Source organism: Setaria viridis, chromosome 9 (assembly GCF_005286985.2).
Source record: "Setaria viridis chromosome 9, Setaria_viridis_v4.0, whole genome shotgun sequence".
Taxonomy (NCBI): Eukaryota; Viridiplantae; Streptophyta; class Magnoliopsida; order Poales; family Poaceae; genus Setaria; species Setaria viridis.
This window is the reverse complement of record NC_048271.2, coordinates 36,855,896-36,926,702: the sequence shown is the minus strand read 5'-3', so window position 1 is coordinate 36,926,702 and position 70,807 is coordinate 36,855,896. Positions and strand designations below refer to the sequence as shown.

General features: G+C 46.9%; 4 protein-coding genes and 2 long non-coding RNA genes across 6 annotated transcripts; 1 reads left to right on the top strand and 5 right to left on the bottom strand.

Moving 5' to 3' along the window:
• Positions 1–27,005: 27,005 nt before the first annotated feature.
• On the bottom strand, positions 27,006–28,596 carry LOC117836738 (uncharacterized). The gene is made up of 4 exons (XM_034716221.2): positions 28,273–28,596; positions 28,085–28,194; positions 27,793–28,013; positions 27,006–27,715 (listed from the first exon to the last, which is right to left on the bottom strand). The coding sequence occupies exons 1-3, from the start codon at positions 28,487–28,489 to the stop codon at positions 27,834–27,836; spliced, it is 507 nt and encodes a 168-aa protein (XP_034572112.2). The 5' UTR covers positions 28,490–28,596; the 3' UTR covers positions 27,006–27,715; positions 27,793–27,833.
• A 3,937-nt stretch (positions 28,597–32,533) lies between these two features.
• On the bottom strand, positions 32,534–34,281 carry LOC117836737 (expansin-B2). The gene is made up of 3 exons (XM_034716220.2): positions 34,011–34,281; positions 33,779–33,888; positions 32,534–33,362 (listed from the first exon to the last, which is right to left on the bottom strand). Exons 1-3 carry the CDS (start codon positions 34,195–34,197, stop codon positions 32,850–32,852), a joined length of 810 nt encoding a protein of 269 aa, XP_034572111.1. The 5' UTR covers positions 34,198–34,281; the 3' UTR covers positions 32,534–32,849.
• A 5,266-nt stretch (positions 34,282–39,547) lies between these two features.
• On the bottom strand, positions 39,548–41,235 carry LOC117836561 (expansin-B3). Its single transcript, XM_034716015.2, has 4 exons — positions 41,001–41,235; positions 40,798–40,907; positions 40,461–40,645; positions 39,548–40,177 (listed from the first exon to the last, which is right to left on the bottom strand). Exons 1-4 carry the CDS (start codon positions 41,179–41,181, stop codon positions 39,856–39,858), a joined length of 798 nt encoding a protein of 265 aa, XP_034571906.1. The 5' UTR covers positions 41,182–41,235; the 3' UTR covers positions 39,548–39,855.
• Positions 41,236–47,167: 5,932 nt separating this feature from the next.
• LOC117837288 (uncharacterized) lies at positions 47,168–48,086 on the top strand. The gene is made up of 2 exons (XR_004636283.2): positions 47,168–47,439; positions 47,520–48,086. It is a non-coding gene; the product is annotated as an uncharacterized lncRNA (long non-coding RNA).
• Positions 48,087–50,850: 2,764 nt separating this feature from the next.
• Positions 50,851–52,982, bottom strand: LOC117836988 (uncharacterized). Its single transcript, XR_004636218.2, has 2 exons — positions 51,579–52,982; positions 50,851–51,393 (listed from the first exon to the last, which is right to left on the bottom strand). It is a non-coding gene; the product is annotated as an uncharacterized lncRNA (long non-coding RNA).
• An 8,273-nt stretch (positions 52,983–61,255) lies between these two features.
• On the bottom strand, positions 61,256–62,995 carry LOC117836062 (expansin-B3). Its single transcript, XM_034715423.2, has 4 exons — positions 62,694–62,995; positions 62,462–62,571; positions 62,152–62,336; positions 61,256–61,858 (listed from the first exon to the last, which is right to left on the bottom strand). The coding sequence occupies exons 1-4, from the start codon at positions 62,872–62,874 to the stop codon at positions 61,537–61,539; spliced, it is 798 nt and encodes a 265-aa protein (XP_034571314.1). The 5' UTR covers positions 62,875–62,995; the 3' UTR covers positions 61,256–61,536.
• Positions 62,996–70,807: the final 7,812 nt, after the last annotated feature.

Below are 70,807 nucleotides of genomic sequence, written 5' to 3'. Positions count from 1 at the left end.
TACTGTGACCATACTTGCACCCACATGATGCACCATGGGAACGTTGTTCCAAGGACAGCAGGGGGGTATGACACGCCCCAGTTCAGTCAGGTACTAGGCTTCCCTATCCCATACTAGGTATGAGATTAGTACTTTCAAACACTTGATCACGAACACCGACACGTTTCGACCTTAGCAAGTTCATTGCTAGACAGACGGGGCAAACCACCACATCGGAACCATTCCCGGTCTTGTCCGTCATCCTTATAGTTGTAGAAAGAGTAATCACACAACTCCTATAACTCGTGAGTGACAGGCAATCACTCGACTTTTACCGAGTCCTATTTAGCACAGCACCTACTCAATCTTAGCAACTAGTTTTCAAATCAAGGTACTAAGTTCATGCATTTACGGTTTCAATCAATTCCTACAACGTAACTGCACAATCATAAGCATCAACATATTTGCATCAATTTAAAACAGGGAAGCATGCACCGGGGCTTGCCTTCAGGAAAAGTTAGTGGTTCTTCGGGGTCTTGATCTAGCTCGGGCTCAACTTCCGCGTGATGTAGCTCTGCGGCGGGTTCCTCTTCCAGCGTAGGGTGGAGCTCCTAGGTTCCATCGGCGATATTGGCTTCTATACGACATGCATATGCAAAGAGTTTAGAGTTTTCCATGCTTTTGTACGAATGATGCAAGGCATGACTTATTACTGGAAAGAAAGTTGCATTTCGGCCACATTCACCTAAACAAGGTTCTAACTTTCATTAACTTCATAAAGTAAGGTGGGTTGTGGTTTAAACTCAAGGTTGACTTTGATGGCGATTGTGTACATATATATGATTCTTACAACGTAGAGTTGCATAAGGAAGGTGGGGTCGTTGTTAGGGTTGTTCGGGGTTCATTTGGAGAGTTATTTACTTCTGAATGTTTTTTTGTAGCTCTTCCAAAAATTACCCATTAGGTGCATTAGGACTTATATTTCTTTATTCCCTTAAACCGATTTCTTATCAAAAATTTGGTTCCACAAGCAAACAACATCATAAGGCAATGAGAAAATTACAGATCCTTACTTATGTCATCAATGAGTTGCTGTTAAAATTATGGATCCATTGGATTACCACAATAAGAATTAAAAGTATTTTACCACCAAGGGTAGCATGCACTGAAATATTTTTATCTCAAAACCTGCAGTGATTCTGAGGGTGAAAAATTAACAGTAGATGGAAGGCGTGTAATTGAGACTTGGGTGAAATTTTCATGATTTTTAGAGAAGGACATCTATTTCCTATATTTTCCTCCTATTTATCTTTCTCTATAAAGGAAGGTGGGTTTCTTTCTGTTTCTGACCTGGTTCCATATTTTTCCTACAAACTACACTTTGAAACTAAGCTACTCCAAGTGGTTTCACATTTTTCTCAGCTCTGGATTAAAACTTATGAAAAAAGGAAGATTTAACCCTAGATTTCAAATATAAGGTTAAAACAGTGATTTTAAGTAGACTTCTACTCCAGGGCCCTAAGTATTTTTCTGAGCTTCTACTCACTGAAATATACACCAGAGAGTTGGATTTACCTTTTTAGCATTTTTCTTCGATTTACTATGATTTTAAAAGTCCTAAGCAAGAAATAAAACTATAAGGTATTATTTCCAACACTAACATGGACAAGATTATTTTTGCATGAAACTAGACAGTTCACTAAGTTCAACAAATGTGGTTTGGCATTTTTCTGATTTTTCTACGATTTATGGTGCATTTACAAAGTTTTATCCTATTTTCTGCCAATTTAAAACAATAAACCGAAAAGAACCTACAAACTAGCCCTCGGGTCTACGGTTTAATTACGCAGGGATCCCTAGTTCTTGCGCTAAGGCCCTTGTAAGAAGGTAAACGACACAAGCAGGTCCTTGCGGCGGTCGGCGGCGATCTTCGCCCGATTCCGGCGAGGTGAGGCTCAGGCTAGGGCAACAAGTGACCGGGGAGGAGCGCGGGCTCACCTAGGGTCGATTGGCGGCGGTTAGGGCGGCGGACCAGGCTCGGCGGCGGCGGAATGGCTTGGGGATGGAAGCAGCTTCAGCGGCGGGGTCCCGGTGAAGTTCCAGCGACAGCGGGGCTCTGGGAGGGCAACAAGTCACTAGAGACGTGCGTGGTGGTGCGGCGGAGCGAGCGGTGGTGTCAGTGAGGTGCGGGGCAGCGCGGTGGTAGGGGCTCCACGGGAGACCTGTGCAGCAGCACTGGAAAATATGGGAGTGGCGGCGCTGGAAGTGGCGGAGGGCGGCGTAGGCGGCGCCATAAGTCCTTATGTAGGGCCACGGAGGTGCGGGGAGTGAGGCAGAGCTTCAGGCACGGGTGGATAGGATCAGGGGAGGCTCGGTGGGCTGCGGGCCGGAGCTCCATTGGAGGTGGCTCCATTGGCCGAGGCGTGGAGACCGCGGGATAGGATCTCCCGGTCATTGGCCTTGGGAAAAACGAGTCGTGCAAGCACGGGTTTGCCGCGACCAGGGGTTGGCGGAGTGAGGCGCGCGTGCGGTCGCTGTCCGGGCGGCAATAGGCGGTCGGAGCTTGGCTGGTCCAAGGTGGCGGCGTGGCGTCCTCCGGCGAGCGGAGCTTGCTCGGGACGGAGCGAAGAGATGCATGATGCTAGGGGTGGGATAAGGGCGCTCGCCTACTGGGCAGCCGGGCACGGGAGCAGTCTTGTCACGGCGGCCGGTTGGGCGACGGCGAGCTCGCCGGTGGACGGCGGCCACGCGGTGGGTGGCGCACGGGCAAGCGTGTGGGCGCGCGCGGGGCGGGGTGCTCCTCAGGGCAGTCAAACAGGGCCGGTTTTGGGGCCTTTTTCTCCAAACTTTTCAAAAGAACTCGTGAAACTCCAAAAGTAAAACTTGGAGACCTAACATCTGGCTTCAAACTTTATGAAAGGAGTTTGCTTGAAAATGAGACGAATTTGAAACTATGGAGTTGCAAAGTTCAGCGGAACGCCGGCCTCCGGGGACTTAGGCAGATGTTGGTTTTGCTGTTTTTTCAGCATTTGGGCCAACTTTGGCTAAGATTTTGAGTAGCTTCCCATTTGAATCAGGCCAAAGTGTAATTGAAGGAAAAGTTCTTCGGTCTTAGGACTCCAACTTCTATTAAGGACTTTTCTTGATTTAAGATCAGATTTTTGGAGGAACAGGCTCGGCAAGATGCGCGCTCTGGATGTTTTCCACACAGCGCTGGCATGTAAAAAGGCTGAGTTGACTATTTTACATGATTTTGACCAAGTTTTTGAGTAGGTTCGGTTACGATTTGGACCTGGGTCAGTGTAACAAAGTTGGAACACACTCAAGGAACTACAACTTCTAGTTAAGGTCTGACTTGAGGTTAGACATAAAATCGTGAGATAACTGGTTGCAAACTTGAGGAAAAACATGAATTCCAGGACTTAGGTCATTTGTAGGGTTTTGATATACTCCTAATTTGAATCTCGTTTTTGACCTTCTCCTACTCCGAATCGGCCAAGTGTTATTAATAAAAGTTATTTGAAATTAAAAGTTTTACAACTCTTATTTGGGCAAATTTTTAAGTTTGTATATAAAGACTCAAGTTTTTGTAAACATTTCACCTCTTTTACTTAGTGACTAATGACTTGCTTAAGTTTAACTATACCTAATTAAGGTAGAGTTGTTACAGCGTAGGCTTCATGGACTCCCCAAAGACTAGTCGGGTCAAAAGGAAACTACTCTACCGAGTTAGAGTAGGACTATGTAACGTACTCGACTATTACTCTTATACACAATCCGTCATGTAACCCTGCTCTTGCGACTATATAAGGGCGGGCAGGGACCCCCTCCAAAACAACGAAGAACAAGATCAATACAACCAACACACAGGACGTAGGGTATTACGCGATCTAGCGGCCCGAACCTGTCTAAATCGTGTTCCATGCGTCACCATCGACTCCTTGATTCTCGACGACACCCACCGCACAAAAGACCACCTTGGGAACTCCCTAGGTGGGTTGCCGGTCTAAAACACCGACAGCTGGCACGCCAGGTAGGAGAAGTCACCGAGTTTCTACGCGTGAGATCGATGGCACTAGTCTTCGGTTCCTAGCTTTGCATCGCTGACGGCGCTGGATCCTTTCAACGCTGCATCATCGGCAACTAGAAAAATAAGTGTCTCGACGAAAACTTTCTTCATGAAGAAGCAGAGAATCTCGTCGGGAAAATACAAAATTTCAACGTCAACAACATTGAGTTGGACTATGGCTCGGACTCGACCTTGATTTGGACTAGCCCGCATAGGCTGACATAGAAGTCATCCCGCAAATCGACTTCAACTCGAAGTTGATTCCCGCACGGACTCTGCAATGCAACCACGGTCCACCAAGGATTCCTTACTCGAGGCCAATCCAGACTAGAGGCATTTAAGGACTGCGACTACGACTCGGACTCTCTCCAAGAGATCCCTTTATCAGTCCCAGCTCAAGGCTTGGTAATTACTTCGACTCCACAAGGAAGTTTCGTTTATTAGCCTGAGATGAAGCCACCGTTCCTTACCCAAGATTACAAGTCGCGCCTTGTCGCTAACATAGACAACCTCCCGTATCAAGAGGGTATCCCGCTTACTTAAACCCATGAAGAAGGAAGCACTACGGAGATTGCAACATCAAGCTCTGGAAGCTAGTACCCTAACGGAGATTTCTTCGTCATCACATCACCAAACAACGACGCAGGTGCCAGCCACCAAAAAACTCCTCGATGGGTTGGACAACTCGACGAAGTCTCACAAGATGAGTTGTCAGCTCCGCCCCACAAGATGAAACCTCTGAACAGAGAAATCAAAGAAGAGCACGCAATGATGCCCGAGCAGATCATCGCCGACTACTAGCCACGAACATTCCCATCGTGAACCTCAAAAGAGCATTCGATGTAGTGCAAGCTCGAGAGCACAACACTCCACTCGCAGCAATTGCCTCAATCAATCTCATATCAACTCTCATACCTCATGACAGAGACAACGAGTTAATAGCACAACTCGCCGAAAGGGGCAACGAGTTAATAGCACAACTCGCAGAACAAGCTTACAAACTACTCGACAAGGAATCGCCAATCCCATCTATCCCTCGCAACTCGGCCCATCAGGACGGCAGCAGAGACGTTGCAGTCCACGGTGGCAATCACGAGGCTCCAAGAAATAGTAACGAAGTAGTCAACCAGTCGAGACAACATAGCTAAAGGCAAAGTACAGATGAACGCGAGGCCCCAAGGCGAAGCAAAGACGCAGAACAGGCTAGCTGCACTAATTCAGCAAAGAGCCCTCGCCACCATAGAGCTGATCGCGAAGCCTCAATCTTCAATGACCAAAGAGAGGTAATCAATAACAACCATCACCGCGAACGTGACAGCTAAGCCAACAACTATGATCACTTCCCCACCTTCACTACACGGATAATGAAGACTAAACTACCTGAGAAGTTCAAGCCGACAGGGATCACCAAGTATGATGGCAAGTAGGACCCAGTCTGTTGACGCTGGTCTTTTACACGTGTTAGGGTCGGCGTCAGGGAGAGAAAAGAATGGCTGACACAGTCAAATAGGAGGCTGTGGCTAGGGAAATCGGCCGATAAAGCTACAGTGTTTCGACCGATTAGCCGATGAAGTCGATGGAAACTAGCCGATTGGAAGCCAGAGCAGCTCGGCCGATATGGGCCTGAATGGGCCAAGGCGGTAACAAAGTAAAGACAGAGTTGGCCCATAGAGGATTGATTGGTGCTCGACTCTGATGCGAGTTGTATCCATATGTAAATATTTGTTATTTTGAATAAGAGATAAAATCGTAGTCGGTTAGGAAATCAGTTGTAACAGGGTGTAAATAGGTTCCTTGTAAGGCTTGTAGAACAACAAACAATCATCAATACAAAATCTACTTTTTCACGCAGCTTTACTTTCAAGTCGGCGACTTCGCCAAACCCTTTTTCTTTTCACGAGTTCGTACGAGTTGGTAGGACTGCATTAACACGACCTCCGACCAATTTGTAAGTTCCACGTATCGAGTAATATCTAAGCTTTAACTTCGGGCGCATCGCTGTTGTTTCATTTAGATTTATTCACTAGTTATCGATATTTACTAGAATTATAGGTTTTCCCTGTTATCTTAGTTTTTATCACTAGTTATCCAGCTTGTAGCATGAACTGTCGGCTATATCAATATTTTGTTTATTATCATACAGCCGATTAGATCTGTTCCAAGTGTTGTCTCTGTAGCATTGTTTAGGTTACTCCAGTAGTTTCTTTTACAATTGCCACATGATCATCGACTATTTCTTAGCCGGTCATCTTTACATTAAATCAGCCAATCCGCTGATACATCTTGTGGAATAGATCGGAATGTTAGCCGATTGAATCTCTGGAATTGGATATCTTTTCTCCCTTGTCAATCAACAGGTCAGATTGACTGGCACACCGCGCGAAACCGCATCAGGGCGATAACCCGAACAAGAGCTAAGCAGATTCTCCCGGGTCGTGTGTGCGATGCAAGAGTCAGGGCCACTGTCCGATTTTTTGCGTCAACACACTTTTGGCATGCCCGGTGGGACTGAAAGGAAGATTCGACATGTGGAAGGCTGCTGAAATCTTTGAAGACAACATCATTGAAGTTACCAAGGCAGACCTCAAGGATGATCATAGGGATGAGATGGCAAAGGCTATGGAAGAATTCAAGAAAACCGTCGGATCAGGAGCGGGGAACCCGTCAGGAAAACCGCTCTCCCGACTCCCGAAGACTTGGGGAAGATGTCCGAGATGATCCAACAGTCTGTCTATCAAGCTATGATTGATCAGTCCATGGTGATGACTCACATAGTGTACAACGCCGTCATCAGCTCCATGGCCAATGGTGTGGCACAGGGGTATCACGGGCCAACTTACGCCCCTCCTATCAGCGCACCGGTCAGAGGCTTCTCGGCGGCACCTAGCATGTTCCAGTCGGCTCCTCAGCCGATGCAGATGCAGAACAGGAGGTACAACACTACATTGCCCCTAGGTTATAGCGGCGCAGTTGGAAATGGCAGGCATACCTGCCAATCTGGATCCATCCACTGGTTACGGAGTGCCTCCAAGAGCTTACATCCCAAAATCTCCGGTGCAGACATCATTTCCATCAGCTTCTCGGCCGAAAGTCCCGCAATATCAACAAAATGCTCCGGAAATCAGCAGAGGGGTAGGCATTCCGGATCCCCTCAGAACTGCGGTGCCAATGGTATTGTACGATAAGGCAGCAGATGCGCTACGACATGTCGATCCTACTTGTCAACAGCCATCGGCTCCTCAGCCGACAATCCAGCCGCAAGATCTACACCACGCTCCCAATCATGGTGCCGCAAGTTCAACAGCATATGCCAATGGCTCAGCGGATTGCACATCAGTAGCAGCAGCAGGTGGATTGGACCGCAAGAATAGCTGATATAATACAAGACCAGTTCGGATTGAAGCCAAAGATACAAACCTACACATACAGAATGCCGTACCCAGCCGCCTACGACCTATTTCCGTTCCCTCATCGGTACAAGGTGCCCGACTTCACTAAATTCTCGAGTCAAGATGACATGTCCACGGTGGAGCACGTCAACAGATTCATCATCCAGTGCGGAGAAACTGCTGCACAAGACGCTCTAAGGGTACAGTTGTTCTCATCATCCTTGTCCAAGTCGGCCTTTCAATGGTTCACTACGCTGCCGCCCAACTCCATCGTCACTTGGGCCGATTTGGAGAAACAATTCCATAAGTACTTCTTTGCGGGGGTCCACGAGATGAAGCTGTCAGATCTAACTAGCCTCAAGAAAAGAAGCGACGAGTTGGTGGCCAGTTATATATACAGAGGTTCAAAGAGGTGAGGAACAAAAGCTACAGTCTGGTTTTGACTGATGGCCAGCTGGCCGATACCGCTTTTCAAGGGCTCCTACAGCACATCAAAGAAAAATATGCTTCCCAGGAGTTCGAGAGTTTGAGCCAGATAGTACACCGGCTGTCCGGCCAGGAGGTGCACCTCTTTGACCAACGAAGAAATTTCCAAAAAAGGTGGCATACGTGGGAGGGTCCGATTCAAAAGAGGAGGCAGAAATCGGCTTGGCAGAATGGGTCAAAGGCAAAATGCCAATCTCGTGCCCATTTGGAAAAAAGGAACCAAAGACGTTCGGCTTTGATACATCTAAGGCTGATAAAATCTTCGACTTATTGCTACAGGAGGGACAGATCAAGCTCTCATCCTACCACACAATCCCGTCAGCCGAACAGCTTAAGAAGATGAAGTACTGCAAGTGGCACAATGCCACATCTCACAACACCAATGAGTGCAAAGTCTTTCGTCAGCAAATAAAGTTGGCCTTCAAGCAAGGGAGACTTAAATTCGAAGTCCCCACAAAACCAACAAAACAGATGAAAATCGACTAGCATCCCTTCCCAGCCAACATGGTCGATGTCGGCGGAAAGAACGCACTCCAGACCAAGGTGCTGACGTCAGAATCGGCCAGAAGGAGCGGGGCCGTGGACCCTAGGAATCAGGTCTCGGCCGGTGATGTTAAAGGTAAAGGCCGAGTAGAAACAGAGGATGAGAACTTGGAGAGGCCCCGTTGGCCTATCACATCTCGGGACTTAGTCACCAAGTACCAAAGGCAAAAGGAAGACGCGAGACGCCAGGACAAGATGATGCGCCGGCACAAGGACCACTGGAGATGTCCGTTCTTCATCCACTGTTGGGAAAATAATCTCAGATTGCCATCGGCCGACAACTGCCCTAAGTGCAACGGCCAGTACCTCGACGGCCGTCCGTTTAAGAGGTCACGCTCCGGAGATCGAGGATAGGAGCCGATCAGCAGAAAGGCTCGAACAAGAAGACAGGCGCGTTTCAGTGCGAGATCAGCTGAGGGGCAGAATAAATGAGTATAATCAGCCGGGGGGCAGAGCTAACGCATATAATGGGCTGGGAGAGATGGCCGACGCAAAAGTCTCTAACGAAAATCCTCTGGGCCAGAACCGGGTAGGGAACGTACGAAGCCGTCGGGTAAACTAGTGAACCCCACATGGTGCCCAGATGGTTTAACCAAATCCTAAAAGAGAAGGGTCCAACGCTTACGCCAATGGGAACAATAGGAGGAAGAGCAAAGGCAAGCGCTGGAGAAAAAAGAAGTCAAATCTCAAGTTTGGCGCCCTAGAAGAAAAGCTGATGAAGAAAATGACAATCAGGGTTCGGCTGCTGACATTAACATGGTGTTCATCTTACCAATGGAGTTCATGGCTCCCGCTAACCGCGATAATGCAACAGAGGTAGAAGAGCGGATGGATCAATTGGCTATGGAGCCAATGACCACCACTTTTAAAAAACCCGAAGATGAAAAACACCAACATCTCAAGCCTTTGTTCCTCAAGGGGCATGTTGACGGATGACCAGTCACCAAGCTGTTGGTAGATGGAGGCACGGTGGTGAACATCATGCCATATGCCATGTTCTGAAAACTTGGCAAAGGGGAAGGAGACTTGATCAAGATGGACATGATGCTCAAGGACTTCGAAGGCAACATATCTCCAGCCTGGGGGGTACTCTGCGTCGACCTCACCATTGGCAGTAAGACCCTACCCACCACTTTCTTTGTCATTAATGTAAAGGGTCCTATAATATGCTGCTTGGGTGAGACTGGATCCACGCAAACTGTTGCATCTCGTCTACAATGCACCAATGCCTTGTACAGTGGATCGGCGACACGATTGAAGTGGTCACCGCCGACTCTTCTTACAGCGTTGCCACAGCCGACACGCAATAGTGGAGTTACGAGCACGTCAGATGCATATCTGGCAGGACCTGGGACACTGATTTCTTGAAGGTGTCCGATTTCGGTCTAAAGTCGATCTAAGCAGTCGGCTCAGAAGCATCGTTTTGATGGATGAGTACGTCCGAGAGGATGGGAAGCTTGGGCATGGGTTTACGTCGGCCAATTCGTTAGAGATGGTAGACCTTAGAGATGGTAGCAAGCCAAGGCCGACGTATATTAGTGCCAAGTTAGATCCTGAGTATAAGCATGAGTTAGTGGATTTGTTAAGGGAATTTAAAGATTGCTTTGCTTGGGAGTATCATGAAATGCCTGGTCTAGACCGGTCGATTGTCGAACACCGTTTGCCCATAAAACCAGGGTTACCGGCCATATCAGCAACCCACACGACATTGTTACCCAAAAATTTTACCTGATATAAAGGCTGAAATCATGAGGTTAATTGAAGCAGGGTTCATTCGGCAGTGTCGATATGCCGTTTGGATTTCTAATATTGTTCCTGTATATAAGAAAAATGGAAAACTACATGTTTGCATTGATTTCAGAAATCTTAACCAAGCTACGCCGATGGATGGATAGCCGATGCCGACGGCCAATGTTTTGATAGATGCCACCGCGGGACACAGGGTCATCAGCTTTATGGACGGTAACACCGAATATAATCAAGTATTAATGGCCGAAGAAGATATCTCCAAAACGGCCTTCAGGTGTCCTGGTCATCTCGGTTTGTTCGAGTGGGTAGTCATGACTTTCGGTTTGAATAATGCTGGAGCTACATATCAGAGGGCCATGAATTATACATTCCACAAGCTTATCGGTGTTCTGGTAGAAATTTACATCGATGATGTTGTTGTCAAGTCAAAGGGACATCGACAGCATTTGGCCGATTTGTGCAAAGTGATGGAGTGCACGAGGAAGTATGGGTTGAAACTGAATCCGAACAAGTGTGCTTTTGTCGTTTTGGCTGGTCAGTTTTTGGGTTTTTTGTCCACGAGCGCGGCATCGAGATCAACCAGAAGATCATAACCGCCATCAACAAAGTTGTGGCCCAACAAGACAGGATTAAGTTGCAGTCCTTAATCGGCAAGATCAACTTCATCCGGAGATTCATATCAAACTTGTCTGGACGGATTCAAGCTTTCAGCCCATTGTTGAGATTGAAGCCCAACCAAGAATTTGTTTGGGTTGAAGAACAACAGAAAGCGTTAGGTGACATCAAACGATATCTGGTGTCCCCTCACGTGTTGGTTCCTCAGGCTGATAAGCCTTTCAGATTATATCTATCAGTTGATGAACGGGCTATCGGTTCGACGCTGGTCCAGGAGTTTGAAGGTAAAGAAAGGGTAATTTATTACGTCAGCAGAAGACTCTTGGACGCTGAAACCAGGTATTCTCCAGTGGAGAGGTTGTGCCTTGGCTTATATTTCTCTTGCACTAAACTCAGGCACTACCTATTGTCGACGGAATGTGTAGTCGTGTGTAAAGATGATGTCGTCAAGTACATGTTATCACTGCCAATTTTAAAGGGTTGGATTGGAAAGTGGATTCTGGCCCTCTCAGAATTCGATTTGAGGTACAAATCGGCCAAGGCTATCAAGGGTCAAGTGATGGCTGATTTCGTAGCCCAACACTATGGACCAAAAATTACTGTCGTCGAACCAGCTCTGTGGACTTTATACTTTGATGGATCTTCATGTGGGGTTGGATTAGGAATCGACATCATCCTCATATCGCCTTGATCGGCAAGTTATGATTTGTCTCTACTGATTGAGGCTTCTGCCACTAATAATCAAGAAGAGTATCGGGCTATCTTAAAGGGCATCCAACTGTTGAGAGAGGTCAAGGCTGACGCGGTGGAAATATTTGGGGATTCCATGCTTATCGTAGATCAGTTGACTCGAAAATGTGAGTGCAAGGATGATATTCTGAGGATTTATTATGAAGAATGCCTTCAGTTACTGAAAGAGTTCAAGACTGTAGTTATTGAACATATCCCCAGAGATTACAACGAAGAAGCCAATAGACTTGCCCAGCACGCTTCTGGTTACCAGCCGATTCATGGCGCTTTGGCTCTAGAGTTGGCACCCGACGACTGGAGGAGAGAGATCGCCAACTATCTAAGGGATCCATCCAAGAAAGTTGATCGGTGGATATGCTTCCAAGCCACAAAGTATGTGTTACATGAAGATGATTTGTTTTATCGAACGATTGATGGAGTATTACTCAAATGCCTCGGCGTGGAGGAAGCAAAAATCTTGATGGGTGAGATCCACGAATGTGTTTGTGGGGCCCATCAATTGGCCTTCAAGATGAAATGGATGATCAGAAACAATGGGTACTACTAGCCGACAATACTTGAAGATTGTTTTAAATATTATAAAGGCTGTCAGGATTATCAAAAATTTGGCCACGTGCAATGAGCTCCGGCCTCGGCTATGAACCCGATAATAAAGCTGTGGCCATTTAGAGGCTGAGGAATTGATCTTATCGGACAGGTTTATCCACCATCAAGCAAAGGGCATAAGTTCATATTGGTGGTGACCGACTACTTCACCAAGTGCATTGGGGTAGTCCCTTTGAAAGTCGTGATGTCGGCCAACATGATTGAATTCGTGAAGGAGCATATTATTTATCGATTTGGTATTCCTCAGACTATCACGACTGATCAGGGGTCAATGTTTACTTCAGGGGAGTTCAAGGAGTTCACTGCCAGTATGGGGGTTAAGTTGTGGAATTCTTCTCCGTATTACGCTCAGGCTAATGGTCAGGCCGAGTCATCAAACAAAGGGGTTATTAAGCTGATTAAGAGGAAGATTTAAGAACAACCAAGATGGTAGCATACGACGCTGAATGAGTCCTTGTGGGATTATCGGATGGCTTGTCATGGTGTCACCAAGGTGTCCCCTTACCAGTTGGTATATGGACATGAAGCGGTATTACCTTGGGAATTGAAGGCTGGGTCTAGACGTGTGCCACTTCTGGATCAGTTGTCAGCCGATAACTATTCCACCCTCATGAGAGGAGAACTGGAAGATTTGGCAAATTAGCAGCTAAGGGCTTTGATTAGTATTGAGGAAAATAAGAAAAGAGTCGATGGATGGTATGACAAGAAGGTTAAGGTCAAGCAATTTTCCCAAGGGGATTTAGTCTGGAAGTTGGTCCTGCCGATAGGATCTAAAGATCCCAAGTATGGAAAATGGTCGCCTACCTATGAAGGGCCGTACCGGATTAGCCAATGTGCTCCAGGCAACGCATACATACTGGAGACTTTTGAGGGAGAGGAATTTACAAGGGCTCTGAATGGAAGATATTTGAAAAGGTACTACCCCAGTACATGGGTAGACGCTTAGTCGATAATATGGCATATCGGGCTTTCACGACTGACGCGTATTGAGTCGTGTTCATATAGCCGATACGAGAGACATCACCTTAAGATGAAAGGATTTATATGAATAAACCGATCATTATTCGGTACATCAACTGGATACATGGCCGACATGGTACAAGTCGCCCTCAGATAAAAAGTACCAACATACTCATAAGTTACAATAATTCAATGGCGTTCCAGTCGAGCTTTATTCATGTCAATCTCTTTTTGAAGTCGATTTAATTCGATCTAAAGATGGGCGTTCTTTTCATCCACTTCTGCCATGTCATCTTCGAGGGCAACTTGACGAGGCGGTTAAGGGCTCCTTTCGACTGGTTGCTGAGTTGGTCTTCTAGAAGCTTTGGCCTCGATGTCATCTATAATCCTCTTGATGTGTGTAGGAAGGTGATCCTTGAGTTCCTCGCAATGAGTTTGGATCAGATCTTTGTCAGCCTGGGTCAATGGTTCATCGGAGTGCATGATTTCAATGGCTCATTCAAGACCGGGGCTGAGGTGGTTTGGCTGTGAGAGTAATAGATGATCAATTGAAAGAAAAAATCAATCAAAGAGGGAGAGGTTAACTTTGTACCTGATTGGCAGAAGAGGAGGAAGCCATCTTGGTCGCTTGATCTGAGACTTGGCAGTGTCTACAAGGTGCTGTGCGAGTGCTTTTGGAGGGGCTGCGAAGGACTCGTATTTATAAAAAAAAGATGGTGACAGTCAATGGTTAGTAAAAGGAGAGCATTTAAAGCAAGTGACCGTTGAGTCAAAAGGCTGCGGAAAAGGCCGTTTAGATTCGCATTCAAGATAGAAACGTCAAAAATATCAATGTTATACGAAACTTTCAAGGGCTGTTTGAGTTCATTACAATTATCCGAGGAGATTGTTTAAGGCCTCGATTGCTCATAGGCGAACCTGGTCGGCCGCATCCAGCACTCGCCGATCGTCATCGGCCGATCCTAGGATTTCTAGCACGTTACGATGGAGACGAATGGCCTCATGAGCAAGGGTCTGCCTTTCTTGTTTCAGATCGGCGATGACAGTCGGAAGATCTTCAAGCTTCTTTTCTTCGGCGGCGATAGCTTTCACGAACTGTTCCATCTCTTTGGCGAGTTCCGCTCTGCGCCGTTTAAGCTGATGTATTGCGCTGATGATGCTTGGACGGGAGGTCTCAAGGATGCCGATCCGTTGGTGTACCTCTTGCGCACGATGCTTGTAAGATTCTTCTTCTTGACGCACCTTCTCCAGTTTAGCACGATCAGCCATGTGTCGCAAGGCTCTAAACACTAGGACCCGCATGGTTTCGATGTATGCCGCGGGTGTAAAAGCCTCTTCTGCATCTTCTGGGACTTACCCTTTGATCTCGTTGAATATTCGATGTATTGGTTCAACATCCTCCACCAATCGGCCAACATTTTCCTGGAGAAGGGCTCACATGTTTTGGAACTTGGCGTGGACGTCTTCTGGTATTAAGCTCAAGGTTATCTGGCGTGATGCAACTTCCTCATCGTGAGAGACCGCGACAGCAAAAGAGAAGAGGCTGTTGTTTGGTGAATCCTATTCCTGCAGAGATGGAGGAGAAGCATTTTAGCTGACAGAAATGAAAAAATTGGCTGACAAAAATGGAAGGTTCTTACCTCCTCAAAATAGATATCTTCTGCTTGGGTTGGCAGAATTGCTACTCTTGTCTCAGGAATCGGTGGAGGTAGTTCATCAGAGGGAGAAGAATCGATGATAATCGGCTCTCTGGTAATAGCCAGTAATGTGCTTGGACCAACCTCCTGAAGAAGGGAAAGGAAAGAATTTGTCAGTATAAAAAGGATACTAGATCTAAATGTGGGTCTTGGTTTTCTTACCTCTAGGAGTCGTGCGGCCGATGGGCACTCAACGGGGGACGACCGATGTGTCTAGAGCATCCTGTGCTAGGAATCATCCGATTTTAGTTGAAGGAGTGATGGAGATTAAGTGAAGAGCGTGTTCTTTACCTCAATCTGAAGATTTGCTAGTGGCACAGTTTCGGCTCAGAGATCGACCGATTGAGGAACAGTCTGCTCCGGAATGAGTTGTGCGGCCTCTTAAGAAGGAACGAATTTAGTATTGGTGATACATATGAAGAAGTTAGAGCAGTAAGATTACCTCTATGACCTCCACTAGGAGAGATGCAACCGCCGACCCAGCTTCTAATGCCACCAGAGGATCAATGTCTTGAATTGTTGGCAAGACACCTACTTGGATTGGTGCGGCTGAGGGCTCGGCCGACGTTGCTGCCGATTGGTCGACTGTCCGAGCTGTCGCCGATTCAATATGAGCTCGTACCCTGCGGCTCGTTTTCTTTGTGGTAGACATTTTGATCTTGTGTTTCAATCGGCCGGTGGCTATATCTTCCATTGATGGAGCATGATAGCCAATAAGAGGGTACGACGTGTATGGATGGTGGGTCTCTATCAGCCTGCCGCTCCGACTGTGCGTTGGAGGCACTTGGCTATCGACCTGCACGGAGAAGAATGGACAGTGATGAAAAAGTTCTTTGGCATGAAAGAATGAAAGCAAGGAATCGGCAGGAAAAATATTGTTACCTTTGCGTTTGGATCGGCATGAGTGGGGTCCAGTTGATTGCAATACACCGCAGGAACCACACAGAAGAGGTGTTGTTTCCACTCGGCCCACCATAATTTGAATTGCTAAGTAGAGAAGGGTGCCACCAGCCAAGTGCTCAGATCAATGGTGTTGGAGTTCCGTGTCAAACTGCATAATCTGTTGTATTCAAATCCTCTTGAAACCAGTTCTCGAAATTTCACTCGGCCAACGAAGTGGACTCCGATTGGCATTTATCCCAAGCCGAATTATCTGGCTGCCACCGATGGGTTGTAGAACTCATATGTTGGGGAGTCCTTCCAAGAAAAGAAGTTCACCGACAGAATTCTAGGTTTAATCCGGATGTCCATGATTCTCTCATCAAAAGTATTGGTACGCGAGTCAAAGCAGTCAGGATTCTCAAAAGTTGGATCTTCTATTTGATATGGATACCAGTTCGTTACTTCTTCTTTGAAGCCATTGTAAAAGCATCTGAAGTGCTCGGCTATTCTTGAGGGAGCAAGCTTGCTGCCCAGGAAAGAAGATACAGCTTCTCCGAAAGAGGTGCAGCGGCGTCTTGCCGATGGGTTAGTCTCTGATTCTATATTGGGGAAGGTCTTAGTCTCGATCCGCTCTTTGAAGATTTTGCTCATGTATAAATTGAGCTAGAGATTGATAAACCACCAAGGACCACCAGGGTTCCCGATGGGTACCCCAGATGATAGCTTCACGGCAACTTGATGCAACATGCAGTACACTGACCCTAGCAAGTGTTTTCCCAGAGGGACGGCGGCACCTCTTACTAGTGCTTCGGCCAAAGCTTGCGTGTTGGAGGTAGGACCGGCTAATTTGCCAAAGAAAAGATGTTTTTCTAGACACATCATCAAGGAGGTTGTGTGCACCTTTTTCGTGATAGGTCCGGTCTTCGTGTTCTTCTCGATAAAGCATTTCCATCCGTCGATGGCTTTCATTTCCAGCCAATCGGTGGGTTTGATTAAAAGATCGAAAAGTCTATCAACTGAGGAGATATCGAGGCCAGTCAGCATTAGAACATCGGCCAAGGTTGGAGTCATTGGTCCGTGGCCGAAAAGAAACGCATTGAGAGCGTCGGACTCGAAATAAGATGCCGTGATGAGTAGAGAGTCATTCCTTTCCATATGAGATAGGGACAAATTTATGCAGTGGTCGATTTTCCGCTCATCCCAGAAGACTCTCTTGGAATTCGGCATCCTGAAAAAACACTCTCTCCAACCGGGAGTCTGATTCGGCCAAGACTTGAAGGTGTTCGTCCAATTGTCCAAATTCATAGTGGATTGTTTAAATGGAATCCTATGAGTTTCCAGGCTAATCAGATCAGTTGGGTCAGGATCTCCCATAGGACCAAGACCGATGAGTCCAGGGGTGTCAGCCATGGGGATGGTAATTCTCTGCCTAAGTTCCTGAGCAAATGTGAAGAAAGACTAAGAACAGATCTAGAAATCGCGAATAGGTAAAAATGGGGGCTCAGAAGACTTTACCTCCGGGATGAAGGCCATGGTGGCTGTGGGGCCTGCCATTGGGACTTGGAAGCCGGCACGATCGATGAAGAACGGGAGAAAGTCACCGGAGTGCACTGGAATGCACCTGGAGGTGGAACAAGCGGGGGCGTCGGAGTGTGTTGGGAGACAATTCGCTGGGAAGGAAACCCTTTTCGCCCAGAGGAAGAAGAAGCGGTGGAAGAGATGAGTGTTTGGGAATGGCTCGAGAGAGGGATAAATATGGGATTTTTACCACACCGTCTGTGCTAATTTAAAAAAAGGGCGGTTTCCTGTGGGCGCTATGTTCAGAAAAATGTAATCATTAGGGAGAAGATTTCAGGAGAAAAAAGGGTTTTGCCGCATCTATTGTTGCATCTCTTCAGAAGGAAGGAATCAGAGTTGAGAAAATTTCGGAGCAAAAGATATGTTTCACTCCAAAACTGTGGGGCATGTGTTGACACCGGTTTTTTACACATGTTAGGGTCGGCGTCAGGGAGAGAAAAGAATGGCCAATGAAGTCAAATAGGAGGCTGTCGCTAGGGAAATCGACCGATAAAACTACAGTGTTTTGGCCGATTAGCAGATGAAGTCGATGGAAACTAGCCGATTGGAAGCTAGAGCAGCTCGGCCGATATGCACCTGAATGGGCCAAGGCGGTAACAAACTAAAGACAGAGTTGGCCCATAGAGGATTGATTGGTCCTCGACTCCGATGCGAGTTGTATCTGTATGTAAATATTTGTTATTTTGAACAAGAGATAAAATCATAGTCGGTTAGGAAATCAGTTGTAATAGGGTATAAATAGGTGCCTTGTGAGGCTTGTAGAACAACGAACAATCATCAATACAAAATCTACTTTTTCACGCAACTTTACTTTCAAGTTGGCGACTTCGCCAAACCCTTTTTCTTTTCACGAGTTCGTACGAGTTGGCAGTGCTGCATCAACACGACCTCCGGCCAATTTGTAAGTTCCGCGTATCGAGTAATATCTAAGCTTTAACTTCGAGTGCATCGCTGTTGTTTCTTTTAGATTTATTCACTAGTTATCGATATTTACTAGAATTATAGGTTTTACCTGTTATTTTAGTTTTTATCACCAGTTATCCAGCTTGCAGCATGAACTGTCGGCTATATCAATATTTTGTTTATTATCATAGAGCCGATTAGATCTGTTCCAAGTGTTGTCTCTGTAGCATTGTTTAGGTTACTCCAGTAGTTTCTTTTACAATTGCCACATGATCATCGGCTGTTTCATAGCCGGTCATCTTTACATTAAATCGGCCAATCCGTGGATAGATCGTTTGGAATAGATCGGAAATTCAGGCGATCAAATCTCTAGAATTTGATATCTTTTCTCTCTTGTCAATCAACAGGTCAAATTGACTGGCACGCCGCGTGAACTGCATCAGGGCGATAACCCGAACAGGTGCTAAGCGGATTCTCCCGGTTCGTGTGTCCGATGCAAGAGTCAGGGCCACTGTCCGATTTTTTGCGTCAACACAGTCCAATGGCTACGATGCTACTCACTAGCTACGATGCTACAAAGGTTATTCACATCCCCATATGCATGGAACCCGCGCCACTAACATGGCTCGAGTCACTCAAGCCCAAGTCAATCGATTCCTAGGAAAACTTGACGAAGGCTTTCACTAATAATTATGCGGGCTCCATGTCTCACCCAGGCAACAAAATTGACCTGAGCCAAGTCAAACAAAAGGAAAACAAGACACTTCGCGACTACCTACGTCGTTTCTTTGAAAAGAAGGCTACAATAGTCGACATTTCAGAGGGGGACATCATCGAGTGCTTTCAAAATAGCCTCTATGATCGTCGAACATACCAAGACTTTGGCAGGCGTCGACCAGCCACTGTCAAAGATCTCAAAATCATGGTGCAACAATGGGTAGACAAAAAAGATAAATAGCGTGAGAGATTTAGCTCTCATCACAACTGTGATCGCGACAATAATAACAACAATCATAATCAAGACAGAAACGTAACAATGATACTCGAAACAACTACTCGGGTAATCAAAACCGCAAGCGCAAACCTGACAACACCGTCGCGGCTATCTCCAACTCAGGAAAAAAAGGGCCACCCAAACGCAATGACAGGGCCTCCTTCACCGAGTTACTCAAGAAGCAATGCCCATGGAATCCAAACAGCAAACACTCAGCGATTGATTGCTACAGCATGCGGCGAGTAATGCAAGAATTACCCGCACCACCCCCTCTTGAAGACATTGGTCAGAAGAAGGACAAGCGCAAAGGCAAGGTCGACGAAGCTAACGAAGGTGAAGGTGAGTTCCAAACTGCCTCTAAAACGGTCAACGTCAATTTTGGTGGAATCCCAGGTACCGCATCCAAGTGGTCCAATAAGCTAGTACTTAGAGAGATTATGGCTATCGAGCCAACAACTCCTACATCACTCAAATGGTCTGAAGTACCCATAACTTTCAGCAGAAAGGACCAATGGACAAGTTTCTCAGAACTAGGCTGATTCCCTCTAGTACTCGACCCTATCATCGCAGGCTCAAGACTTACCAAAGTACTCATCGATGGCGAAAGCGGCCTCAATGTCATTTTTCGCCAAGACACTAAGGAAAATGCGCTTCGACATCACAGACATGCTTACTCCAACAGACTCACCATTTTACGAAATTGTCCCAGGAAATGCTGCCATACCTTTAGGACAAGTTGTCCTACCAATCACTTTCGGCACCAACAAACATTACCGAACCGAGTACATCAGGTTTGAGGTTGCCAACTTCGAAACTTCTTACCACACCATACTCGGAAGACCAGCCCTGGCCAAGTTTATCGCCATACCACACTACATGTACCTAGTACACAAGATGCCAGAACCTATGGGTGAGTTAACACTATGTCGATACTTGAGGCGATCGTACGAGTGCGACATGAAAGCTGTCGAGATTGCAGCGACATCTCAAGCACCCAATCCCATGCAACAAGTCTTCACAGTTTCAAAGAAACTCAGCCCCACTGAACTCAAGATCCCAGAAAACAAGTCGGGATCGACTAAGGTGAAACCAGCAAGCGAGAAGGACTTCAAAACCGCCAATCTCCAAACTGGTGACTCATCCAAGACAACCCTGATTGGAACAGGATTAGACCCTAAATAGGAAAGCGCGCTCGTCAGTTTTCTTTGGGCTAACCACAACATCTTTGCTAGGAAGCCAGCTGACATGCCCGGTGTGTCCAAGGAGCTGATTGAGCATTCATTAAATGTCGACCCCAAAGCTACCCCAAAAATACAACGACTACGAAGGTTCGTCCAGGACAGAAGAGATGCAATAAAAAAAGAGCTAGCCAAACTACTTGCAGCAGGGTTTATCAAGGAGGTTTTCCACCCTGATTGGCTAGCCAACCCTGTACTCGTTCGCAAGAAGAAGAATGAGTGGAGGATGTGAGTCGACTACACAGACCTCAACAACCATTGCCCAAAGGACCCCTTTGGACTACCCAGGATCGACCAAGTAGTCGACTCCATACCTGGGTGTGCTTTGCTATGATTTCTCGACTGCTACTCAGGCTATCATTAAATAGCCCTCAAAAAAGAAGATCAAGCCAAAACAGATTTCATCACCCCATTTGGAGCATTTTGCTACAAAACAATGTCTTTCGAGCTAAAAAACGCAGGTGCGACCTATCAACGTGCCATCCATATGTGTTTCAAAAAGCAACTACACCGCAATGTAGAAGCTTATGTGGACGACGTAGTCGTCAAAACAAGAAATCCAGACGATCTAGTCGCGGACTTAGAGGAAACCATTGCAAGTCTAGGAGCATTTTAGTGGAAACTCAACCCTACAAAATGCATTTTCGGTGTACCCTCAAGAAAATTACTCGGATTCATCATTAGCTACCATGGCATTGTGGCCAACTCGGAGAAAATATTTGCCATCACAAATATGCAAGCTCCAACCGGCATCAAAGATGTGCAGAAGCTTACAGGCTGCATGGCAGCCATCAATAGATTCATCTCAAGACTTGGAGAACGCGGATTACCCTTCTTCAAGCTACTCAAATGACAAAACAAGTTTCAATGCACAGAAGAGGCAGACAAAGCCTTCACATAGCTTAAGGACTTCCTGTCAAAACCACCAATCCTTACGGATCCATCTCCAAACGAGGACTTGCTCCTATGCATAGCTGCTGCTACTCATGTTGTCAGCATAGCAGTAGTAGTCGAAAGGTCTGAACCAGGCCACGTATACAAAGTCCAGAGACCCATCTACTTCGTCAGTGAAGTACTCTCGGACTCCAAAACTCGGTACCCACCGGTGCAGAAGCTACTCTACGTGATCCTACTTACCTCACGGAAACTACGACACTACTTTTAAGAACACAGCATATCCGTCATCACCGACTTTCCACTCGATGAAATCCTTCTTAACAGGGATGCAACGGGTAGAATCTCCAAGTGGGCAGTAGAACTCGAAGCTCTGTCTCTAGATTTCAAACCTAGAACAGCTATCAAATCCCAAGCTCTAATCAACTTCATGGCGGAATGGAGGGAAAACTAGGTACCAACACCAGTTGAAAGGTCAAAACATTGGGTTATGTACTTCGACGATTCCCTCAAGCTTGAAGGCACCGGTGCAGTAGTACTCTTGATCTCTCCAAAAGGTGAACAACTCAAATACGTTCTCTAGATCTTTTGGGAAGTATCAAACAATGAAGCCGAGTACGAAGCAATTCTACATGGCCTTCGTCTCGCAATACCACTCGGTATCAAGCAATTACTAGTATATGGTGACTCGCTAGTCATCATTAACCAAATCAATGATGAGTGGGATCACAACAAGAAAAACATGGATGCCTACTGCAAGGAAGTCCGCAAGCTAGAGAACAAGTTCTCAGGCCTTAAGTTTCACCATGTCGTACACGACAACAACGTAGCTGCTGATGTGTTATAAAAAATGGGCTCAATTCCTGCAGAAGTTCCAGCAAGCATTTTTGTACACGAGCTTCGTAAGCCTTCCATATAAGAACAAGCCACTCCAGCAACTACCAACACAAAACCTCCAGCACCCAACCAAGGGATCATGATGATCAAAGTTGACTGGAGATCACCGTTCATCGACTACATCAAAGAACAAAAACTACCCTCTGACAAGAACCAAGCTGAACAAGTCTCGCGATGAGGAAAGAGCTATGTTTTAGTCGGAGACAAGCTCTACAGAAGGAGCGCATCTTCAGAAATACTCATGAAATGTGTCACCCGAGAAGAAGGTTAAGAAATCTTGGAAGAAATACACAAAGGAATATGTGGTAATCATGCCTCTTCACGAACGATTGTAGGCAAAGCTTTCAGAGCAGGCTTCTACTGGCCCATGGCACTAGCCAACACAAAACATCTAGTCCACAGATGCTAAGGCTGCCAATTCTTCGCCAAGCAACAACATGTCCTCGCCTACCTACTCATCACAATACCTCCAATATGGTCCTTTGCATGCTGGGGGCTTGACATGATTGGTCCACTCCCAATTGCGCTAGGAGGGTTCAATCGAGTACTCATGGCCATTGACAACTTCACCAAGTGGATCAAAGTCAAACCTGTCACTTGCCCTAAGGCCGACCGAGTCCTTAACTTCCTGGACGAGATCGTACATCGCTACGGTTTCCCCAACAGGATCATCACTGATTTGGGATCCAACTTCAACAACCACGACTTCTGGGAATACTGCGAAAACAGCGGAATTGATGTACGATACGTCTCCATCGCTCACCCAAGGGCCAACGGCCAACTTGAGCATGCCCACAGCATGTTACTTGAAGCTCTCAAGTAAAGACTGCATGACATCGGTAACACGAAAGGAGGCAAATGACTCAAAGAACTACCCAATGTTCTTTGGGGATTACGCACTCAACCATGCAAGCCTACTGGGCACTCTCCCTACTTCCTCATATATGGGTCAGAGGCCATCCTCCCTACCGACGTCATGTGGCAATCTCCCGCAGTTGAGCAGTATGACGAAGGAGTGTTAGAGGAAACAAGACGCCTAGACCTGGACAATCTAGAAGAAACAAGATGTGCAGCACTAGTTCCGTCAGCCAGAATCTCGATAGGCTACGACGCTATCACGACCGTAATGTCAAGGAACGTTCCTTTAATGTGGGTGACATGGTCCTCAAATGCATTCAAGACACATCAGGGCTGCACAAACTCAACTCATCATGGGAAGGTACTTATGTCGTATCCAAGGTCATAGGGCCTGAATCGTACCGACTACAGGAACTCTCAGGTGAAGAAGTACCAAACTCTTGGAATATAGAGCATCTGTGTCGCTACTACCCATAGCAGACTACAGGACGTGTACTCGGGTCTTCACCCACAGTTTATTAAACAACAAATTTCTTTGGCAAACACTACCTATCTTTGCCTCCGCTCGACTATTCACAGCCACTCGAGCTCTTCAGCTCCGCGAGCCCCAGCGCTCCGCCTTCGACTTGATTCCGTCAAGTCTCTTTGAGTTATCACAACTCGTCGGCTATTCACAGCCACTCGAGCTCTTCAGCTCTATGAGCCCCAGCGCTCCGCTCTCGACTTGTTTTCATCAAGACTCTTGGAGTTATCACAACTCGTCGGCTATTTACAACCACTCGAGCTCTTCAGCTCTGCGAACCCCAGCGTTCCGCACTCGACTTGTTTTCATCAAGTCTCTTTGAGTTATCACAACCCATCGGCTATTCATAGCCACTCGAGCTCTTCAGCTCTGCGAGCCCCAGCACTCTGCCCTCGACTTGTTTTCATCAAGTCTCTTCAAGTTATCACAACTCATCGGCTATTCACAGTCACTCGAGCTCTTCAGCTCAGCGAGCCCCATCGCTCCGCCCTCGACTTGTTTTCATCAAGTCTCTTCGAGTTATCACAACTCGTTGGCTATTCACAGCCACTCAAGCTCTTCAGCTCTACGAGTTTTAATGCTCTCTCGCCGACTCGTCTCTACAAGACTAAGTGGTTTCACAAAGCCACGACTCACTGTGGTACAATGCTCCATGATAACAAGCCACGGCTACGGCGCTAGTCATTCGTTCTTCAAAGGCACAAGATTGCCGCAACCATCAGTCAAGGAGTACTCAAACTCACTTCACACTTGCATTTTTTGCATTAACGAAACTCCGCAGGATTACAATCGACTACCCAATGAAGTCGGGGTATACAAAATACAACACAATTGCGCAACAACGACTGTAAGTTGTTAGAGTATATTAGGCAACTCTGGATATGGTTACTTTAGAATTGATTGTAATCTCGGGATAACATTTCTTATCTCTAGGAGAGGCCACTTGCCCTCCAAGCCATGTACTCCTATATAATCAGCCCAAGGGGCTCAAGCAATATATCCCACGCATTATACGTAATCTCTATTACTTTCATGGTATCACGAGTCTAGGTTACAAACCCTAGGCCTCCGACTTCTGCTGCCCAAGCGCCGCCCCCGGGGAGATCAATCTCCGCCAGGGGCAGCGCCCTCATAGGATCCGTGGCCGATCCCTCTGATCCACCGTGCCGATCATGGTCAAGCAGCAAGCAGATCGCCCCTCCACTCCTCCAGGCCGCGGCGGCCCCCGGCGGCGCCGGCGGGCGGCCCTCCACTTCTCCATGCCGCAGCGGCACCCGGCGGTGGTGGGCGCCCCTCTAGGCCAGGTGCATCGTGCGCCACCCCCAACCGCTCCGACTGGTGATTGCCCCCGACCACCCCGGCGGTGGCGGGCACCCCTCCAGGACGTAGCAGCACCCGGCGGCGGCGGGCACCCCTCTAGGCGCAACTTGACGCTACCTCCGGCCACCCCGACCGCCTCGGCGGCAGCGGGCGCCCCTCCAGGTCGCAGTGGAACCCAGCGGCGGGCGCCCTCCGACAAGCACCCGACCGCGTGGGCGAGCGCTCCGACCGCAACAGCAAGTGCCCGACCGTGCCTGCAAGTCCCCCGACTGGTGCATCCGGCTACCTCGACCGCTCCCGACTGATCCCTCAGCACCTCCGACCGGCGCATCTGACCGCACCAGCCGGCAGCCCCTGACTGCTCCGACCAGAACAGCGCATCCTGGCGCTGCCGCCGACCGGTGCAGGCGCCCCTCTAGGCCGCAACGGCACCCGGTGGTGGCGGGCGCCCGTCTAAACGCATCCTGGTGCCACCCCCTGACCAGTCCAACCAGCGCATACGGCCGTCCTGACAACTCCCGACCACCCTGGTGGCAGCGGGCGCCCCTTCAGGCGCAACCTAGCGCCGCCCCCGGCCGGCACCTCCGACCGGCGCATCCGACCACCCCGACCGCTCCATCGGCACCTCCGATCAGCACATCTGACCGCACCGACCAGCGCGGTCGGCGACGCCGGTCCTCCGCCGGCCTTCGCCGGTCGGACTGGTTCTCTGTGGGCCTCTTCCTGCTGCTGCTATTTTTCCATTTCCCGATCATAGATCGAGTTGCGTCGCCCTACCATCCCGTCGTCACTTCATCGTCGACACTCCCGAAGACGAGGTTGTTGTTGCGCCCTTCAGGCTGCTGTGGCGACGCTCGTGATCACGCCATCCTCGTCGGCGACGCCACCTTTTCAGGCGGTGGCACCACCCATGCTTCTGGTCCTCATCACGCTGGCTCTCGGTCCGAGTCTGCACCTATTGCTGCACGCTCGCGGACACCGCCATCGACTCTGCTGAAGGAAGATGCAATTGCGCTCTTTAGCTGCACCATCTACCATCACGCTTGGCTCATCGTCCTGCTAACCCTGTTGACAAGAAGCTGCTGCTTTTGTGTATTCGAGAGCCTTCGCTGACGCTTCGGACCCGCGCCCTCCTCCATGGCTTCGATCACATCCACCAGGGGCTCAAGCAATATATCCCACGCATTCTACGTAATCTCTATTACTTTCACAAGCAACTACCTACTGGCAGTTAGAACAGAAGTCCCAGGCTTTTACTATATCACAAGGATACACAAGCCTGGTGACTACTCAACTACCAAGGTGTAAGCCGTGTCAAAAGGCAGGACCTGCACACAAGGAAGCTATGCAATAGGTAGTTGTACCCTGGTTCCTCCCCCTGACAACCGGAACACCAGGTACTCCTTCACCGTCGCTCCCTCGACGGCGACAGGATGAATACCCGACGTGGGATCAGGAAGAAAAGCACTAGGGAGACGAAGTGCACTCCCCGAAGCTGCTCCCTGGACAGCTTCAGCGCACAAGTCCTTACCGTATGCCACACCTCCACCTCTAATCAAGGAGCCGGATAAAGACCGCGGAGCTCATCATCCTTCACTCGCAAGTTCCAGCATGAACTAAGCTGGATCACGAGTTGCAAGATGAGGCACGCGGCAAACCCTACTACGAGGATTCTTCTAGCATCGCGGCTATCCCTACGAGCGTAAGAGTCTGTGAAAGGAAGGTGGCTCTAATCTATGAGGAATCTTCTAGCACTGGGACACTCATTTGAAGCTCTCTACTATCAAACAACAGCAACCTGAAGCAAGCTATCACTATACTGAAGGGCATAATCCTGATTAAGTACCCAGAGGCTCACTTATAGCTGAAGGGCTGCAACTGCCAACTACTCGCAGTTACTGCTCGCTCGTGACGAATAACCTGAGACACTGACAAAGGTCAGAAAAACGACTTAACTCCATGCATGTGACCACACTGAGCACAACGGACAAAAGTGAACAGTGTACCCATGCACCCTCTCAAGTACAAGGCAATAATAGCTACAATACCCTTACCAGCAACTTCAATAATTGAAGACCACACCAAATACTACGACTACTCGATTACTCGGATTTGTTTCCTGACTACGAGGTCAACCAACAAAGATCATCGTTCATAATCAGAATTTAAATTTCTCGACAGAGCAAGATTTACAATACAATTGTTTAAGTACAGTCACAAGTGTTCGGCAAAAAATACAACACGAGTTCAAACGACAAGGGTTCCTCCAAGGATATAAACTCGGTCATCCTCGCTGCAATGGGCTCAGCCTCTTCAAGATACTGTGCATAAGCGTCCTCTGTGCAGTTCCGGGCAATACCATCTCCAGCCGCTGACAAGTTCGCCCTCGGGTAATATGACTTGACAACTGCGTGGACTTGCTTGCAGATAGTCTTGCACAGTCCAGCGACTCTACCCGGGGCAGCTCTCAGTCTCTCGACTAGCGAGAAAGGCTCAGCATCATCTTCGGTTGGAGCAATAGCATTGACTGTGTCCTGAGCAGCACTAGTCAACTCTTGAAGAACACCCTCCAGTTTCTCCGCAGTTTTAGCATGGCCTCTATAGGACACCATAGCCAATGCCAGCATCATTCCCATCCGATGTTTCCTCTCCTTCTCGCGCTCGTAAGCTGCCCGAGTTTCCGCTAGTGACGCCCTAAGGTGGACGGCCTCATCGGCTACCCGGTCGTGAGCATTTCTCCAGTCAAGTACTTGGCTACTTGTAGCAGCCTCTTTGCCTTTGAGCTCTGCGTCAAGCAACACAGAAATCAGAGAAAAATCTACGACTACGATTAAAACATACTCAACAACCACGAGTACTCACCCTGATATTCTCTGATTCAAAGATCTATAGCGATTCTCCAGTCACTCCTGAAGGACTTCATGATCACTCCTCTCAATCGCAAAAGATTTTGCGGCCTCCTCATGAACTCTCAAGGAATCTGTAAGGCGGAGACACTCTTGCTCCAATTGCGCTACCCGCTGTGCGACTTCACTGTGCTCTTGAAGAGCCCGAGTATTTTTCTGGGCCTTATCATACAGATCCTACAACACCACAACACAAGCATCAAGACTTGTCAAAATACAATTAGTCAGAGAAAATGGGCCATACACACCTGAAAGCTCTGGATAGCTCTCTTGATCTCCGACTCCGATGGAAGCTCGAGTACCGAATCCCCAGTGCTCTTGGCGACTTGAGGCTTCGGCACTTTACTCACAACAGACCCTGACAAGAAAAAATCAAGGTTAGCTACTGGGTATAAGGGAGCTCCCTTTCAAAAGCATACCTACTCCAGTAACATACCTGTTGCGCCGACTTCGCCTACTCCTATCGCAACAACCAGTGCCAAGGCATCAGCACCAGTCGCGCTCACAGTCAACGCAACTTCAGCCGCTGTAGGCGGCACATCTCCAGAACTCTCAAGGACCGTAAGGCCCTCCACTGAGCGGATGACCTCCTGTAGCATATTCATGGTAGCACCCACAAGACTTGCGTCTTCGATCTCAAGAGCAGCATCCATAGTCAAGTCGACTATGGGCTTAGAAACGGTAGTTGACGGGCCAACCTCAACCTCCGCCTCCACCTCGACGGAAATAATGTCTTCAGCATCCCTGGATCGATCAAGTTACAAGATTATCATCCGGCTACAAAGTACAAAAATCATCAAACAAAGGAAAAGACTACAAAAATCCTTACTAGGCTGATCGCGGTGGCAAACGAACATGCCTCTTTTCGACTACCACCGACTAGATACTTGGCACTGGCTCCACAGGGGCCATAAGAGGAAAGTCCTCCACTCTTTCGCTAAGTCCTGAAAAGAACCAAGGTTGAGACTACGTACACACGACTACCAGAACAGATCACGTACTCACCACCAGTAACATCCTCAGACAACGAAGCATCAGCAGCTACTTCCGGTGTCTTCACAGCATCCGCCACCACAGATGCCGTGGCCTCATCACCTACTGGGTAAGTAGCCTGCCCGGGGGCTCTCAGCTCGGGGGCTATCGGCTCGGGGGCTACACGCTCGGGGGCTGCTGACCCTAAGTTTGACAACACCTCCTCCACAGAAAGCTCTTCAACAACCGCGACACCGGCAGCTGCATCTATGGCAATCATGACTACTTCAGCAGAAGTAGCCTCGTGATCACCAAAAGTCAAGTTGGCGGCCTTTTCAACATACAGACTAATATCGTCAGTATTCTGGAAGTAATACGACTAAGTCAACAAGAAACTCAAAGTACTCAAATAGTTACAACTCACGACTACATACCTTGGTACCTCGTGACCCATCAGGGGTCAAGTCCGAAGCAGTCGCAGTATGCTGAGTAGCGGGTTTCTTCCGCACTACTCCGCGTCTCTTAGCCGGAGGAGCAGAAGGCGCATCTTCAGTTTTACCCTCGGCTACCTCCTTATCCTCGGAAGGCGTGGTCAAGAAACCAACCAGCACCCGGGACTACAAAAGACAACATTGTTACTCGGAAAGTACTACTTGTCAACAAAATCAACCGACTACATCTTCGACTACACAAAATGAACAAAGAGAAGCAAAAATACCTCTGTGGGTCCATACCAACCGTCAAACTATCAGAGGACTCCTAGGAGTACTGGCACTCCTTGATAGTTCTTGAAGAACTTACCCAACAACGCCTCCACATCATCGTCGGATACGTCTTCAGGGGACATACGCGACGGGTCATTAAAACCCGTGTACTCGAAACCCCAATGAGCACGCTGTTGCAGGGGTGAACTCTGCATTTGAGGAAATTGGCGGCTACATGGACCCCAGTCAACCCTAAAGTTCTCAACTTGGAAATCTGCACCAACAAGTCGGTGATCTCATGGGTATCCTCAGGCTCCGTTACCCAGTTGTCTGCATGTTTCAGAGCATGGCCGGTGACTACTGGTAAGACAGGATCATGGTTCCCAATATAAAACCACCTCTTTTTCCAATCGTCATGAGAATTAGGCAGGTCGTACTCAAGATACGCACCCGAGTTTCTCAACTGAAACCCAACTCCTCCAAAGACTTATGTCCTAGTCGTGCTGGGTTGTGGTTTACACCAGAACAATTTCCTAAACAAGTCCAGACTAGGCAAAACACCCAAGTACACTTCGCACAAGTGTACAAAGATAGCCATATGCAGCACGCCATTCGAATTCAAATGGACTAGCTGAAGACTATAATACTCGAGAATACCTCTGAAGAAGTTAGAGGTAGGCACCGCTAGGCCTCTCTCGATAACGTGAGCCAGCATCACTGTCTCCTTGGGGTGCTCTTTGAATTTCCACGTATTTCCATATGCAGGCCTCCACTCAAGCTCCACCTTTGGTTGGAGCAGCTTCGCATCAACCAAGGCCTGAACCACCGGTTCCTTCATCACAGAATGCTGCAGGTGGCCCCAAGAGGCGGTGGCGCAGTCTGGTTCGTCGAGCCACACTTGGGCACCGGCAACTCAGGCTCCTTGCCCTTCTTGGATCTAGATCTCAACTTGCTGGTGGTCGTGGCCTCCCCCTAGATCTTCTCAGGTTTCTTGCCCATCTTCTTGGTATGCATCAACTAATCTTGAGGAAAAAAGGGGGTGAAGAAGGCTGCAGTGATCTCTCTTCAAAAGATTGGGTAGGGCAATAATGGAAGCAGCAGCGCAAACAGGAGCAGCGGCACTAGGGTTGCAAAAAGGATGCAAATTGCAGATCTGCTACAACAGGCGTGCCAATAATTAGCGTTGGGCCCTCCTATTATATCAGCAACATTTTCGGATTCCAACCATTAATCAAGCAATGGTCAGATACGACTCAGATTTACCACCATATAGTATCCGACGGCTACTCAGACCAAGACATTGATCCCTTCTCCGACTACAAGTAATCGACCAAGTGCTCGGGGGCTGCGTGTACCTTACCCGTTGGATAAAGTTTTCTTTTTCTGAAGACTAAGATAAGTCGAAGCAAAATTACAAGTTTGACCCTCAGCCTGATTCTTCGATTCAACCTAAGGCTCGGGGCTACTCCATATGGAGTGCGATTGTCATCACACTACCATATGAAAAGTTTCAAGACAAAGGTTACTCGAAGCAAACGTCGGGAACTGCTAAGAGTACCTTCCAGTCACGTACAGGTTCAGTACTCAAAGGTTGACCGCAGTAAGAAGTACTCGGGGAGCACCAGGAGACTCGGGCAATGTTCTTCAAGTACTCGGAACTGTTCCTCTCAACTACAAAGTACTCAGGGGCTTGTTGGTTGGGCACCCTCGGGCCCACCAGAAGACTTGTACGGATCCACTCAAAGGAACGTACCCAAAACCTACTTGGACATGAAGACTACCCTGCAGGGCGCGTAGGCTTCATGGACTCCCCGAAGACTAGTCGGATCAAAAGGAAACTACTCTACCGAGTTAGAGTAGGACTCTGTAACATACTCGACTAGGACTCTTATACATAATCCGCCTTGTAACCCTGCTCCCCCGACTATATAAGGGCGGGCAGGGACCCCCTCCAAAACAACGAAGAACAAGATCAATACAATCAACACACAGGACATAAGGTATTACGCGATCTAGCGGCCTGAACCTATCTAAATCGTGTTCCTTGCGTCACCATCGACTCCTTGATTCTCGACGACACCACGCACAAAACACCACCTTGGGAACTCCCTAGGCGGGTTGTCGGTCTAAAATACCGATAACAGCTGGACAAGTTTAAGAACCGGTCATGCACTTTACTCTTAAAAAAAAAACTTCCTATCCGAAGTTTTAACCTTCTACGGCAAAGCAATTATAGAAGTAATCAAACACTAAAATAATTGCTGAATTTCATCATTAGTTGATCGATCGACACACTCACCAAGAGGCTTGTCATGCATGCTGTATAGCAGTGATGGCATACATGATGCATTCATTCTTCTGGATACTGTCTAGCAGTGATGGCCACGAATGGACATGCAATGGGCCTTTTCCTTTTCCCTTCCTGATTAAATCCATACTTAATCACATATTAACAATTTGGTGGCCCTATTCGGTCGCTCACCTCGCACTCCCTCATCGACGGCCCTGCCAAAGTTCATAGGATCAACTCATGACATACTATCTCGTTATGAACGAGGGTAGTTCTATTTTTATTGCAATCCATTTAAATAAATATTTTAGTTTTGGACCCATTCGAGATGATATTTTCTAAACTAGCCTTTTTTTATCACACCAGGCTACACGGCATGACAAAAACACTATGTCACGCCTTATGCATAAGGCTTCATAGAGTGTTTATGTTACGTCATGAGAATGACCAAATAGGCTATTTTAAAATTATCGCTGGAGCAGATTAAAAATAAAACATCATGTATAAAAGAGTTAAGAAAAATTTTAAAATTAAAAGAAGACATGAGATGCCAGTCCTCAAACAAAAAACATGAATACACGTCCCACTACCACATGGCAACGTGGGGTCACAGTACATCTGCTAATGTAAAAACAGTGCAATGCGGTTTCTACGGTGATCTCTGATCTGAAAAGCTCATAATAAAGTGTGCTGTGGATCCGCATCTACTAGAATATATAATCGGAATCATGTGATCGACAAAGTAGTTATTAATGATCCATTGACGAGGCATAACCCCCGCGATTTGGTTACACGCTGTATATCACTCTAGTCATGGAACGCACACTAGTTGTACGCACTTTCGCCGGTGGGCGGGAGAGCTAGCACACATGTATAACACACTTTGCCTCCTCCATTTCCCACGCGCCCCAAGTGCGCGCGCGCGCACACACACAAGGACACACACACGTTACTGAAAAATCGCCAAACCCATTGCAAAATGAAAATTTGCAATAATCACACGGTACGGTACCAAAATAAAATCAACAACCGAACCCACCAAGCTGATTAGTACTGGACGTAGGAGCGGTAGTCGGTGTTGGGCCTCCAGTTGGCCGGGATGACGTTGTAGGCGACGAGCGTCCTGCGTGACTCGCCGCGGATGCGCAGGGAAAAGGGCGCGCGCAGCGGGTGGTTGGAGTCGAGGCGCCAGACGGAGCCCCAGGAGCGGCGCATCGGCGTCCAGTAGCGGGAGCCGGACTCGAGGAGGTCCATCTGCGACACGGTGCCTTCCTTGTTGGCGTACTGGACCAGCACGGCGAGGTACACGGGGTTGGACCCCTGCTCCACGTGGAAGTTGATGGTCAGGCCCCGGTTGTCGCAGGACACCCGCCGGAACTCGATGTCGATGATGCCGGCGTGCCGGAGCAGGTCGTTCAGGCCCGGCCGCGCCAGCGCGCCGAACGCAGTGCCGCTCAGGTCGAAGTGGTACTTGGCCACCGGGTAGTAGTTCATGTCCGTGATCATCACCGTCTTGGGCTGGCCGGAGCAGGCGGGGTTGTTCTTGTTGGTGCACTTTATCTGGAGTTTAGTAATTAAGTTAGCAGAGAACGTGAAAAGATGCGCTTTGCATGTTTTAGTTTGACTTCGAGAATTAATTCTAGTAGTCCTCAGTCTAGTGGCTACTAAAAAATGTCGTTAACTTCGAGGAAAAAATATACTACTCCTACTACTCTGGCAGTGTAGGTCTGTACATTTGACCGAGCGATCTTATGAATTAAATGATCCGGGTAATTTAACCGCTACTCCTCAACCAAAATATCATCTTTGACTAAATTTATATAATAAAATATTAAGATACCAAATAAATACTATTAGTTTCTTCATTAAATATATTTTTATAGTATATCTATTTGATGCCATATGATTTAAGTCAAATATAAAATGATTTGACTTTCAAAAAAATTAAAATAATTTATAATTTAAAACGGAGATACCTGGTAGCATGCTCCGCAGCCCTGGCCGTCCTTGAACAGGGGCTGGTTGCCGCACGACGTCATGGACATGAACGGGTACTGGTTCGTGTGCTTGAACCCGCACGCGCCACCTGCAGAAACCATCGGGGGATGCACGACACAATGTCAGCCACCACGGCACACGGCATGCGAAACCAATGCAACATCATGTTAACACGACAGCGCTAATTAGCGGCAACGAACGCATACATACCGTTGTCGTCGGGGCCGGCGCCGTTGGGCGCGCCGTACCATGTGGCCTTGGCCGGGAGCCAGCCTCCGGAGCCGCGGAGTTGGCGGGCGGCGGAGGAGGTGTGGTTCAACTCCGGGTGTGCTCGGACGCCATGGGCGACAAGCACGGCGAGGAGGGCGACGACGAGTGCAGCTGCCCGGGCGGCCATCTATCTCAGCTTGTAAGCCAAGAAGAACCTTCTGTCTGTGTACTTGTTGGCTTATGTGTTGTAGTTTGGTGATGGTGTAAGGGGCGAGACTGCCGGTGTACTTATAGACGGACAACAAGTAGGTAGGCAAAGGAGCTCGAGCAGTTGGGCATCGGTGGTCGTCGCCACATCGGACGTGCCGTGTTTGGAGGTACAGGGTCACATGGCCACCGTACCGATCCGAGCTAATCATGGTGGAAATGGAGTACTCGGTCCGCGAGCCAGTCTGCCATTACAAATTAAACGCGCTCTTTGGCAGTTACCCACATGGTCGTCGTACGCGCAGCTCTCCCCTACCGTACGCCGGTGTGGCGGTGCCAGCCAGCCAATGAGCCAATGATTCCCAACTCATCCCGCGCAGCCATCTCAGCGGACCAACTTTCCTCTCAACAACCGTCGTGGAATCTGAACCGTCGGATCGGGACCGGGACCACGAATCTGGTGACGGTGGGCCCTACACTCCTAGTAGCTATACCGTGCTGCCTGCGATCACCGTTGATCCTGACTGCACCACGCATCGGGATGCCAATTAAGTATGGCAAGCTAACCGAAATCTTTTCGATCTAATTGTAGATTAGATTGACACCTGACGGCTGACGCGTTGGCCTAGCAATAATCGGGAGATTCGTTCGGTCACAACTCACAAGCAACTGAAAAACGAACTGCTGGTGGGTTAAACTACACCTGGACGTTAATCTCCGAACACTGGGAGGCAATCATGCATCAAAACAATCGATCTATCGTTTGTTCTACTATCTCCGAATACAGATTCATCGATCGTTACCACTTGCCGGCCTATCATTTGACTTTAGATTTTCCTTTTTGTGGGATGACTTTTTTTTTTTGTCTTTTGATGGTTTCATACGCATGTAATGTGTGTGTACAACTTCCACATGCAAATGTGAATGGAGAGTCGCACTCTGTAACTACTGTAGCCATGCGAGACACAACCGCGCAGCTGACTTTCTCATCGACGCCTTGCATTGAAACATCTGACCCTCAATCCTTGAGCATGCATGTTCTGCTTATCGGCCACCATGCATATTTTATGATCAGTGGATTACTTTAGCGCCAGATCGGAGACTTTGCATCTCGTCAACATCGATCTGTACTTATCAGGATTTTTTATTTAGCGGAGCATTCAATTCCATTTCGCAACACGGGAAAAAAGGTTGGCAAATTGCAAAAGGAATCGGAGACCCCATGATCCCATATAGGCGACGACGACGGCCCTGATCTTACCTGCGCAAATTAAAAGGAGGTGAAGGCCGGCGCTATTATTTTCGTTATCTATGTGTAGTCGATCAACGATAATGCGTAGCGTATACGTTCGGCACCCAGCGGAACGGGGCGTTGTCGCACGTACTGTACGTGCGGTGCTGTGCAGCAGTCTCCCACCGATTGCACGTATAGTTGCGATCTCGTTCGTAGTCCTCCTCCACCAGCTTGCCATTTGCAAATTGGCAATAATGTGCCGCAACAGCCGCAACCAGGAGAGAACGTGACGTTGCTTCTCCTTTTTCTTCACGCATGACATGTGCTTGGCGCCCGTCCTTATGTCTCTCATCTGATCGATCAGAGACTGGCACTTGCACAGCGCAGCTCGTCAGCTCGTGCTCATTTGGCCGGTCAAAACATTTATCGTCCACCGGCAAAAGGAAGCAGAGGAGCACTGAAGCGCCACCGGAAAAAGGGCAGCGAAACTTGGTTTGTTTGACCCAGAATGAACGCATGGAGTTGGACTTCAATTTATCTGGACAAGGCTAGAAGAGGCCCCAAAACGTGCGCCAGATTGAGCGGTTTGTCTGTATCTGTAGAAAATAAACTACTTCTCACAGAATAAGTTTTACGAGGATGTGTACCATGGTACAGAAGGTTGGTGTATGCAATACATTGTATGGGTTGTGTGTAGAGAGTCTGAATGACACCTCATAGTTGAGTGATATGGGTACAAAAGTTTTTTGTTTTTCCCCGGGTCTCCCGGTTGTTTCACTCCATTATCAATGAAATAGACACATTCAGTGCACGTTCGTTCAAAAGAAAAATAGTTGAGTGATATGTGGAGCTGTGGACACAAGTAACGTACATCATCTTTATAACGGGTAAAATGTTGTCGTTAAGAGTTTCTCTTATGCTGTTCTAGATTATTTTTTCCCCAAAAATAAAGTACAAATACAAATACAAATACAGATGTTTATATACACGCATTCACACGCTCAATCCTATAAATATAAGTATGTAACTCTACTTCTATGAGCACCTCCGCAAGACTGAACTAACGGATTTCGAGATTGACGAAGTCACTACATGTGCCCCTCTGTCGACGGGCACATCGCCTACTACTGAAAGAATAATAACGATTAAATCCTAAAATAAATCTAAAAAACTACAAACACTGTAGCGAGTGGAAGACTCAAATCTGAGTGGACAGGTTCCACCACAAGGAACTTTACGTCCTTACCAGTGAGATACAGCTCGGTTCATCCAGCCCATTCATTAATTACTAGATGACAACTTTTTCTCTCCTCTTCCTCTCCCCTCCACGTCATATAAAAAACCTACATGGCACCTCTCCTAGACAGCTAATGTCATCCCAATGTGTACATGCCTTAGTAGTTTTTGAAAAATCAGTTTTGAGTAGTCCGTACTGCCTTCATCTTGCCGTTGCTGACTTGTTGTGTCCACCGCTACAACCTGCTGCCACAGTATACTTCTCGCTTCACCCTCCCAACCCCATCCTAGCCCACATATTTTTTTGTCGTGGCCCACGGTGCCTCCGCTCCCTTGCCGCGCCATCTTTGCTCGGCAAACCTGTTACCCTTAGCATGCCTCTAAAGCAGGAGCATTTTGGTGAACCCTAGCTTCCAAACAATTCGCTGCAGTACCTCCAAAAGCTTGCTGGAGACCCACCTCCTTCCTAACCTCGTAAGAGAACCCATATCCCCTAATCTTGTTGGAGATGGTTGGATGAAGATGTGGAGAGGAGAAGAAAAATCGAGTAGTTTATAATTTTTCTTTCAATATCATGGGCCAATGTATGCTTCCCCATAGTTTGTGGAGTCCTTCTCGATGTGATGTCCGTTGTTGAGGTTGAAACAAGGACTTATTGAACTGATTTTTTATTAAAAAAAAGAAATAATTGATTTTGATAAATCTCGAAATTCCGATTTCATGATGGTACTACTTGTCCGAAGGTAGCAGGGGTAGATCCCTGCGCAGTTCACGGAGCTCCTCTAAAAATTTTAGCTATAGATGAAGAAGAGGAAGAAAAAAAAAGGAAAGGGGATGAAAGAAGGGGAAAAATCAGACCTCCCATTCTTCAAGTCTTGGATCCACCCTAGTTAGAGTAAAGAAACAAAACTTTCTATAAATTAGGGTAAAAAACCAGTTTAAGGAATCTTCAGAAGGAGTAGCTAGTTTTCAGAAAACAGTACACAAGGCCTCCACAAACTATCTATCGCAGCCGCCTGCGATTCCGCCAGCAGCAAAGATGCTTGCTTGCCACACCGGGACCGCTAAAAGCTCAGCTGTCAGCTCAGCCGAAGTTGAGAGTGGGCGGTTTGCCGGCCCCTTAAAGGTTACGAGAGCGCGAGGGCCGACGACCTCGTAGGCCGCAGAAATCCGGCGCGAGACCTCCGGGCGGCGTTCGGCGGCGATGTTGACGTTCTATGCGGGCCGTTGGCTCGCTCTCGGGCCCGGCGGCGGTTGCCTTTCTTTTCCGCCATGGCGGCCCGCACCTATCAGATGCAGAAGGCTGTCATGCGCCTGGAGCCCATTATTGGTCTCTTTCCGGTGGGCTAAATTGTTTTGACGAGCCCAAAAGGAAATGGATCATTGAGGTCTCTCGTTTTCTCACGCTGTCATATGCATGTTAGTACCACTTTATGCAACTGAAAAGGAAAAAATGAAATCGACAGCTGAACTGCTGGACACAAAACATTGTTTTCTTTTATTTCAGGAGCATCTTCCATTTTTCGAAGTGAATCTAGAACCTACATGCTGATGCCTCGTTTTAGTATAGTGGTCTTTGTTGAACACCTACAGGCTACCGCGAACCTGCATGCAGCATGCTGATGCAGCAAGGTTAATCATCAGAAGCCTATAGGATCGGAGGAAGTGTCTGCATCCTGTTCCCTGTATAGCTTCCCGTAATTTGGTACGGCCATTGGAAGTGACTGGAGGGCAGTTTGACTCCAGTAATTACGGCAAGAATCCAGTTCAGTCAGGCCGGCCCCTTTAAGCGGCCGGCGACTTTGCCGGCCGGCTCTCATCACAATAGTGGAAAAGCGACGGATCGTTGTCACACACGGTAGATTATACTACTTTTGTGACGGGGAAATCAAAGGGCTTTGGACTGAAAGAGACTTGTGTTGGAGGGTTAGCATCCTTTGCGTTCAACCAACGCAATAGTACTCTTTCCGTTTCAAATTGTAGGTCGTTTTGATTTTTCTAGGTTCATAGATACTTGTATGTATCTAGACATACACTATATTTAGATGCATAGTAAAAACTATGAACCTAAAAAAATTAAAACGATCTACAATTTAAGACGGAGGGAGTACTGCTTTGGCCGTTGCTAGAATTATGGTGACGGTCCTTTTCAGGATTGCCAAATCTGCGGGAATGGAGTGCCATCAGAAAAAGAGCAAAAGGCTTCAGCATTCGGCATGAAAGAAAATAACCTCGATGGGCTGGAGTTGTCGCTTGCAGGGTTTCAGTTCAATTCAGAAAAGGGGGTACCTGCTAGGTCAGCCGCAGAACCTTCGATTTGGACTACGTATTAAACACATCCCATATAACCACCAAATTTTAATTGTCTTCCTTTTAGGACCAAATTTTAATCGTCTAACTCTGAAGTCACAAGTCAAGGACTCTTTCCACAGGTAGTAAGGTACCACCGTTGTTGGTTAGCAAGTCAGGATCAGCCCCTCTATTTTTTTCCCAGAAGAAAGTACAACCTCCGGCCTCCATGGTTCCATCAGACATGCAAACAGCTACGGAGTATTTACAGCATGTAAAATTGTAAATAGATGGACAACTAGATTTGAACCCTGGAAGGCGGAGTCATGTACCCATGGTTCGACCACCACGGCAATTGTGCCTTTTCAATAGACTCCTCTAGTGCATCTAAATAATGAAATAGTGAGAGGCTTATAGACCATTTATTATGCATGAATTTCATAAAAAAATATTTTGATTTCCTAGAAAATAATTCTCAAGTTTAAAATTTAAATAGGACCTTGGAGAATCACAACCTTATATGCTGAAAAAAGCTATAATAAGAAAAAGATAGAAGCATACTTATACTATGTAGCACACAAAATACTGTTAATAATTTATAATCTTGATCACACTGGTACAAGCGTATCGACAATGATGGGCGGGAAAGCACATGCAAACTTTGCCTCCTCCATTTCCCAGTCGTCAAATCTCCGAAGACACGTACACAACACCACCTAAAGCATACAAGGACACCCGGCATATTCACCGGCTAATTAATCAGTAGTAACTAATAAGGCACCTCAATCCCATGGAAACGATGCAGTACCAAGCTAATCGAGCCAATGATGCCGAATTATCGTGTCCACTGCCGTGTCCAGCAGCAGAGACCATTGGTTGCTAGTACTGGACGATGGAGCGGTAGTAGGTGTTGGGCACCCAGTTTGCCGGGATGACCTGGTTTGCCACCAGCGTCTTGCCGGACTCGTTGGTGATGCGCAGCGAGAAGGGCGCCTGCAGCCGGTGGTTGGAGTCCAGCCTCCAGATGGAACCCCAGGACTCGCGCATCGGAGTCCACGAGCCGGAGTTGGCCTCCATGAGGTCCACCTGCACCACGTCGCCGTCGCCGTCTTCGAACTCGACGAGCACCGCGAGGTAGACGGGGTTGGAGCCCTCCTCGACGTGGAACGTCACCTTCTGGCCCGGGTAGTTGCAGGGCACCCTACATGAACATGCCATGTGGTATGTTTAATTTGGGTTAAGGATTTGTCGCCAGGCATGCAAAAAACGCCAAATTGTAAAGTGGAAGTACGCTACTAATATTTGTGCGAATCTACTTAAACCGGTCGTTGTCGTTAAATGTTGATTGAGCAAAAGTACAAAGGCTCCACAACAAAAGTAGCTAGACGGTCAAGATATGATTCTGTTCGTGTGTGTAGGGCCTTCAGATTATTTGGTCGGTCAGTGGTTCTGTGTTGCAACGAGCGGTGCAAATGTTTACCGACCTCTGGAACTGGATGTCGATGATGCCGGCGTGACGGAGCTCGTCGTTGCGGCCGGGCTTGGCCATGGCGCCGAACGCCGTGCCGCTCAGGTCGAAGTGGTACTTGGCGACCGGGTAGTAGTTCATGTCGGTGATTATCACCGTCTCCGGGTTGCCGGAGCACGCAGGGTTGTTGACGCATCGTATCTGAAAAAAGGTCAGCAACAAGGATGCATGGTTAGGCAAAACTGTGCCTAATAATCTAGTTTTTCTCTCGGTCCATCTCCATTTCCGTTTCCACGAGGGCAAACGACACGTGTCGTCCTGGAAATAGGATCTCTGACCAAGTAACGCACTACCTGATAGCAGGAGCCGCAACCCTTGCCGTCCTTGAACAGCGGCTCGTTGCCGCACGACGTCATGGCCGAGAACGGCGGCAGGTTCACGTTCTTGAACCCGCAGGCGCCACCTGCATGCACGAAAGCTTACAGATCTCGTCCAACACCATTACACGCAGCATATACGATCTGGCGACGCCATGCACCGGCGTTCATAGACGTACCGTCGTCGTCGGGGCCGGCGCCGGTGGGCGCGCCGTACCAGGTGGCCCTGGCAGCCTCCCAGTTGGGGTCGGCGGTGAAGGCAGAGGCGTTAAAGCTCACCGGCCTAGCGCACGAGCCGTACGAGACAAGGAGGGAGAAGACCAGTGCACCAAGTGCAACCACCTTGAACGAGGCGATCATCGTCGATGCCTAGCTCGTTAGTTGCTAGTACTGGGCAGACAGGAAGCTCTGTGTTTCGATGGTCGGGAGAAGCACATTGCCGGGGTATTTATAGGCGGGAAAAAGAATCGAAACGAACGCAGTGCGCCGCGATCGCCATCAACGGCCGTTGCACCCGACGCCCTTTGGTAGGGGTCACATGGCTATGGAGCAAATCATGGGAGGGATCAGGGATGGAGCCTTCAGGTCATGCGTGCACTATTTTACAAAGTAACGGTTCCTTGGCGGTTATCGCATATTCGCAGGTTTTGTAGTATGAAAAGGACATAGTACCTGTATACGGATTCTTGTGAAAGTTTATTAATATATACTCTTCTCTTTAGTGATGCACAGTTCTCTACGATGATGCGCGTAAACGAACGGAAATAGAAGAAACTAACGGCAGGTTTACGACCAATACACGGACATCATTAATTTGTCACGATTCTGTGTACTGAATCAGTTAATCGTTGGAAGCTGCGTTGGAAGATAGGTACCTAATCCGTTTCAGTTTCCTGTAAGCAAAGTGATACTATATGCCCTTATCGATGAGATATAGTAAAGCTACAATGATATGTTGAGCAACAATGATTATATATATACTTAGCCACTTAGGACGAAATCCTTGTTCGTTGAGATACCTTGCGAAGTGAATGCAGAAAGCCAGATACTGCCCTAAGATTGGTAGGGCATGTGTCAATTCTTCAATTTATTTTACAAAAAATACTCCCTCCATACTGGTATTAGAAGTCGTTTGAGACATGATTGCGCTTACCAAGAGTAACTAGTTAAGGGAAGTTTTCCTTCTTTGCCCTTATTAAATAGCGCTGCGGGTGTCCCTTATACAACAATTCTTCATAGACCAAGTGGTGAGCACCCCTGTTCCCGAGGTTGGTGGTCAAGTGTTCGAACCCCTAGTGACACACTATTTTTTTGGACGTGGATTTTGCATGGCGCTATGCGCTGGCTATCGTCTGGGCGCTTTTTTTTTCGTTCACTCGTTTTTTCGGTTCGACGCGTTAATTTCGTTCGTTTGGCGCTCACAGCTCAGCAGGTCCGACGGTTGGAGTGCCTGCGGTATTAAGACTCGAGTGCGTGCAGTACTACTGCCTTGCCTTGACTGTTCTTCACTTGCTTGTTCATCTAGCCATGGCTTAGCTTCTTCTCTAGCTTTCTACCTGCTCCTTCCACAGCAATCTGTACGGCGTGATGGCTCATGTCCTCCATGGCTTCGATTTGAACGTTCGTATGGAGGAAGATGACGACGGCAATCATCCCTTCAATCTCAACGAGCCTATACTGGAGGACCACAACAACAATGGTAACGTGCTCATTCTTACTCATTTTTTCTTTCCTTTTTTTATATTCACAGCATTAACGTGAGGTGATCTCAACTTTCCCGTATAAGAAGATGACGGCCCCAACCCCAACGACGTGCTTGATTTCGACGAGCCAGAATACGACGGCGCTAATGATGCCGACGGCGGCGTGTTTGATCTCCAAGAGCAACAAGACGACGGTAAATGCATCGCTTCGATCTATCCGTTCATTGCTTGTTCATATTATTTCGGTTCTCATTATTGTTTTTTTTACAGTACTGGATTTAAACTTACCAGTAGATGAGTTCGGTGCAGTTGATTTGGACTTTGTACAAAATCTTGCTGGTAATTTTTTTTTGTCACAATCACATTCTTCTACTAGATCATGCATGAAAGTGTTTGTTTTTTCCCTATAATTAGAACATGCCATGAATAAGTAGTATAAACATGCCGTGAATAAGGTTTTTCCCTATAATTAGAGCTACGAACGTGATTCTTTTTTCTTGTAATAGAACATGCTGTCCAGAACCCCAACGTGGAAGCAGTTCATGGAGGATTACCCCACCGAAGGAAGGAAATGACTGCAGCTCTCCGAAAATGAGTTTACCAAGCTTTGTTAGCTAGAAGCAACGATGGTACACTACACAAGGAAGACACTGCATTTGTTGCTGCTCAATTTGACATTCATATACGGACAGCTCAGCGTGTTTGGAACTGAGGTAAAATACAACTTAGAAGCAGTGTTCCGGTTGTGGTTTGTAGTCTAAAGAAGGGTAGAGTTGGACGTAAAGCAATACCTTTTGATTTGGAAGCATTGCGAAACATTCCTCTAAAGGAAAGAATGACTATAGAGGATGTGTGCGCCAAACTAAACATGAGCAAATGGAGGGTTCAAAGGTGTTTGAAACTAGGATTGATTAGGCGCCACTCTAGTAGCATCAAACCATATCTCACTCAAGCTAACAAGAAGTCTAGGTTACAATGGTGTGTTGACATGGTTAATAGGGAGTTGCTTGATGATCCAAGGTTTAAGGAGTTGTATGACTTTGTGTTCATTGATGAGAAATGGTTCTACCTACATCAAAAATCTGAAAGATATTATTTGCTACCCGAAGAAGATGAACCCCATCGGACTTGTAAGAATAAGAACTACATCCCTAGGCTCATATTCTTGTGTGTTTGCGCTCGGCCAAGGTTTAGGGATGTGAATTGTATTTTTGATGGTAGGATTGGTTGTTTTCCACTTGTTCAGTATGAAGCGGCTCAAAGAGGTAATGAGAGGACAGGCCGTGTCCGTGGAGACTTGGTTATGAAGCCCATAACTTCGATCACTAGAGAAGTGATTAGAGGTTTTATGATCAACAAAGTGTTGCTAAGTGGCCAAGAGAAGATGTGGGTAGACCAATATTCATTCAACAGGACAATGCACCTTCTCACTTGAAATTGGATGACCCACAATTTTGTGAGGCCGCTAAGCTAGGAGGATTTGATATTCGCCTAATATGTCAGCCACCAAACTCTCCAGATTTCAACATTCTCGACTTGGGTTTTTTTCAAGCTATACAAGCAATTCAATATGAGAAGAATGCAAAAACAATGGAGGCTCTACTTCCAGCCGTGCAAGAGGTAATTTGCTCAACAATTGTTCACACATGTTTAGATGTTTTCTTCCACAACAATTTGCAAACCGAATTAAACTTCCACAACAATTGTTCACACTTGTTATGTAGGCATTCATGGAGTACTCACCACGCCTTGCAAACCGAATGTTTCTAACACTACAAGGTGTTTTCGTGGAAGCTATGAAGAAGAAAGGTTGCAACAACTTCAAGATACCTCACATGAAAATAGGAACATTGGAAAGACAAGGTCGGCTGCCATCTTGTATCCCTTGTGATCCATCTTTACTGGATGAAGCCGAGGCTACTCTTGCTGCATGAAACAAGTAGATTGATGGTTGTTAGTTTTAGTAATGGAGACAAATCTTGTTAATTATCAGTTAATTAGAATTCAATGTTAATGATCTTACCGCTGCTTTGGCGTCCTCCATAGCCTTCTTGGCAGCGAGCTTACGCTCGCGCCTCTCCTTAGCCTCCTCTTTGACCGTCTTGAGCATGTCTGGAGGCAGCACGATTTGATCGCCATCAAACACGATATTGTCGACATCTGGAATGAAAAACTCACACTCGAATTCGTAGAAGCCATGAATAACGGCGAAGATCATGTAGTCTGCGTGCTTGAGACCACAGTGAGAGCATGGATAGCGCCCACTGTGCACACGATCCCATGCTTCGCGGTTTTCATGAACGACTTGACAGTGGCGGCAAATAAAAGCGTCCGGCGGCAAAGAATCCGGCACCATCGCCGAGTCTGGCGCGAGCTCCTGCAACTCCGGCGAGGGGATGGTATCTACCTCCGACTCAGGCACGATCTCCTCCAACTCCGGCGCAATGATCTCCTCGGACTCCGGCGCGACGATCTCCTCCGACTCCAGCGCGGCGATCTCCTCGGACTCCAGCGCGACGATCTCCTCGGACGCCGGCGCGATCTCCTCCGGCACGACGATCTCCTCGGACGCCGGCTTGGACTCCATGACTTGGGCGAGCGGCGAGCGTACGCGCGTCTAGCAGCGAGCGCGAGCAGCGAGTAGACGAGGCAAGAGGCAAGCAGGCGAGTGGACGACGCGAGCGGCATGCGGCGCTATTAATAGCGATTAACGCGGCAGCGAGTCGTGGGAGGCGAACGACGCGTTAATAGCGGCGCTGGAGCCCAAGCGGAGGGGCAGCAGCGTCAAATTTTGCCTAACCACGCCAGAACGACTTCTTTTACTCGTTTCCATCCAAACGCCAGAACGACTCCTAATACCAGTATGGAGGGAGTACAAGCTTCAACTATCCCTAGAGTATAGTTTTTCAACCCTCAACTATAAAACTATTTACCTTTTAACCCTAAACTATTAAAACTGTTGTCTTTTCAACCTTGGCTCAAATCTAGCGTGGTTTTTGGTGACATTTTTTTGAAACTATAATTTTTTTTGTGACATTCGGTGGTGTTTGCGATTTGCCAAGGCTAAATAGTTTTTGCAGTTAAATTGAATATGTTTGAAACTTGTGATTTCCTCACTAGCACCGTGGAGACTTTTGACCGGCGTGTAACCGTCATTTGGCCTCTCATTAGCCAAACTCTCATAAAACTATTTGGCAAGCTTATTAGCGACAAGACAATTCACCCATAGGCTATGCAACAAGTATATCGCTTGGTCAACAGGCATACGAGGGTATTTGAAAAAACATAAAAATTGCAAGTGCTATCTAGACCGTAAGGAAGTGATTTGCATATGTGAGTATTTAATGTTGAAGACTATTGTAGCTTGCAGGTGTTTTCTAAACTTGCAAGTTTGTTAGCGACTGAGGGTATGATTTGGGGATAATTTGGGCCATGGGATTTTAACCTAATTTTAGCAAGGCGCAAAAGCGTTGCTGGTATACGACTTTCCTTGTACCTGCGGGATCGTTGAGTGCTCCTTCAGATGCGGCACACGTACACTGTGCGACGACCGTGCAGCTAGTCCGTCTGCTCCATACCGTTGTACTGGCTGGCATGATCTCCGCCACTTCCAAAGTCCAAACTAGCATGTGGCTGCGGCCTGCGTGCAGGATCGAACTTGGGTGGCGTTGCGTTGATTCCTTTTCCTTCACGCATGACATATGCCTCGCGTGCGTGGTGCGCGCGTTTTCTGAAGATCATTGAGCTAGTGGTGGTACGTGCTGTCGGCCTAACACTTGCGCACAACCCGTTTCACGTTTAAGCTGTTAAAACATTTCGTACACGGTACACCGGCGAACGCAAGAAAGCAGAGTCCACGGAATCAACCTCAGAAGAAAAGGCAGCAATTTGGGCTGTTTCAGATTGAACGGGTGGAGTTTTGACCGGTAATTCATCTGATCGATCATCTCTACAAATACAAAACTGTCGTGCTGAATGCACAGGGTCCCTGTACAAATAATACAATCTCACATCATAGCGGAAGTGGATAGTTTTTATCTGCTTATAATACGTCACGCAGCTGACAAACAGGGAGCCCATGCCGCCGTGCGTGCACAACCGAGAACATACCCACAAGGCCACCGGCTCCAGAAGTCGCCCGTCCGCCCGCAACCGAGACGCCACAGAGCCGACGAGACCCGGGGCCGGGGGGCCGGGGCACGCAGTGAGCGCTGAAACCTGCGCGCGCGGCAACAACGCTAGGCGCGGCGACGGCGCGGGTTCCGGAAATCTGGTGCGGAGCCATAGTTTTTTTAGTTTTTATAGGTAAAGTCTATGTACGTTGCCACTAAGCGAGACATCTTTCTTAACTCATTGTTAATGTAAAGTTTCATAAATTTATATTTCCAAGAATGTCACATAAGCAGGAATGTATTTAGTTCATAGATGAAATAGCTCACACAATGTATAGTTTCATCTTTTGGTGTTTCCAAAACTACATGACATAAAGATCTTAGAAATAGTGTACATATAGTTTCATCCTCATAAAATTATTTTTTTCTTTCACCTTATAAATAGTGTGTCATGTCATCAAAATTATCTACGTAGCCGCTCATTTATTATCCATGAAACTTCCATTAAGAATACCTTAAAAACCACCCCTCCAGATTTCTTTAGATTCTCTGCTTATCCTTTCTCTCTCTATCCCTTCCTCCTCTCCTTCCCCTCTCTACTCTCATTTTCAACATGCAAAACACGAAGCTGCAGCTCCCAACCACCAGCCATCCTGCAGCCCCCTCTCCATCGATCTTCTCTGCTCAAATTAAACCACTTCCTTCCTACCTTCCCCAATTTAGTCAATGGCGGGCTGCAGCCTGTTGGAGCGCAGGCAGCCGCTGCGGGGCTAGCGGCAGGCTCCATGGTCCAGTGAGTCCAGGTACCATCACACTTCACCCCAAAGAAACAGAGGAGCGCAAGATTGAGGTGGAACTCGCTGATTCTGTTGTTATTCCTTAGATTGAGGACACGTTCCTAGCCGCAAGAAGATTAATTCGGTGGCCGGCCAGCTCCGACGTCCCCGCAGGCGGTGGTAGGACACGGGCGAGCGGACGGGCGGCGCTACGCTGCGGGCACGAACGGCCAGCATCAAGGCAACGGGTGAGGAGCTTTGTGCCGTCGGGGCCGGCCGGGGCGGACGTGGGCAGGACGCACGTGAGCGTTTCGCGGCGGTGAGCCAGAGCAGCCGTGCGCGAGTCGCGGCCTCCGGCGAGTCCGGGCGCCGAGATCTCCAGCGCGGGCGGCGGCCTCCGACGACTGCGAGCACCAAGCTCTCTAGCGCGGGCGGCAGCGTCAAGCTCCCTGGCTCAGTGCGGCAGTCTCCAGCAGTGGGGTCGTCTGCCCCCGCACAAATAGGGCGGGTAGTTAGTTTTTTTTATACTTAGAAGTGAATTTATTTGATCTTATTTTTACTTTTTAATTCTCATTGTAATTAGACAATTTATCAACTTCTTTTATCATCATATTTTGTGGCGTAAAATATATATTCACGGTGAAAGAAATATCATAAAAATTTGTTCGGAGCTATGGCCGAATTAGTAGTTTTTATGTATAGTCCGTTTTTCGGAGGAGCTGGCGAATACACCTAGCCCTTTCAGTTGTTAAATCTAAGTGGACTAGCTCATAGTATTTTTTTTTGCGAATAACAATATAGATGTAGTCAATTAGACGCGCACATACACACATATATTTACTTATGTCTTTGATTTTGTATTGGTGAATGAATTCATTTTCAAGTTGATCAATCTACCCTTCCAGCAACAACAGCGTTGCGTCTTCACTTTTTGTGTAGGTGATGTGGTGTTGAGGGGTTGACCTTGTTAAATTCTATGATTTCATCTACACTTCCATTTCACCAAACCTATCATCTTATCTGTGACTCCGTCAAATCCCTCCACACTTGCAGATCAGTTCCCACGCCACCGCCCTTACCGCAAATGAAGAAGATACACACAAAGATTCTTCGCGCCCAACCTCTCCGGCATCCTCATCGCCAATGTCCTAATGTGTGTACCCTATCACTTGCTTTGCCACTTCAAGTGTATCTCCCAATCGTGGCTCGTGCAGTGCTCCGACCCCTGCTCCGCCGCAAATGGTTGTATGTTATGAATTATGTCTTTTTTTATACCCTAGATTGTATAATCGAGCTTATATAATCTCAAGTGGTAAAAAATACTCCAAATTATAATCTTGATTATATAATCTAAGTTCCTGATAATCCTATAAGCTATCCATACCAACTTATTTCATATTATAATATGATCTTTTACCAAAATGTCCATTAAATTTTTGTGATAATTAACCACCAGTGAGCTGGTACCTTTCTTTTCCCTCTCCATTCGGCTTCCTCCTCCCCCTCTTCTTTCCCTAACCCAGCGAGATTCGGTCAGATTCTAGTTGTAACTGTACTATATTATTTTAGGAAAGATTATGTAATATATTTAGTAGTGATACGTTTAGTAAATTTTAAATGAGTAGTCAAATAACTTTTTTTATTCTCTCCAATATTGTTATTTTGGTCCATTAACCTAGGCCCAAAGATGCAAAAGGGCATGTAGCGTAGTGGTTAAAGCACTTGAGTAGCACCTAGCAGGTCCGGGTTCGACTCCCCGTGGGAACGAATTAAACGAGTTTGAAATAAAAAAAACTATAAAAAATACATAGGGGCTTCCTTGCTGATTACGGTAAAAAAAACCTAGGCCCAAAGATTTATCCATCATTTTCTCTATTTTTCTCCTTGGATTCTTCTTCCTTCTTCGGTAACTAAGCTGCCCTGCATCTTTAGTACTGTAAGTTTTTTTGGAGCTCCCATGGAGAGTCTAATAGGTCTGGTTTGAGTTTTCAATCTTGTCTACTTTTCCTCTTCTCTGATGACACTTTCAACATCATCATCTTCTCTGACAGGGTATTTGGTGCAATTTACATGGCCCATCTTGTTGCCGAGGTTTAGTCTGTCGTTACTTTGTTAGCGGCATCATGCTTCCCATCCAGCTAGAGATTGGCCCATCCATATTTTGTGGCATCCTATAGACATGAATGAAATTATCTTGCATGCCTTCAAGCCAGGATGGTAAATGCACCATTTTATATTTGCATAAAGTTTCCGTATAATCTCATTGTGTGTATTGCCAATCTGTTTTTATTTTCCTTTGGATCTGTAAATATTGGAAGCAAGGATCTCACAGGGATGTCCTGGTAAAAGCAATTAGTAAAAATCGTAAACAGGAGAATAATTTATTTGTTGGAACAATTGTGTTATTTATGAAGAGAGGAATCTGTTGTAAAATACAATAGCAAAATTTGAGATTGAATCTTTGCCAAATCTGCTGTGGCACTGCTTGCCATGGCCAATTGCTATTTTGAAGCAAAATCCAAACAAAATTATGGCAAGCGGCTTAAGGCACATTTGCTTGTCTTGAAATCTCTTTTAGACTCTATTCGTATTGCTTTGCCTTCGTATAATCCTGCTTGTTGTAGCCACAAACACAAACGCTGGCCACGACTGCCATGACCGGCCACCCAGGCAAGCTGCACAACGCTTCTGACCAAGCCACCGATCGAGCCACAATATGGTTGGACGGGCTGTTGGTCAGAGTAACATTCGACCATGTCAAGCGACTACTAAGGTTCTTCATCTTGCTTGATCCGTTCTTTTAACTTCTAGTTCCAAAGCTCGCACCATCTTCCATCAAAGCACAATGCTCCATTTTGAGGTTGCTGTTTATTTGTGGTGGCATGCATATATTAGCACTTCGCAGTTAATTCGGCTTTCAAGTCACTCGATGCCATCGATGAAATTTTGCACCAGTACAACGCTCAAAGTGATGGCTTGCTGACCACCTTGTGTTGGAGTTGTTCCAAATTCACTCCAGGATAAAGGCCGACCTTCCCGACCCTTAACACTCAGGGTCGGGCGAGGCGGAGAATCTCCCGACCCCGGGACTCGGGGCCGGGCGAGGCGGAGCGTCTTCCGACCCCTGGACTTTGGGGTCGGGCGAGTCGGAGCATCTCCCGACCCCAGGACTCGGGGTCGGGCGAATCGGAGATCGACCCTCAAGGGGTCAGACGCATCCGACCCCAGGCTTGGGGTCGGACGAGGCGAAGTCCCAGGCGCATCCGACTCCAGGACGAAGGACTCAAAGGTCGGGCAAGGAGGAGTTCCATCCTCCTACGGGACCAAGAGTCCGTACCGCTCAATACCCCCTGTCTGGGGTGTCGGTACTATATATACTAGCACCCTTGCTAGGGTTTTGTACCGAGACAGAAGAGAGAAGAGAGATAGATTATCAGATTCTCTTGTAAGCCGCCATAGGCGTGTAACCCAAAACTCTTGATATAGTGAGATTGTTGCCGGCTGGTGCCCGTGGTTTTTCCCCTTCACATTGAAGGGGTTTTCCACGTAAATCGTGTGTCTCCTTGCGGTTTGATTCTTTACTTCTTATTCCATACGCCGTTCGTTCCTAACAAGTGGTACCAGAGCTTTGGTTGCTGTTTGGATTTCATGTCGACGTCGATGAAGTTTGATCTACCGCTGCTAAACTACGACACGCGGTTCTCGCTATGGCAAGTCAAGATGAGGGGAATTCTGGCGCAAACTCACGATTATGATGAGGCGCTGGATAGCTTCGGGAAGAAGACGAAGGCCGAGTGGACTCAAGAAGAGATCCGCAAGGATCAGAAGGCTCTCGCCTTAATACAGTTGCATCTTCATAATGATATTTTGCAGGAGTGTCTGAAAGAAAAAACTGCTGCAGAACTATGGCTGAAACTGGAATCGATCTGTATGTCCAAGGATCTAACCAGTAAGATGCAGATGAAGATGAAGCTGTTCACCCTGAAGATGAAGGAAGAAGATTCAGTGATAAACCACATCGCTGAATTTAAGAAGATCGTCGCCGATCTAGTATCAATGGAGGTGAAGTATGATGATGAGGACTTAGGTCTTTTACTGTTATGTTCTTTGCCAACTTCGTATACAAATTTTCGTGACACCATACTCTTGAGCCGTGATGAACTAACCTTAAAGGAAGTTTATGAGGCTCTCCAATCAAGGGAGAAGATGAAAGGTATGGTGCAGAATGACAGGACGTCGTCCTCCAGAGGCGATGCTTTGCTTGTGAGAGGCAGAACTGATAACAGATCCTCCAATGATGATGGAAGAAAAAACTATGAAAGACGAGGCCGTTCAAAGTCCAAGCCGCATGGTAACAAAAAATTCTGTGTTTATTGCAAGCTAACAAATCACAATGTTGAGGATTGCAGAAAAGTACAGAATAAGGAGAAGAAGAAAAACAAGTCGGCTGGTAAGGTCTCTGTTGCTGCTGCCGTGTCTGATGAAGAATCTGGAGATAGTCTGGTTGTATTTGCCGGTTGTGTTGCTGGTCATGATGAGTGGATCCTTGATTCCGCATGTTCATTTCATATTTGCATTAACAGAAATTGGTTTAGCTCTTACAAGGCTATGCCGAAAGGGGATGTTGTGCGGATGGGAGATAATAGCCCGTGTGATATTGTGGGGATTGGATCAGTTCAGATCAAGACTCATGATGGCATGACACGCACTCTGAAAAACGTCAGGTACATACCAGGGATGTCCAGAAATCTTATTTCATTGAGCACGCTTGATGCAAAAGGTTACAAATATTCCGGTTCGGATGGTGTTCTGAAGGTATCAAGAGGTAATCTCGTCTGCTTAAAAGGTGATCTCAATTCTGCTAAATTATATGTCCTTAGAGGGTGTACTTTACCTGGTTCTGATTCCGCTGTTGCTGCTGTTACTAATGAGGAACCTAGTAAAACTAACCTTTGGCATATGCGTCTGGGACATATGAGTCACCTTGGTATGGCTGAATTGATGAGGAGAAACCTACTGGATGGCTGCACTTCGAGTAAAATGAAGTTTTGTGAGCACTGTGTTTTCGGGAAGCATAAAAGGGTACGTTTCAACACTTCTGTTCACACCACAAAAGGTACTCTTGATTATATACATGCTGACTTATGGGGACCTTCTCGTAAGCCCTCGCTTGGTGGTGCTCGTTACATGCTCACAATTATTGATGATTACTCTAGAAGGGTTTGGCCTTATTTTCTGAAACGAAAAGATGATACCTTTGCTGCTTTTAAGGACTGGAAAGTCATGATTGAAAGGCAAACTGAAAGGAAGGTGAAATTGCTTCGCACTGATAATGGTGGAGAGTTTTGTTCGCGTGAATTTAATGATTATTGCAGATCAGAAGGCATTGTAAGGCATCACACCATACCCCATACTCCACAACAGAATGGTGTGGCCGAACGCATGAACAGATCCATCATATCCAAGGCCCGTTGCATGCTGTCTAATGCCAGGATGAGCAAGCGTTTTTGGGCTGAAGCTGCTAATACTGCCTGTTACTTGATCAACAGGTCGCCTTCTATTCCACTAAATAAAAGAACTCCTATTGAGGTATGGTCTGGTACGCCTGCTGATTACTCACAGTTGAAAGTTTTTGGATGCACTGCATATGCTCATGTTGATAATGGAAAATTGGAGCCTAGAGCTGTTAAATGTCTTTTCCTTGGTTATGGTTCGGGTGTCAAAGGTTATAAATTGTGGAACCCGGAAACTGGAAAGACCTTTCTGAGCAGAAGCGTTATTTTCAATGAATCTGTGATGTTTACCGATAGCTTGCCCTCAGATCAAGTTCCAGACAAAGACCTGCAGCGTATGCGCATGCAGGTGGAGCAAGCTCGCGATGATGCTGATAACCCCGACCCCTTGGTCTCGGGGTCGGATGCGCCAGACCCCTTGGCTCCAGGGTCGGCTGATGCTCAAGCACCAGACCCCTTGGCTCCGGGGTCGGATGTTGCTGCGCCAGACCCCTTGGCTCTGGGGTCGGCTGTTGCTGATGCGCCAGACCCCTCAGTCTCGGGGTCGGCTGATGCTCATGATGATGTCCAGCAAACTCCAGAGGAGGATCTACCCATTGCTAAACGCAAGTCCAAAAGGACTGTTGTCCCTCCTAACCGTCTAATTGAAGAATGTAACTTGTCTTACCATGCTTTGAGTTGTGCTGAACAGGTGGAGAATGTTCATGAGCCAGCAACCTATAAAGAAGCTATTCATTGTGATGATACTGAAAACTGGATTTCGGCTATGCATGAGGAGATGCAATCTCTTGAGAAGAACAGTACATGGGAACTTGTACCTTTGCCTAAGAAAAAGAAGGCCATCCGCTGCAAGTGGATCTTCAAGAGAAAGGAGGGTTTATCTCCAAGAGAGCCTCCAAAATATAAGGCAAGGTTAGTTGCTAAAGGCTACAGCCAAATTCCGGGTGTTGACTACAATGATGTTTTCTCTCCAGTGGTAAAACACAGTTCAATTCGCACTTTCCTTAGTGTTGTTGCTTCACATGATCTCGAGCTTGAGCAGTTAGATGTGAAGACTGCGTTTTTGCATGGAGAGCTTGAGGAGGACATATACATGGACCAACCAGAAGGTTTCATAGTGCCTGGCAAGGAGAAATATGTGTGCAAGTTGAAGAGATCCTTGTATGGTTTGAAACAGTCCCCTCGACAGTGGAACAAGAGGTTTGATTCATTTATGTTATCACACAGTTTTAAAAGATCTAAGTATGATAGCTGTGTTTATATCAAGCATGTTAATGGATCACCTATATACTTGCTGATATATGTTGATGATATGCTGATTGCTGCCAAGAGTAAGAATGAAATCAATAAGTTAAAGAAACTATTGAGTAGTGGTTTTGATATGAAAGATCTTGGTAGTGCTAAGAAAATTCTTGGTATGGAAATTAGTAGAGACCGAAATTCTGGTTTGCTATTTCTTAGTCAACAGAATTATATCAAGAAAGTTCTTCAGCGTTTCAACATGCAAGATGCTAAGGCTGTAAGTACTCCTATTGCACCTCACTTCAAGTTGTCAGCTGCTCAGTGTCCTAGTACAGATGCAGAGGTCAAAGACATGTCAAAGATTCCTTATTCTAGTGCTGTTGGGTCCTTGATGTATGCCATGGTTTGCTCTCGCCCAGATTTGTCATATGCTATGAGTCTTGTTAGTAGATATATGTCTAATCCCGGCAAAGAACATTGGAGGGCAGTTCAGTGGATTTTCAGATACCTCAAAGGCACAGCAAATTCCTGTTTAAAGTTTGGAAGAACTGATGAGGGTCTTGTTGGCTATGTGGACTCAGATTATGCTGCTGATCTGGACAGGCGAAGATCACTCACGGGTTATGTGTTTACTGTTGGCAGTTGTGCTGTGAGTTGGAAGGCTACTTTACAGTCAGTTGTTGCTTTGTCTACTACTGAAGCAGAATATATGGCGATTTGTGAAGCGTGCAAAGAACTGATTTGGCTGAAAGGTTTGTACGCCGAGCTTTGTGGAGTTGAAGCTTGCATAAGTTTGCACTGTGACAGCCAAAGTGCAATTTACCTCACTAAAGATCAAATGTTCCATGAAAGAACTAAGCACATTGACATCAAGTATCATTTTGTGCGTGATGTGATCGAAGAAGGTAAGCTGAAGGTATGCAAGATCAGTACTCATGATAATCCTGCCGACATGATGACAAAGCCTGTTCCTGTTACTAAGTTTGAGCTGTGCTCAGGCTTAGTTGGTTTAATTGGATAGTCCAAGAGACTATTATTGGCACCAGTGGTTTTTCCTGTCTTTGTTCTGTTCAGGATGAAGGGTTGATGATACAAGATGAATTTGTCTCAAGGTGGAGTTTGTTGGAGTTGTTCCAAATTCACTCCAGGATAAAGGCCGACCTTCCCGACCCTTAACACTCAGGGTCGGGCGAGGCGGAGAATCTCCCGACCCCGGGACTCGGGGCCGGGCGAGGCGGAGCGTCTTCCGACCCCTGGACTTTGGGGTCGGGCGAGTCGGAGCATCTCCCGACCCCAGGACTCGGGGTCGGGCGAATCGGAGATCGACCCTCAAGGGGTCAGACGCATCCGACCCCAGGCTTGGGGTCGGACGAGGCGAAGTCCCAGGCGCATCCGACTCCAGGACGAAGGACTCAAAGGTCGGGCAAGGAGGAGTTCCATCCTCCTACGGGACCAAGAGTCCGTACCGCTCAATACCCCCTGTCTGGGGTGTCGGTACTATATATACTAGCACCCTTGCTAGGGTTTTGTACCGAGACAGAAGAGAGAAGAGAGATAGATTATCAGATTCTCTTGTAAGCCGCCATAGGCGTGTAACCCAAAACTCTTGATATAGTAAGATTGTTGCCGGCTGGTGCCCGTGGTTTTTCCCCTTCACATTGAAGGGGTTTTCCACGTAAATCGTGTGTCTCCTTGCGGTTTGATTCTTTACTTCTTATTCCATACGCCGTTCGTTCCTAACACCTTGCCCATGCCGAGGACGCCCTCAGTCATCCGCTTGGTCGCCATCGCCAGCACGGGCGTGACAGACAGTATTGTCAAGCTTCAGGCTGGTGGAGTAAAGGGAGTCTACAGTCTACTTCTGGATGAACTTCGTGAACTCCTCGCAGACCAGGAGTCCGTCTACTCAAAGCTCTGTAGCAGCTGAAACAATGGGGAATTCGAGAGGAAAATTTTGTGCTTCCAATGCAAACCACGGACTCATTGGAAATAGGAAGCTAGAACTATTTTGTGCTATTATTTCTAGGGCTTCTCGTCTTTAATCGTTTTTTCCTAATAAAACTTCTAGCAATGGAGCGCAAGAGATATGGATGAGATGAAAAGAAATCAAATATATAGCTGGACTTTTTGTAGTTGAAATCTTGTCCATTAGATCATCAAAAATCAAACGCTCCATTAGATCATCAAAAATCAAACCATAGATCGAAGTCGATCAGTTGCTTGCTCTATCATGGCATATTGCGTAGATAAGAATTCTTGCCATAGATTCATAATCGTCCGTAATGGCTGTACCGATTGGATGTCAGCCCCAGTAAGCAATGGCTGCACCGATTGGATGTCCATTGATGCACAAATGACGTTGCTCCTTATGTAATGCTTGACCAACAAAAAAATCACTAAATCTTTCATGTAACCAAAGTAATTTGACTCATGGTTCCAATGAAACAAATTTTCACTTGTTATAGAAAGAGCCAAGCATCGATCTATCGACGACCACATGGAAAGACTTAACCGATGTGCAGGCTAAATCCAACTCATTAGCATCGCAAATAGCTGCTATATGCGGCTATGAACGCCAAGGCTCAAAACACGCATGCATGGCTTGACAACGCTGCCGGCACTATGGTCGCACATGATGCTGTATCTAGGGGGTTGAATGTGTGAACACGATATTACAGCTCTGTTTTCATCATGGATGCTTATGTTATTTTCTACTCCATGCTTCGTTCTATAGCTTGCTCTGACGGCAACAAATAGGATCGATTAATTTTCTCTCCTTTCCAGTCGTATAAATAAAGGAAATAGTTCTTGACATCGTGTATGGTACATGGAAAGATGTATTTTCTTATATATAAAGGAATAATCCCTTGGTCTGTGTTAATTCCTTTTTATTCTGAATATTTTTCTTTATTATTTATTGTTTGTATTCAACACATACTTTAAGTTAAGACATATATAGGAATCAAACTACTTATTCTTCATATTTTAATTCCGAAATTAATTATTATAGTTGTATTGGATATTGACTTTTTGGCTGACCTAGGCCGTTGGATCTTCATAAGATCTAACGGTGTATATTTTTCTCTTTTTTCAATTAATGTGGTAATTTTTAGACCTCTTGAAGCCAAGTAGCTTCTTTTAATATTATTGTGTCAAGATAATAGATGGTGTGGGGAGAACACCGAAGTGCCCAACGCGGGCCTTGTTTAGTTCCCAATTTGGAAGTAGCAAAATTGGCATTTTGTCATAAATGCGCAACTGTAGCGTTTCGTTTGTATTTGTGAATTATTGTCCAAATATTGATTAATTAGGCTCAAAAGATTCGTCTCGCAAAGTACAACAAAACTGTACAATTAATTTTTAATTTCGTCTACATTTAGTACTCCTTACATGTACCGCAAGTTTGATGTGATGGGGAATTTTTTTTGCATAGTGTTAAAGTTGGGAGTTTGGAGGCAGGCCGCGATATCGGTCGTGTCTTCGCACGTTGGTTGCCGAGCCGATTTGATTTCTCAGTTGAGAAATGGCGTCTAGGAATTTTCCTCTCTCTCATCATTAATTCTATTGCCATCTGAGATTTTTACTGATGTCCCGGGTGGGTGGTGATCAATCGGCTGATCGCTGCGTTCCGCTTGCCGGCCGCTGGTTCGATGGACAGCACGGGCCCGGCCGCCGCCGCCGGCGGCCCGCACCTCACATGCAAGCATGCAGCGCGGCCGTCGGCATCCGATCCCTCGCGCGCGCACATGCGCCTGGATTCGTCGTGCATCAGTTACTTCGTCTCTTTCCGGGGATACTGTTTGGACGGGCGAAAATAAAATGCGTCGGTCACCTTGGCTCTCGGGTCTTTATGCAACGGAAAAAGAAATGCTGTCGACAGCTGAACTGCTGGACCAACAGAGCACACTGTTCTTGTTGTCCACCAAGCGCAGTGATGCTTTGAGAAGCATCATTTGACCCTTTTTTCAGGAAACCTGGTTGCGGATGCCACAATTTAGACAGCAAAATCCTGTAAAACACCCACAAAATGCCTATATATGAAGCTCATGCCGTCATGTACCCTGTAGCTCTCCTTGATTTAGTGCGGTCATTGCAAGTGACTGAAGCGAGAGTTTGACGCCAGTAATTACGGCATGAATTCGGTTTATTAGCTCACTCTAAAAGGTTGACTTGGCCGGCTCTCACAGTAGTGAAAAGCGACGAATGATTCTATGATATATGGTTATACAATCAGCATCCTTTGCGTTCGACCAACGCACTGGTCGTTAAGTACTCATACCTTGTTCGTTGTACTGCATGCTTTGGCCGGTGCATGGACAATGATGCTGTTCCTTTGCAGGATTGCCGTATCTCGTTGGAATGGAGTACCATAAGCAAAAGGCCTCATCAGGAAAGAAACCTTTGCTATGCACTCGCATCCCTCCGAACTGTCGCTCCAAGTGTTTTTTCGCCTTTACAGTCGGAAAGGTGGTCTACGCTAATTCAGAACGTCTGCACTGAAATGCTGCCCCCTCGGAACATCCAAATCTTCTGACCCGGAACTCAGAAATCTTCCGAAGGCAGAATTGCTGTTGGTTACAAAGTCAGGATCCGATTTCCTCTGGTGCAGGGGCGGACCCAAGGCCCGGCCACCCTGACCATCTGCCCGGGCTCATTGAGCAGTAGTCCACTGAATGAACAATTAAGCTAGCAAAAAATACCTTCAGCGTGATGCATCGGCAACTGGGCAAAGGCACACAGCAAGGACAAGGGCCAAAGCACGTCCCCAGGCTGCAGCCTCTGCCCATGCTGTACAAAACCTCTAGGTCCGCCACTGCACTGGTGCATTCTTGGCGCCTAGACTGAATATTGGAAGATCCAGAAAACGCAAAAGGGGGGGAAAGGTGAGGTTTAGGGACTATTTGGGAAAGAAGACTTTCGCAGGACACACAAAGCAATTCTGCGTGGGACTATTCAGAACACAAGAATTTCACAGGGAACAAATTGATTTCCGTAGAATGAAGACGACTCTTACCTTTCAAATAGATATCAATGATAGTCGTCCATCCGGTCACAAAATAAATGATGTTCTGCGATCAGATCGTATATGAACGGATATGACTGACCCCATATTTATATTCATATTCATATTTTTCTTCAAAGTCACAAAATAAATGATGTTCTGCGATCAGATCGTATATGAACGGATATGACTGACCCTATATTCATATCCATGTTTTTCTTCGAAGTCAAAGTCGCACACATATGTTGTTCAGAGATGGATACGAATGTGGATTGACTTGGTTACGAATAAATGTGTATCTAATACGGAATGAGTCGATCACGAATATTTTCTCAGGCATTGAGTAAAAGCAATCATATATACCACAAGTGCTCTAATCATTTGAGCATTCCACAAGTCCAAATTCCAACTAAATTGTGCTTAAAGAAGCAAAATAGTAATTTACCGTTGTTGCATAGATACATGGGGTAGATAAGTAGCTTGTTTCTTATGGATGCTCGAGTACACAACATTCTACATTCTGACACGTTAATTACATAGAAAAATTGATAATACAAAGGCATTGCAATGAGCCAACTATTGTAGCACTTTGCATTTCAATTAAGTTGAGCTTTTCAACAAACTCACTATAATTTAAAACTTTACAATTTCTACCAAAATAAAAACATGTACTTACATGTTTCTCAAACACTGATTTTTTCCTCAGATTAACAACTTTTATAAGAACAAAGTTGTTATATTGACGTATTATTTTTTAGATTTATTTTAATTTACTTAAATATTAGTGAAGTTAGAATTTGAATATAATTCCTTTTTAAGTTAAAAACACTTTACAAAGAGAAAACAAGAAACTATTTTTAAGTTAAAAATACTTTACAAAGAAAAAACAAGAAACTATTGTTCACTTACCCTCTTGGGCCTTTAGTTGAGCCTACACGTCAGGATTTGGTATCCAATATCTACAGATATCACCCTTCCTGTATTTGTAGCCGACATCCAACAAGACTATCTAAATTTATATCCGAACCAGTATCCGACCCTCCTTGGTCGATCAGAATAGTCGGAAAATATCCATATTATTTGTACCCCTATCTACTTGTGGGTAGTCAACCGTTTCAAATTCTAGTTATATATTGCATTTTATGTGTTAATTTTGGGGTATGATATGAGTAATCCAAAAGTACTAGTTAAATCTGTGTTTTTTATATTAGATCATTCTGGTGTCCAAACATTAATTATTTGTAATTGGAGGTGGGGTATATGACTGAATAACTGAAAAAAATATGAAGTCCAGCCAGATAATCAACACAAGAAAATGAAAAGTAAAGTGTCATACTGATTAGCAAAAGGACATGCTTGAAAATTGCCTTTAGTGATGCTTTGCCACCAACGGATCTCAATCCAAATGATATGAGATAGACTTCAACAAGGGTTGTAAATGAGCCAACCTCGAGCTTATCGCTTCAAGCATGAGCTTTTAAGAGCGTCGAGCCGAGCTTGATCCGAGCCTCAGAACCGTTCGAGCCTATAGCTAGGCTCAAGCTTGGATCATTTCAAGCCAATCTGGAGTCGAGCTTTAAGGGAGTCAAACACCAATAGTTCACGATCCTTGAGATTTTATCAGTTACAAACTTAGTTAATCATATAGTAATTAGACTTGAGCCATTGTCTTGTTTGTAGACTTTGGCAATTTGGAAAATGCAATTGGGAAAGAAAATTAGATACATGTATGCATATTTCAGAGTCATAACTGATAGTAATACACAAGCTTAATGGAGCTTTTCGATCTCGAGATCAAGCTCGAGCTTAGCTTGTTTAGAATTAGGACCGATCTCAAAACAAGCCTAAGATGAACCAAACACGAGCAGCTCACGACCCTAGCTTTTCGAACAGCCTTATCTTCAACCTCTGTTTTTTCGTGCATATCCTCTGAGTCCAGCGGGAGCAGGAAGGGAACCCCAAGCACGAACAGAACCCCATTCGTGCACACACGAACAAGACCATCACATTGTGCTGAAATGTCCGTCGCCAGTGAGGTCTCGCGTTTCCATACAACCGAAGCTTAGCAGGTGCCTTTACTTAATGGTGCACAAAACAGTGTTTATAATTTAAAACCTTGATCACACCATTACATTCATAGACAGTGGGCCGGGAAAGCACATGCAAACTTGCCTCCTCTATTTCCCACACGTCAATCTCTTACAGACACAAACAACTCCTACTGATGCCAGCATAGCCGGACTCCTGATACCTCACCTACTAACTAATTAAGGCACCTCAATCCAATGGAACAACGAAATAGTACCAAATGAATCGAAAATCTATCAGTGACCGAATTATTGTTGGCAGAACCAGATCATGCATGAGCTAGTACTGGATGATGGAGCGGTAATAGGTGTTGGGCACCCAGTTGGCCGGGATGACCTGGTTGGCCACCAGCATCCTGCCGGACTCGTTGGTGATGCGCACTGAGAAGGGCGCCTGCAGCCGGTGGTTGGAGTCCAGCCTCCAGATGGATCCCCAGGACTCGCGCATCGGAGTCCATGACCCAGAGTTGGCTTCCATGAGGTCCACCTGCACCACATCGCCGTCGCCGTCTTCGAACTCGACGAGCACCGCCAAGTAGACGGCGTTCGAGCCCTCCTCGACGTGGAACGTCACCTTCTGGCCGGGGTAGTTGCAGGGCACCCTGCAGGAACAAGCCATGTGGTGCGTTTGGACATGGATTAGGCTTCAAATTAAGCAACCTTTGTCGATCCACAGTGCATGCAGACTCCAAATTCGGAGTGAATTGGAAGTACTGGTACTAAATATTTCTGCGAATCTACGTGGGCCCCAGCCCCCCATTTAAAACTGGCTGTCGTGTCGTCAAAATCGGTTGAGCAAAAGTACAAGGGCTCCACAGAACAGGTAAGCTAGACGGTCGAGCTAATGATTCTGTTCTGCGGCTCTGTGCAACGAGCAGCAATGCATGGTACCCACCTCTTGAATTGGATGTCGATGATGCCGGCATGGCGGAGCTCATCGTTGCGGCCTGGCTTGGCCATGGCGCCGAAGGCCGTGCCGCTGAGGTCGAAGTGGTACTTGGCGACGGGGTAGTAGTTCATGTCGGTGATTATCACCGTCTCCGGGTTGCCGGAGCACGCAGCGTGGTTGGTGCATCGTATCTGAAGAAGAGGAGCAACAAATGGAGTTAGTGAAAACAACAACTGCATGTACCTCAAATAAGCTTTCGGATCGGTATCCTTTTCCTGTTTTCCACGACACGGCAGAGACGGAAAAGTCTACGTACCTGGTAGCAGGAGCCGCAGCCCTTGCCGTCCTTGAACAGTGGCTCGTTGCCGCAGGACGTCATCGCCGAGAACGGTGGCAGGTTCACGTTCTTGAACCCGCAGGCGCCACCTGCACAAAAAAAGATGGGTCGCCAAGGGCATGCATGCAGAGTTAGTTTATTAATCGTCCAAAAATGCGGCATTCAGCAATACGCCAATACCCATACGTAGCCATGACCGAGAATTACGTACCGTCGTCGTCAGGACCGGCGCCGGTGGGTGCCCCATACCAGGTGGCCCTGGCGGCCTCCCAGTTGGGGTCGGCGGTGAAGTCCGACTCGTTAAAGTTCACCGGCCGAGTGCACGAGCCATACGTGACAAGGAGGGAGAAGAGCAGTGCAGCAAATGCTGCAGCCTTGGAAGAGGAGGCCATCTTAGCTCAGTGCAGCAAACACAAATTCTACTCCAAGCTTAAGATCTACTGAAGGTATAGCTACTGCTAGTACCGAGCAGACACTAAGATTCGGTGTTTTGGATGGTTGGGGAAGAGCACCTTGCTGGGGTATTTATAGGGGAGGAAAAGACTCGATCGATGGAACGCAGTGCGCCGCGATCGCCATCAAGGGCTGTTGCACCCGACGTTCTTTGGTAGGGGTCACATGGCTCCGGAGCAAATCATGCGAGGAACGGAGACTTCGGGTAGTCATGCGTGCACCATTAAAAAAGCAACGGCCTCTTGGCAGTTATCCGGTGATGTGTATTGTCGACAGTGCCTTGTACCTGTGCACTGCATTTTTTATGCTCGTCGTCGGAAATGCACAGCTAGTCCTCTTCGATGATGCGTTAGGAACGGCCGAACGGGCCGATTCGCGCACAGCCGGTTACAGGGATGTTAATAAACGGACGACATCATTATTGGTACAGGTAAGGATGCAATCATTAGTAACGATCTGTGTACCAAATCGCTGATTATGTGTTGGAAGAGGCACCTAATCCGTTTCAGTTTCCTGTACGAAATGTGATATGCCATACTACCGACACAAATGATAGATGCTAGTACAATGATACGGTGAATGCTTTGTATTGTGTCTTATAAAATTGGACCCATGGTGGTTGCAAGATACCCTGCAAAAAAGTTAATTGAGAAGCCGCTCTTCCGTCGGACATGCAAAACACGAAATGCTCGGTTTCTTTACACTTTACAGATACGACTGTCCAGCACGCTGCCGGCTGAGTTCTACTAAATTTCTAACGAATAAGAGACTTGTGATTCCTTTACCAAAGTGTCCTGTCAGCTAATAACTGTTGGATTAATTGGGTTAGGCACATTTATTTCAATTAATCAAATAAGAATTAAAAGGTCCACCATAAATGTTAGGAGTGATGGTCAATTTTGCTTGGGAAGTTGAGGAGAGGTTATTATTGTTGTTTATGAGAATTGCTTCACTCAATTAACACAGCCAATAAAATATTAAGAGTTATTAGTGATGACCATTATTCCCATCAATTACTAGTAACTTCCATCGCATTATGATGTTCAGGTTTGATGAACCTCACCTCTTGGAGCCTATATAAGAGAGGCACTTGCTCTCACACGTGCAAAACATCGAAACACTCTAAGGTACTCTTGTTCAGGAGACCTCTCAAAAGTACACTCCGAGCATTAAACTGTGTTAAACTCTGAGGTGTATTAAACTATCTTAAAAGACAAGTGATGTAATTAACTTAACCGTATGTGGAGAAAAAAGAGTCTCCATCCATCCCTTGGTGTATACGACAGGACAACATGTAGCTGAGGCCTGCAGTCGCGCCGAGCCTTGCCTGACTAGTGTCATGCTGAGACCGGATCTCGAGCTTGTTGGAGGGATGAATGCAAGGTTGTCTAGGTTTCTCAAGCTGGGACGCCGACCACACGAGTTAGTCGTATTGCCTCAAGAGGGGGAGGAGAAGGATGCGGGACCTGGAGGTCAGCGCCTGGGGGTAGCCCCTGAGAGCGAGCTAACAGGTTGGACAGCCTCCGAGCGTCAGGAACAACTCGGGTAAAAGAAACAATAAGGCACTAGGTACACTAAGAACCACAGAGGTTGTATTTATTTAATGAAAAGGGAAAAGTAGAATAAATAGCTTGTGAATCCTAAGGGTAGAAGCGCCGTAGGTGCTCGATGTTCCATGGATTGGGGACGCCTGAGCCATCCACCTATTGGAGTCGATAAGTTCCTAGCTAGATGACTTCTTTGACGATGAAGGGGCCCTCCCAGGGGGCGGCCAGCTTGTGTATATCCTTGGTGGACTAGATCCAGCGAAGCACCAAATCACCAACGTTGAAGGAACGTTCCCTGGCATTCCGATCATGGTAGCGCCGTATCTGCTGCTCGTGGCGTGCGTGCTGGATGAGGGCTGCCACGTGATGCTCTTCAAGACTGTCGATGTCTACCCGTCGACTTATTTCTGCCTCACCTTCCTTGTAGTATTGGATGCGAGGGGCGCCAAATGCCACGTCGGATGGCAGGATGATCTCTGAGCCGTACACCATAAAGATAGGGGTGTAGCCGGTAGCCCGGCTCTTCTATGTTTGTAGGCCCCAAATGACATGGGGTAACTCGCGTAGCCACTTGGTGGCGTACTTGGATGCGTCGTTGAAGATGCGTGACTTGAGGGATTAGAGGACCATCCCGTTCGCACATTCGACTTGACCCTTGCAGCACGGTGTGCTACTGAGGAGTAGTACACATCGATGAGGTTGTCTTGGTAGAAATCCCAAAACTCGGAGCCTGTGAATTGCTTGCCAAGGTCGGTGATGATCCTGTTCGGCACTCCAAAATGGTGTGTAATTTCCTCCATGAATTGAGCGACTTTAGCTGACTTGATGCTGGTGACAGCCTTGACCTCAATCTACTTGGTGAATTTGTCAACTGCCACAAAGATCTGTGTGTAGCCACCTGGAGTGGTCTTGAAGGGTCCGACCATGTCCAGCCCCTAGCATGCAAAAGGCTAGGATGGTGGGATGGTGCGCAAGGCTTGAGCTGACAGATGCTGCTGCTTGGAGAAGAATTGACACCCTTTGCACCTTTGGACGAGCTCGTTTGCATCGGCTATCGCTGTTGGCCAGTAGAAACCAGAGCGGAAGGCTTTGCCAACCAAAATGCTCGAGGCGGTGTGGTTGACACATGTTCCTGAGTGGATTTCATGCAGGAGTTCGAGGCTTTTGCTGTGCAGAATGCACTTCATCAGGATGCCTATAGATGTAGCTTTCCTGTAGAGCTCCTTGCCGATAACGACGTAATTTGCACTGCGCCGAGCTAATTTTTCATGTTCTATTTTATCCTCTGGCGCCATCTAATCGGTGGTCAAGGCTATGAATGGGGTGCGCCAGACTTTTTCTGCCTCAATCATCATGACGTCAGTAGATTTTGGGTCGGCCGAGACCGGAGCGCCAGCGTCGTTGACATGTTCATATTCCAAGGTTTTGATGGAAGGTTTCTGGAGGTCTTGTACGAATATGCCAGCCAGAACCTGCGCACGCTTGGAGCCAAGCTTGGACAGGACATCGGCGGTGATATTATGGTCCTTAGGGACATGGCGGAACTCAAGGGCATCGAAGTGGGCCTCAAGTTTGCGGATTTTCATGCAGTAAGCGTCCATGGACTCCTTGGTGCAGTCCCAGTTCTTGTTGACTTGCTCGATGACAACCTTGGAGTCGCCATAAGCAATGATGCGTTTGATTCCGAGGGAGACGATGATGTGGAGGCCGTGGATGAGAGCTTCATACTCGGCACCGTTGTTGGTAGCCTTGTAGTGGATCTGGAGCACGTACTTGAGTTGCTCGCCTTTGGGGGATATAAAGAGGACCCCACGCCGGCTCCTTCGAGGTTGAGGGCGCCATCAAAGTACATAGTCCAGTGTTTAGCCCTCTCCAGGGAGGGCGTGAAACAACCTAGCTTAACTAAGCCATGTTTAAATCTTAAATAAAGTCATTAGCGCTTAAAGAAAAACTTTGGCAGCGGTGAAGGCATGTAAAAAGACACTTTTGCCCTCACAAGCTAAACTGCTGTTTAAACCGTAACTCAAATTTTCGCTTAAGAACTTAAAAATCTGTCCAGCTAAGAGTTGTAGAAATCAACTTTCCTAATAGCTTTTATTTTTGGTGTTTTGCCTGAATCTGAGTAGAAGCTTTTCAAAAACTCGAAATTTGAATCGTGTTAATTAAGAAAAATAGTTGAAGTTTCGACTTTGGGACTATTTATTTTGAAATATCTAAATAAAAACTCAAGCTGAGCTCTATACCAAAGTTTTAGAGCTTCGAGACCTTAACAATTTTGATTAAAGAAGTAAGATCTAAATCTACCCCAAAAGCCTTCAAAACTCAGTTCAAAGCCAACTAGTTTGTTCAAGCCAGCCTCAATTGGCAATCCAGGCTAAGTCTTGAAAACAGCCCAACCTGGCATCTTAGTGTGGGCTTATCTCTCAAAAGTTGGGCAGAACATCAGAAAAACCCTTTATAATAGTTTGAGAATTAAGTTTGTATAACAACTTTGTTAAATGGACTCTGATCTATTTTGCATCAGGAACCTTTCAAATTTCAAGCTCAAGTCAGCCAAAGACCTAAAAACCAGCCAAACCGTCGTTTTTCTCTAAGTCTGGAAAACCGGCGTTCTTCCAAACTTTACAGCTTTGAATCTCCGAATCTACCACGAATTTGAACTCGGTCCAATTACAAAAGTTGAACTTTGGTCTGAGGACTACAACTTTGGTAAAGGGGGTTAATGTTATGCGGTTCAAGATTTAGGAGATCTTGTGCCTGGAAATCAGCCCGGGGAGGGATCCCGCAAATCCCTCGGCCCAGCGTGCGCCAGGGCACGCGTGCCGCATGCTCCAGAGCGCCACCGCCGCGTGGTGCGGCTTCATCGGCGAAGCCGTCTCGCCCAGTCCCCGGCCGTGATAGGATGGGTCGACACGCCTCGTTTCCCAGTCGAGCTCGACATCACCATGCAGCTCTTCCACCCCGTCTCGCCTCGCCCGAGGCCTTGCCAGCCACGCCAAGCGCTCTGCCCATGGACACACTGCCGTCCCGGCCACTCCGCGGCCCAAGCAGGTTGCCGCTGCGCCCGGTGCTGCCTCGCACCCCGCGCGCGATCCACTCCGCCAGGATCTCCAGCCGCGCCCTGATGCTCCTCGCCTCTCACATCAAGACTTGCCGCGGCTTTGCCCGCTCGCGCCCCGTGACGCCGCCGCCTCCACCAACCGCCGTCCCAGCCGCGAGAACTCCTCCCCGCCTCGCCAGTGACGCATCCCGGCAAAGCCGCTATTGCCGCGCACGCTCGCTTCGCTTCGCCCGCGCCTGTCGCCTCGCCTGCCACGCCCCTTTCCCTCCTCTGTCCGCTAATGGCGTCATCACCATTAATGGCCGCGACAGCACGCACCCCACTCTCCTCCGGCCCACGGGCCAGCCATGAGCTCCGGCGCCTATATAAACCCCGCCGGCACCACCGTGCTCCCTTCGCCTCTCTCTCCGCTCTAGTTGACTCCGTCCAGAACCTCACCCACTCGCCAAGCTCCGCCGCCGCAAGCTCCTCTACTCCGCGCTCACACGCCGCCGCTTGAGCTCACCGTGGAGCTCCCCCTTCCTCTCAACCCCGCACCTCGCCGACACCGCCAGCCGCTTCACCTCTCTCTCGTGTAGCTCTAGAGCCCGTCCGGGTCCCGCAAAGAGTGCCGCTGCCGCTGGACTTCACCACCACCCGAAGCTCCCCGCCTTTGCGCCGTTCCGCCCCAACCGAGCCTCCCTGTCGCCCCCAACTGCTTCAAACCGGCCCAAGGTGAGCTCGTAAGCCTTCCTAGCCCCTTACCGTCCCAAGGTCGCCAACGAATCGCCGGAATTTTGGCCGGCCGCCACAACCCACGCGCTAGGGACCCGATTGCGGTTTAGAAAGTCGAGTAAAGGGCTTTAGGGCAAAGATCAGGGACCCCTACGAGATTAAAGTATAGACCTAGTGTGGCGGAACCGCCCAAATTAACTTAGCTAAAGCACATTTAAGTCACCTAACATGCGATCCTGTACTTTAATCAAGTTAACCTGGTAGTCCGTCAGATTTCGTACGATAAACCACTTAACACAGAATCGAGAAAGCATAGCTCATACGAATGTGAGTGGTTTCAGAGATTACAATAGACCATCCAGATTAAACAAGTGCATCAAGATTATTACAACATCGAGTTCGAAATTCAAACAAAGTTGTAGAGTTCAAGCAGCAGAAATAAATAAGCAGAAGCTAACGTCATTGCCAGACATCATGATGAAGCCGACCATGATATCAATGATCCCAATCCTCGCCGTCCGAGGAGGGATCCCACTCGACTGTCCACCCAGGAGGAAGTTGTGGAGGCCAAGTGCCACTTGTAGCAAACTCAGAGGCGTCAACATCACCTGAAAGAGATATGCCACAACAAGGCTGAGCGACTACGCTCAACAAGACTTAACCGACCGGTGGTACTAATCCACCAACACCTAGACATGCAAGCTTTTTGGCTCTGGGGTTTGTTTTTGCCAAAAGCGACTAGAGTAGGTCCTTACTTTCAATATTTTAACCACAAGTTCTAAGTTCATTTACCTATCTAAGTTAGCAACTATACTAAACAAGCATAGTTTCCAAACAATTTATGACAAGCATTAACATTAACATCATCATCAAGTTCCATTGTTAGTCAGTGTAGCATAGCGATCAAGTAGTCCCAAACTGTGAGAGGCAGATGAATCGATTCAAATTTCTTAACCATGCATGGCGAACCTAACCTCATGACATCCGCGCACCGCAAAGGGTCGCTTCATTTATTAGCCGTCCCCATCAATTCCCAAACCCGTGTTAGGCCCACTTCCCTTGGTATAAGGCTCCATAGACCCAGCCTCTGCCATTCTATTACTGCACTTGTCACCACATGCGGCTGCAAGGGAACTCCGTTCCAGAGACAGTGGAACGATCCGCTCACGTTCCGGTTCAATCAGGTATTAGGATTCCCCATCCCATACTAGGTATAAGATTAATACTTTCAAACACTTGATCACGAACACTATCACATTTCGACCTTAATCCAATTTCATGTAGACAGACGGGGTAATCCACCGACCACCAAAATAGTTCATAGAGCCTTGCCCCGTCCATCGTCCTTATAGTTGTAACAAAAGGAAAGCAAACAACTCCTATAACTCGCGAGTGACAGTCAATCACTCAACTTTTACAGAGTCCTATTAAGCATTGCAACTACTCGACTTCTTATACTAGTGTTCAAATCAAGGGGCACTATATTCATGCATCTATGGTTTCAATCAATTCCTAGAAATGTAAATGCACAATCAAAATAACCAATATATTGCGAGTATTTAAACATAGTAATTTATGCTCCGGGGCTTGCCTTCACGCGGGGAGGTAGCAAACGGGTCTTCGGCTTGCTCGGGCTCGGCTCCGACGGGCTGCAGCTCAGCTACGGTTCCTTCTTCTGATGCCGGGTGAAGCTCGTAAGTCCCATCAGCGAGGTTTCTACACGAAATGCAATACATCAAGTTAAATTCCCAAACTTTTTCATAGGATGTAAAACACGAGTTAGTACTGAAGAAGAAGTTATATTAGGGCCACATTCACCTAAACAAGGTTTTACACTTTCTTTATTCACATAAGGAGGGTGGGTGTGGTGCAAAGCCGGGGTTGATTTGATGGTGATGGTGTACATATAAGCACTTACTTTTATTAAACCTTAGATCGGAAAGTTATCCTATTTCTGAATGTTCTTTTGTATCTCTTCCAGTATTACCTTTATTACCTTAAGGTAGCTTATAGTTAAACATTTTCATAGTGGAGACCTTAATGAAACTAGTCATGAAATATTAACAGTGAGTTATAGGGGTAATACAGAGCCTTTGATGAATTTTTCATGATTTTTAGTGAAGGGCATCTTTTTCTGTACATTTACCCTATTTAATCTTCCCTAAACAAGAAAGTGGTCCTTCTTTCTATTTCTTGTCGGTTCCATATTTTTCATGCAAAAGACATTATACCACTGACTTATTCCAAAAGGTTTCATACTTTTATCCTTTCTGGTTTAATTATTATGCAAAAAGGCAAAAACAAGCTTAGATTTCCATGGTAAAACTAAATAGAGAAATAAACATCTAATCTGGGTTCCAAAACATTTTTCAGCTTCTACTATCTGAAACAAACACTTGAGAGTTGGATTTAACGTTTTAGCATTTTTCTATGATTTGTTATGATTTAAATAGATTAAACAAGAATTAAAACACATAACATTAATTCTAGCAGTGACATGTGCCAAAAGTATTTTTATTACAAACTACTCTTTAAACTGAGTCTAGCAAA

Bases quoted from the DNA above. Each gene is read 5' to 3' on its own strand.
- LOC117836062 (XM_034715423.2), bottom strand. From the start codon at position 62,874: ATGGCCTCCTCTTCCAAGGCTGCAGCATTTGCTGCACTGCTCTTCTCC. The intron at 62,337-62,461 runs GTACGTAGACTT...CCTCTTCTTCAG, and splicing joins GCTGCGGCTCCTGCTACCAG to ATACGATGCACCAACCACGC. The intron at 61,859-62,151 runs GTGGGTACCATG...TTGTTCCTGCAG, and splicing joins ATCGACATCCAATTCAAGAG to GGTGCCCTGCAACTACCCCG.
- LOC117836737 (XM_034716220.2), bottom strand. From the start codon at position 34,197: ATGGCCGCCCGGGCAGCTGCACTCGTCGTCGCCCTCCTCGCCGTGCTT. The intron at 33,889-34,010 runs GTATGTATGCGT...TGGTTTCTGCAG, and splicing joins CGCCGGCCCCGACGACAACG to GTGGCGCGTGCGGGTTCAAG. The intron at 33,363-33,778 runs GTATCTCCGTTT...ACTAAACTCCAG, and splicing joins GCTGCGGAGCATGCTACCAG to ATAAAGTGCACCAACAAGAA.
- LOC117836561 (XM_034716015.2), bottom strand. From the start codon at position 41,181: ATGATCGCCTCGTTCAAGGTGGTTGCACTTGGTGCACTGGTCTTCTCC. The intron at 40,646-40,797 runs GTAGTGCGTTAC...ACCTTTTTTCAG, and splicing joins GTTGCGGCTCCTGCTATCAG to ATACGATGCGTCAACAACCC. The intron at 40,178-40,460 runs GTCGGTAAACAT...ATGTTCATGTAG, and splicing joins ATCGACATCCAGTTCCAGAG to GGTGCCCTGCAACTACCCGG.
- LOC117836738 (XM_034716221.2), bottom strand. From the start codon at position 28,489: ATGGATGCTGCTCTTGAGATCGAAGACGCAAGTCTTGTGGGTGCTACC. The intron at 28,195-28,272 runs GTATGTTACTGG...TTTTCTTGTCAG, and splicing joins AGGCGAAGTCGGCGCAACAG to GGTCTGTTGTGAGTAAAGTG. The intron at 28,014-28,084 runs GTGTGTATGGCC...GTGGTGTTGTAG, and splicing joins GAGCTATCCAGAGCTTTCAG to GATCTGTATGATAAGGCCCA.